At 34.7% G+C, this 71819-nt stretch overlaps 6 protein-coding genes across 8 annotated transcripts; 1 reads left to right on the forward strand and 5 right to left on the reverse strand.

Annotated features, from left to right (window-relative positions):
* Nucleotides 1-37687: 37687 nt before the first annotated feature.
* On the forward strand, nucleotides 37688-39255 carry LOC145048546 (uncharacterized). The gene has a single exon (XM_078997072.1). The coding sequence runs from the start codon at nucleotides 37700-37702 to the stop codon at nucleotides 39095-39097; it is 1398 nt and encodes a 465-aa protein (XP_078853198.1). The 5' UTR covers nucleotides 37688-37699; the 3' UTR covers nucleotides 39098-39255.
* Nucleotides 39220-40461, reverse strand: LOC145048548 (uncharacterized). The gene is made up of 5 exons (XM_078997075.1): nucleotides 40359-40461; nucleotides 40071-40245; nucleotides 39885-39985; nucleotides 39729-39801; nucleotides 39220-39628 (listed from the first exon to the last, which is right to left on the reverse strand). Exons 2-5 carry the CDS (start codon nucleotides 40183-40185, stop codon nucleotides 39351-39353), a joined length of 567 nt encoding a protein of 188 aa, XP_078853201.1. The 5' UTR covers nucleotides 40186-40245; nucleotides 40359-40461; the 3' UTR covers nucleotides 39220-39350.
* A 55-nt stretch (nucleotides 40462-40516) lies between these two features.
* Nucleotides 40517-42757, reverse strand: LOC145048547 (glycolipid transfer protein 1-like). 2 transcript variants are annotated; one of them, XM_078997073.1, is made up of 7 exons: nucleotides 42601-42757; nucleotides 41585-41720; nucleotides 41447-41502; nucleotides 41215-41345; nucleotides 41008-41143; nucleotides 40790-40921; nucleotides 40517-40694 (listed from the first exon to the last, which is right to left on the reverse strand). In XM_078997073.1, exons 2-7 carry the CDS (start codon nucleotides 41700-41702, stop codon nucleotides 40659-40661), a joined length of 609 nt encoding a protein of 202 aa, XP_078853199.1. In that variant the 5' UTR covers nucleotides 41703-41720; nucleotides 42601-42757; the 3' UTR covers nucleotides 40517-40658. The 2 variants fall into 2 exon arrangements, with proteins under 2 accessions (XP_078853199.1, XP_078853200.1); XM_078997074.1 differs by lacking the exon at nucleotides 42601-42757 and adding an exon at nucleotides 42578-42597.
* A 1127-nt stretch (nucleotides 42758-43884) lies between these two features.
* Nucleotides 43885-46934, reverse strand: LOC145048549 (uncharacterized). 2 transcript variants are annotated; one of them, XM_078997077.1, is made up of 11 exons: nucleotides 46679-46934; nucleotides 46280-46396; nucleotides 46024-46119; nucleotides 45738-45841; nucleotides 45304-45617; nucleotides 45142-45230; nucleotides 44955-45060; nucleotides 44747-44844; nucleotides 44396-44647; nucleotides 44224-44307; nucleotides 43885-44137 (listed from the first exon to the last, which is right to left on the reverse strand). In XM_078997077.1, the coding sequence occupies exons 2-11, from the start codon at nucleotides 46385-46387 to the stop codon at nucleotides 44117-44119; spliced, it is 1272 nt and encodes a 423-aa protein (XP_078853203.1). In that variant the 5' UTR covers nucleotides 46388-46396; nucleotides 46679-46934; the 3' UTR covers nucleotides 43885-44116. The 2 variants fall into 2 exon arrangements, with proteins under 2 accessions (XP_078853203.1, XP_078853202.1); XM_078997076.1 differs by having other exon boundaries at nucleotides 46280-46402.
* A 1898-nt stretch (nucleotides 46935-48832) lies between these two features.
* Nucleotides 48833-50142, reverse strand: LOC145048550 (large ribosomal subunit protein eL14y-like). The gene is made up of 5 exons (XM_078997078.1): nucleotides 50036-50142; nucleotides 49847-49948; nucleotides 49344-49473; nucleotides 49159-49271; nucleotides 48833-49037 (listed from the first exon to the last, which is right to left on the reverse strand). The coding sequence occupies exons 1-5, from the start codon at nucleotides 50036-50038 to the stop codon at nucleotides 48984-48986; spliced, it is 402 nt and encodes a 133-aa protein (XP_078853204.1). The 5' UTR covers nucleotides 50039-50142; the 3' UTR covers nucleotides 48833-48983.
* A 6046-nt stretch (nucleotides 50143-56188) lies between these two features.
* Nucleotides 56189-59859, reverse strand: LOC145048551 (casein kinase 1-like protein 9). The gene is made up of 14 exons (XM_078997080.1): nucleotides 59326-59859; nucleotides 59164-59204; nucleotides 59000-59069; nucleotides 58749-58897; nucleotides 58572-58667; nucleotides 58407-58477; nucleotides 58227-58288; nucleotides 58066-58129; nucleotides 57884-57968; nucleotides 57452-57578; nucleotides 57278-57351; nucleotides 57111-57171; nucleotides 56822-56937; nucleotides 56189-56678 (listed from the first exon to the last, which is right to left on the reverse strand). The coding sequence occupies exons 1-14, from the start codon at nucleotides 59399-59401 to the stop codon at nucleotides 56400-56402; spliced, it is 1371 nt and encodes a 456-aa protein (XP_078853206.1). The 5' UTR covers nucleotides 59402-59859; the 3' UTR covers nucleotides 56189-56399.
* Between the last annotated feature and the right edge of the window lie 11960 nt (nucleotides 59860-71819).

Consider the following 71819-nt stretch of genomic DNA (forward strand, 5'->3'; position numbering starts at 1 on the left):
AGATCCAAGGTAATCTAAAATTGAATTGTAAAACAGACAAAATTTACAAAATTAATACGTCTTACCTGATTGAAACTGGTAAAACGATTAAGAAATTGACATCTTCATATTGACCCACCACAAACCTTTACAGAAAAGAATCGCAACATATAAATATATACAGAATAATATACAAATACCAAAAACTACCCACATCACTCACTCAAGTAAATGATCGAATAGTTGGTATGCAAATGGAAATCCAAGATCAACTGGAAAAGGTAAGAAATTGATGCAATAGAAGGACCATCAAGTTCATATACAGATGAAAAACTGGAAGAAGAAAACAAACAGAAAAAATAATTCAGAGCCATTACCAATCTTTAATGTCTAGCTCTGACCCTCAATAGATAGAAGCTATAAGAACAAAAGAAAACACTTGAGATTAAAAATTAGAACTAAAATCAAGAATTTACCTAAATCGATGCTTACTTGAGGCATCGTCATTCTTCAACTCTCTGTCTTTACTAACCAGAAGCATTACGTGAGTGTTGGGTTTTGCAGATTGAGAATTCCAGCATTGGCTAATAAAGCAGATGGATTTAAAGATTCCGACGGCGGCTGAAGGTAACGGAGGTGGTGACAACACCATTGATGGTGATAGTGGTAATCTAGGGCTTGTCTAATAAAATTAAGAGAGTGGAGAAGAAGTAGGTGTGTGAAAAGTTTAAAAAGAAAACGCGTGATATAGGGGAAGGGGAGAGATTCAAGCGATAGGAGCTGAGATCTCGGCCGGGCAACCGTGATTGATCCTGATATTTAGGAAGTGAATGTCGATGGTAGCAATGAGTTAGTGGGCGGGAAACATAGAGCGTAAATAGCTAGTGGAATGACACGTGGCAGTAAACATAGCTTAAAAAATGACACATGGCTGGTTTAGGAGTGTTTTATTATATATATATATATATATATATATATATATATATATATATATATATATATATATATATATATATATATATATATGGGAGGGTTTATGCGAAAATGCAAATAATTTGCGAAAACGCGAAAACAAGAAAACCATATGATATTATGTCACCTCAACATTATATTTTGGAAAATAATTCATCCAAACTTTGAAATACATGATGATAATCGATGATAGATGATAGACTATTTCATATTAGCAAAGTATGATTTTTAACATTTTTATTATGAAAACATGAATTTAAAAATGATTAAGGACGTGAAAAAAAATATAATTATAAAAACCGTCTTTAAATCTATATTATCATAACACCATCTAATGTAAACTTACTATCTTTAATTTATTGCTAATAAAATTATTTTTTTATAGTACATGTATCTAATTTTCATAAGATAAAAGCTGTTTTCGCGTTTTCGCAGGATATTTATATTTTCGCATGAACTTACTCTCTCTCTCTCTCTCTCTCTATATATATATATATATATATATATATATATATATATATATATATATATATATATATATATATATATATATAGAGAGAGAGAGAGAGAGAGAGAGAGAGAGGATATATATATATATAGAGAGAGAGAGAGAGGTGGGTTCAATTGAGAAAATAAAAAAGGTTGAGGATGGGGGAATCATTCTCAGCCACTCATTTAATCTAAGTATAAAAAGACACGGTGACAAACTTGTAAATATGATAACAACCTTCAATCTCAAATACGTATCTGTAGATAATTAGATTACAGTTCAAACCCATTCATCGTTCATTATCCAACTTTCTTCTCCAACCTTCAACAATCATCCAGAGATCTTCAATTAAACCATCATCAACATCATCCAGTGTTAATCAATCATCGATCTTCGTTAATAACATTTTTATCAACACGATTCAGCAGTTAACAACAAAAATTGATTTTTGGTTCTTTTAATCCAACCTTCAATTCTGCTTGAATACGATCAGATCTTCAACATCTACGATTAATTATACTTCCAGCGTCATTAGATCAACATCATCGATAATCAACAGAAAATTCACTCTATATCATTCATTCAACATCGATTACCAAATAAAACTTCAAAATTGAGGTTAGAAAAAGATCAAATCGTTTTTTTTTTTTTTTGAAAAATTTCATATAATTCTCTATCAATCTACTATATCTACTATTTTGTAAGATTTAAATAGTCAAAGGATCATGTTTTTAACATTTTTAAAAAGGTTAAATTGTATGCACTCCAACTGTTTGATGTAATGCATAAACTAAATTACCACGTTATATTCATATATGAATATGTTTTCCCACCTGAATCAGTATATGATTATTAAAACAAAAAAACAAATATGCAAGTCTGTATGTTATTCATATGTGAATAATATATAAAAATTATATATATTTGTGAAAATACCTTGTAATGTTCATATGTGAATATATTGTGTAATATTCATAAGTGAATATATCATCTAATATTCACAAGTGAATATACTATGTAATATTCACATGTGATATACCATGTAATACTACGTAATATTCAGATATGGAAATATTATCTAATATTCATAAGTTAATATATCATCTAATATTCACAACTGAATAAACTATGTAATATAAAAATACCTTGTAATATTCATATGTTAATATACTGTGTAATATTCATAAGTGAATATTGTTGGATTAGTGTCTAAGTCCATAACTATTTTGGTATGTACTTGACCCGATGGTGCATGGTCCTTTTGGGTTGCCTTCACCAAAGCAACTTGATAGGATGAATTATGGAGCGTAAGGATTAAATATGATTTATTAATGTATTATGAGAATAATATATTAAAGGAGAAATCATATTGTTTAATTAATATTAGTCAATAATTAATTGGTAATTAGTTTTGTGACTAAAAGAGATTAATTAAACTTAAGGGACTGGAATTGTAATTATAAGATAATTATGATTTGGGCCATGGATTGCCTTATATTAAGGGATGGACGAATTCTAATGGGAAACCCATAAGGAATTCGTCCATGGGCTTAACTAAAGGAGTCTATGGGTTGCTTAGGGCTTAAGCATCCAAATTAGGGTTTCCTTGTTAGATAACCCTAATAGCCCAACTATATAAAGACCCCTTAAGGCTCAAAAACGTGGCTAAGCTTCTTGTAAGGGTTTTACACACGTTTTTGGCAGCCTCCAACCTCTCTCCTCTTCATCCTCTTGCTTATGGTGTTTGTGAACCATTAAAGGAGTGACACTTGTGACTCTAAGCCTTCCAAAGTCAATTCAAAGAGGAATTAGGATTGTTATTGCTACATAACAATCAAGGTAACACTATAAACTTATTCTCATGATAATATGATTATATGTATGCTAGAATTAGGGTTTATAGTCTTGGATTCAAAGCATGTACAATAGAGAAACCTAGATCCAAGCATTAGGGTTTGTATGAGCACATAGGATGTCTTATGACCAAAACCCATCAGTGGTATCAGAGCCTAGTTTGGTTTCAATTGTATTGATGCATTGTATAACTGAAAAATTCGTTTTCTTGGATTGTGGAGGCTGGACTCGCCGAGTCCATGGCTGAACTCGCCGAGTCCATGAAGACTCGACGAGTCAACTCGTCAGATAATGCTTATCTCGGGATTTCTTGCTGTTTTTGCATTAGGATAGTTACCTTATCATATTAGATCAATATAAATCCGATTTTATGATATATATGACTATATTCTTGATCTAATTAAAGATAATTATCAATTAATAAGATAATTGTTTCCTTATAAGATAATTGATTAATTATTTTGAGTAAATTGATAAATTGTTTTGCAAGAAATCATTAAATAAATCAAATATGGATAATTATGTGATTAAATGTTAATTTAAAATTATTTGTTATTTGATCCTTGTTGTTATGAAAGGTTTCATATTTTCCCCTTTAGGTTTTATAGTTTAAATTTGAACCCAAAAGTTTTGAAGTTTTGAAGTTTTGAAGTTTAAATAGTTAAAACCCTAATGTTTTGAAAAAGGTTTCAAAACTTGCCCTCAAGTTTTGGAATTTAAAAGTTGATTAAAAGTTTAATTAGGAATGTTAAATTCTAAAACCCTAGTAATGTTTTGAAAAGTTCAAATCACACCTTATGGTTTTATTAATTAATTAAGGAGTATAATTAAAAGAGGTTTAATAAATCCATAAAAGTTTAGGTTAACCATTTAATTGAATTAAAAGTGTAATTGTTAAAGTTAACCATATAGTATTTTAAAAGTATAAAATACACCCTATACTATATATAACATTAAAAGTCTAACATTATATATATATATATATATATATATATATATATATATATATATATATGTATGAGTAAAAGTCAGTTTTACCGTTAGTAGGCCTCATTCACGAAGCTGGTCTATAAGGGGTGTTTAAGGAAATTGCCTATAAAATGGCGATTGAATGGGTATCCACTCTTACCCACCGCACTCTTGACTAGTGGAGGGTCGTTATCCGAACGGGTAGGATAGGACGAAACCTTCCATTATAAGTATAATGAAATACACAGTAACTAAATGTTTTTAAAATTCCCAATCTTAGTTACTTAGGCAAAAGTGAATTGATGCAATTCCATGAAATTACACTTTGTGCCCTTGCGAAGACGTTAGTGGAGCGTGTGTGGTTTACCGGCACACTAAATGGTTCTAAGCAAAGGTAGCAAAAGGTGACTCAATGTTTGTCATAGTTCGGTGGAGCATGTGTGGTTTACCGGCACATCGAATAGGTGATTGTAACATGTGAGGGCACCATGTAGTTTGCATGGTTATTCACACCCGCTTTGTGATCCTCGGCATCCCAGTCACAAACAAGAGGGGCATATCGAGATTTAAACATGCCATTGAAATGTTCAATGAATCTCAAAGGATCTAGGAGTTTTCATAGATTTAAAACTTAAATTTCTTTTTCGTTTTTCATGGTGGAAATTAGTGAATCGTCATTCACTTACCTTCAAATGTTCTACAATTTGGGTTACGGCATCCCTCTCCCGAGTTGTAGGATATTGTGTTGGGTCCTAGCCTTGGAATTTCATTTGGGTGATTTACCAAGGACTCAATCAATCAGCTAACTTGAATTCGTTTTTCTCCCGATGTCAAAGTTCGACAACTATGGTCTTCTCAAATCCCGTAGAACAAGCATTCCACATGAAGATGATATTCCACGATTCGATCGAGGAACAAGAAATCATGCTTCACTTCCTCCTCCTCCTCCAATTATTCTCCCTAACCCACAAGATTGTAAAATTGAAAGGTTCAATATCACTCAAGCCCTTTTGGCAAGTAAACATAAAGAGGGCAAGTCGGTGTGTGCACACGTCTTAGGGATGAAGTCACACATTGATAGATTAAGAATGATGGGATCCGTTGTCGGTGAAGCGATGGCTGTTGATTGGGTTCTTCAGTCACTTCTTAACTCGTATAGTGAGTTCGTAAGAGAGTACTATACGATGAACCACGACGTGACACTTATAGATCTCACCTACATGCTTATTGCTGCTAAATCAACAATGGTTTGGCGCAATAGAAAAGCAAAGTTGATTGGTGAATCTGCCTTCAAGACCTCTATGGATATAGACAATGGCAATGAAAGACATGCAATGATCGAAAAGTTTGATCATAAGAGAAAGGCGATGTCTGAGGTAGTTCCATGTGTTGTTCCAAAAGAGTCAGTTTGCTTTTATTGCTAATAGAGAAGGGGCATTGGAGACGAAGTTGCCCTATTTACCTAAGAGATCTAAGAGATGGGAGAGTCAAAAGTATGACTACGCTTTAGGTAAGAATCCACTATCTAACTCCATTAAGTTCCTATTCATTGATTCTTAATACATGATGTGATAAGATTACATTTGAATGTTTTGTAGGATCGGTGAAAAGAAAGGAAGCTTGATAAGAGAGCAAGATGAATCTAATCACAAGAGATGGATCTTGATCTCATGGACTTGAAGATTGGATTTTGAGCTTAGATAGTTATGATATAGTTGTTAGAAATTTTCTTTTTACATAGTTTTCAATAGATTTTGCATTGTAAGGACAAATGTTTTTCCGCTGCTTTTATAAATAAAATAAATTTTGACTCACTTATTTATTTGTTTATTTCCTTGCAATGAAATCGTTATGAAAATTGATGTTTGAATATTTCTACAACGAATGGATGTGATTCTTAGTTATGTTATTTATGGAAATGTCAAGAATTTACCAAATAGGGAGAGTTTCTCATCGCCCAAGTTTCAATTGGACAGAAACTTGGAATCATGCAACGTGGATTCACGATGAATGAGAAATTTCGTATTTGGAAATTAGACTAATTCATTGACAAAGTGTCAAGTGAAGGACTAGGAGATCGAGTACACAAAGTTGTGTGTTGATCAAGTTCACCATAAGAGTAACAAATATATTCGTCATGATTTACTAAAGGTTTAGAGAATGTGATTATACTTACAAGATTAAGTGTAATTGTGAATTAATTAAAAAGGTTTCAATCAATAGCAAAACGAATAAGAAGAATCAAATAGGCAGAAAGATAAAAGTTTCTCAATTCTAAGAAGAAGGGAGAGTAGCTTTTATGCTTTATGATAGGTCTTAATGATTAAGAACCATATCTCAATTGATCCTCTAAGTGAGTCTTGGTACAATTGTATGTCCAAGAAGAGGAATCAAAGATTGAAGAAATGGTCAAATCAAGAAGTCAATCATACTTCGTTCCAAAACAAGTCTTAAAGTCAAGATTGTGACATTGAGTGAATAGTATTAAGAAGGTTTATAACATTCATCAATTGTGGAAAGTTGTGATGTCTTGGATAAGACAAAGACCAACTAAGACCAAAATTATGAAGTGTTTTGTTTTGATAAAAGCTACACTAACTCTTGAATATTTGTTTGTCAAGAAATGTTTTGATAAGAGAATCGTATATGTCAAGGAGTTAGTGGGAGTCTTAATAGTCTTGAAAAGTTTCAAGAAGAAATCAAATAAACCTTATCGATCATCACTAGCACACGAGTTGAGGTTTACAACCTATCGTGAAGACATTATTTTGTTTCTGTGCTAATCCAATCGAGTTAATTATGCATGTGAGTCCTATGAGTTTCTCATTTGAATGCATAAAAGGCAAGGACCTTGATCAATGGAAAGTACATTGATAGGAAAAGGTGAGCTGCTTAACTACTTGGAAGACATGGTGGGCAGCTGTGCTACCATAAGGCAAGAAATCAAGATTAAGAAAGTTCGATCCATATGAGTTTGAATTTGTCGTAAACTTTGGTTTTTAACAAATTCACATGGATAGGAACACATACACCGTTTAAATCTAAGTGTCATAAGATTTCCTCCTTCATGATAATGATTGTGAGAAAATGCTTTCACTAAGAAAGATTTTAAAAGATAGTGATTGTAAAATTGCAATCTCGAATTTGATCATGGTTACGGCATCCCTTTCCATAATTTGAATTGTGAGGTTTGGCAATTAGTCTTAATTGTTAAGACACACATATGAACTATCTAAGGCAAAAGTGTATAAGTTCAAGAAGCCTTGATAAAAGATTATCAAAGCACTAAGTATTATAAACATGAACTTAAGAAATTCAATAAGTATTGTTTTTCTGAAAGTTAAGATGTTTATGAATACATGTCGAAGATAGTGGGAGCATAAGTGTTATGTTTTATAATAATCATCATGATAGTGGGAGAATAAATGTTATGATTGTATGATTATTAAGGCACATATTGCATAGTTGGCAATATTAATTATAGAAAACAAGAATCATACTTTGCAAAGTTGTAAGAGTTGAAAGGTTATTTTGCTATAATTAAGGGAGAGAATATTATGCTTCATTTCAAATCTAAAGGATTAGGTTATGGAATGTTAATAAATTTAGTCAAAGGCACATTGTGTGTTCTTAAAATTTTGATTATGATTACGGCATTCCTCTTCACAATTCGAATTTTGAGTACATAGCAAATAAAACATTGTGTATCGTGTCCCATACGCTTCGGGTATAGGATCGTTTGCAAATGCTTTAATGTTTGACCATTCTAAAATTTTCCAAATGTCTAGCGCATTTAGAGGGAAAAGGGACTAGAATTGGTTTTGACTAAAATAATTAAACAACTATCAAAGGACAATCCAAAGTTCGACGAGGATTGGTCGCTTGTGAGTAGTTTGAAGTATAGTATTGGAATATATGGAAATGTTTCCATATTGGATGGACCATATCGACATCATTACAAATAGAAAAGATTCTATTAAGAATGAGTTGTCATGAGGAACATATGGAAGCGTGTCCATATTGGGAAGTAAATATTGAAAATCTATGTCTAGATTAGAAACTTTTATGCAAAAGGATGTTCAAAGGAATGTACTTTGAGTGAGAGACATCATATCTAAGGAATTGTCTTGTAACAATCTACGTTAGAGGACTTTGTAATATCATTGGCAATAGTCTTTGAGACTTTGGTGCAGTGACATTACAAAAGGATCGTTGCATAAAGTGTTAGAATCTAGTATATTCTATAAGTAACAAGAATTTGATATTCTTACACTTAAGAAAATGGATTTGGAGTTGTGAAATGAGAATGATTGGAAATGTGTTCAATTTGTCTATTTCACAAAAGTAAGAACCATAGGTAAACATTGTGTGCATGCTAGGAGCATGGGACAAGTGTAATAATTCAAGTAAGAAGTTGATTACCCGAAACGACAAATAATGAGTAATCGATATGGTGATAAATAAAACGTGTTTTATTTATGCTCAAAGGGTTGAGGCCATATGGGATTAGTATTATTCTTGTGTTTCACTTTGCATGTTTTGACTTCCAGAATAATTGAGTTTATTAAGAATAATCGAATTATTCAAACAGGCCACAGTCGTTCATATGTTGGAAGTAGATATGAATGAAGACTGTCATGAATTGGTGTGTGGATTGTCTAAAAGAGTATTAGACATAAGCAAATGTTTGCTGCAACGTTCATGAGTGCTTATGAATATGATTTGAGCATTGGATTAAACCCACACTCACTTGGATCACTATCTCGAGTGATTAGTGAGACGATAACATCTTATATTCTTGAAACCGAGATGTGTGAGTTGTATCTTGCTAATTGGTTGCACATTGATAATATGTAAACGCACTAGTAACTTGGTGTTATAAAACATATTGTTGTGTGCGATTTGGTTAGTGATTGCAAGCAAGCATTGTATCAAAGTTTATCCGTTCCTTTTATCCAAAGAATGATAAAAGTGATATCTTTTGGGCCCCTCGGTGGTTTAGTGATGACATACGTAAATGCTCGGTCGGGCTAGGGCTAATTTGATTTGTTCAATTAGTCTGTCGTCATAAATCAGAAATCGAGAAGTAGTACAAAGAGAATGATTAGAAATCATATCTCACACGATGTCAAGAATGGAGGAATATATGATCCCTTATCAAAGGACACGTGTATCTGATATGATCAGAGTTGACAGCGGCTTTGGAAAGCTACGATTGCAGATCAGGATCTGAAGTCATACGCAGAATAATTGTTAGACTTATCCAAGTGGGAGACTGTTGGATTAGTGTCTAAGGCCATAACTATTTTGGTATGTACTTGACCCGATGGTGCATGGTCCTTTTGGGTTGCCTTCACCAAAGCAACTTGATAGGATGAATTATGGAGAGTAAGGATTAAATATAATTTATTAATGTATTATGAGAATAATATATTAAAGGAGAAATCATATTGTTTAATTAATATTAGTCAATAATTAATTGGTAATTAGTTTTGTGACTAAAAGAGATTAATTAAACTTAAGGGACTGGAATTGTAATTATAAGATAATTATGATTTGGGCCATGGATTGCCTTATATTAAGGGATGGACGAATTCTAATGGGAAACCCATAAGGAATTCGTCCATGTGCTTAATTAAAGGAGTCTATGGGTTGCTTAGGGCTTAAGCATCCAAATTAGGGTTTCCTTGTTAGATAACCCTAATAGCCTAACTATATAAAGACCCCTTAAGGCTCAAAAACGTGGCTAAGCTTCTTGTAAGGGTTTTACACATGTTTTTGGTAGCCTCCAACCTCTCTCCTCTTCATCCTCTTGCTTATGGTGTTTGTGAACCATTAGAGGAGTGACACTTGTGACTCTAAGCCTTCCAAAGTCAATTCAAGGAGGAATTAGGATTGTTATTGCTACATAACAATCAAGGTAACACTATAAACTTATTCTCATGATAATATGATTATATGTATGCTAGAATTAGGGTTTATAGTCTTGGATTCAAAGCATGTACAATAGAGAAACCTAGATCCAAGCATTAGGGTTTGTATGAGCACATAGGATGTCTTATGACCAAAACCCATCAAATATATCATCTAATATTCACAAGTGAATATATTATGTAATATTCACATGTGATATACCATGTAATACTACATAATATTCAGATATGAAAATATTATCTAATATTCACAAGTGAATATATAATCTAATATTCACAAGTGAATATATCATCTAATATTCATAAGTGAATAAACTATGTAATATTTACAAGTGAATGCATCGTCTAATATTTAAATATGAATATACTATGTTTATTATATGCTATATTCATATATGAATAATACTTAAATTGTAAAAAAAAAAAATTAATCATAGTTTTTATTCATAAGTGAATAACGTATAATAACGAATGTACTATAATAAAAACCTGATTCATTTTTATTCATTTATGAATAACAAAAACTGAAAATATATTTTAAAAAAAATTATTTTATCTTAAAACTATATCAATATAGATGTCTATTTGTAGAGAATAAAAAATCATGAATTTTGGTATATTTAAAATCATTTTTCGATAAAAATAACTTATTAAAAATTATTAAAAAAAAACGAAAAAACTATGTTTTTGTATATATTAAGATAAAAGATATCTCCAGAAAAGTCCCGATATTATGGGCACTTTTTTAATAAAGTCCTAAATTTTATTTTTTGAATAAAAAGTCTTGACTTTTTCACCTTTTGAATAGAAAAGCCTAAGAAACCGGTTAATTTATTCACTTTAATCATTTTTGACCTGTTCAGCAGGTTATGAGACCAAATTGTTAATTTATCGAAAATAAATGGATTTTTTTTGCAGATTTTGTCAAAATTTTTATATAATGTATAAACATATTTTTTACATATCTATATATATTTTTACGTATTTCTGTGTTTTTTATATTTTTATAAGTATATATTTACGTATTTTTATGTATTTTAAGTGTATAAACGTATTTTTTTTTACTTATTTATATGTATTTTTAACCATTTTACATATTTTTTATGTATTTTTGTGTGTTATTTTTTATATATTATGTATTTATATGTATTTTTATACATTTTTACGTATTTATGTATTTTTAAGGCTTTTTATATAGATGTTTATGTATTTTAAGTGTATAAACATATTTTTTACGTATTTATATATATTTTTAATTATTTTACATATCTTTTATGTATTATATATTTATATATTTTTTAAAGTTTTTTATATAAATTTTTTTATATATTTATGTATTTTAAATGTATAAACGTATTGTTTTACGTATTTATATGTATTTTTTAAGTACTTTACATATTTTTTTTGTGTATTTTTATGTGTTTGTTTATGTATTATGTATTTATATATATTTTTACGTATTTATGTATTTTTTTAGTTTTCTTATATAGATGTTTATATATTTTTATGTACATTAAATGTAAAAGTGGATTATTTTTACGTAAAAATATATAAACACGTAAAAATAATACAATTAAACATTTAATATACATAAAAATACATAAACATCTATATAAGAAAGTAAAAGAATACATAAATACGCAAAAATAAATATAAATACATAATACATAAAAAAACACAAAAAATATGTAAAATAGTTTAAAAAAATACATATAAATACTTAAAACAATACGTCTACACATTTAAAATACATAAATATACAAAAACATCTATATAAAACACTTAAAGGAATACATAAATACGTAATACATAAAAAAACATGTAAAATACTTAAAAATAGGTGTCAATACGTAAAAAATACGTTGATACATTTAAAATATATAAACATCTATATAAAAAATTTAAAAATACAAAAATACGTAAAAATACATAATACATAAAAAGTTACACATAAAAATACATAAAAAATGTAAAATGGTCTAAAATACATATAAATAAGTAAAAAATATGTTTATATATTTAAAAAAACATAAAAATACGTAAATATATACATATAAAAACATAAAAAATACAAAAATACGTAAAAATTGATATAGATATTTAAAAAAAATATGTTTATGCATCATATAAAAATTTTGACAAAATCTGCAAAAAAGTCCCGTTATTTTCGAAAAATTAACAATTTGGTCCAATTACCTGCTGAACAGGTCAAAAGGGCTAAAGTGAATAAATTAGTAGGTTTCTTGGGCTTTTCTATTCAAAAGATGAAAAAGTCAGGACTTTTTTATTTAAAAATAAAATTTAAGACTTTATTAAAAATTTGCTCAAAATATCAGGACTTTTCTGGAGATATCCCATTAAGGTAATGGTTAGCATAGTTTAAGGAAACATGTTTTGTTGGAAAACACATGTCTATTACTTTCCCATTTCCGCTGGTACGACAGAGACTTTTGCGGAAAAAATAAATAAGTGGTTGAAAATGATTCCTCAATTATATATATATATATATATATATATATATATATATATATATATATATATATATATAGGGTCGTACTTTTTACACACCAATCTACAACACAAATCTACATCATTAAATTTATTTTTAGATGAATGATGGTAATTGGACCTTACTTTTAAAATCATAACCACAATATAATTATTATTTAAACAACTTTTATTATTACTTCATTATTACCTAATCAATAGATTATTATTATTTAATAATTATATTTTTATTATTAACTTTATTAATATTAATAATTTTATATTATTTTTTATTAAGATAAAAAAAACACAAATAATATAGTTTTTATAATATAATAACATAATTAATATTATAAAAAAAATTCAAATAAATTTTCATCAACTTAATATCATTGATGTTATAAATATTATTATAAGAAAAATAAAATTCAAACAAATCTTTATCACTTTTTTAATTTTAAATATTACATAAAAAAATCCGTGATAAAAATAAACAATAACTAATCATATATATTTATAAAAGATATTTCCTTAGGCTTGATTCGCTTATAAAATTCTAGACGAGAGTTATACATAGTTTGTCATTGGGTTGCGGACGGGTCTTTGGTACTCTCCTTCTAACTGTATCGTCACTATCATTGTCGATTACTTCATGATAATCTGTTCACTTATAAATCCTGATTTACGGTTACAAATAAGTAACCTATTCACAGTAAAAAAAATTGTTGATACTTGTTAATAAAATAATAGTTAATTGAAAATAAATAAGTTTAATAAATACTCTAATATTTTATTATTTGTTTATATAAAAATAATTTTAACTGAAAAATAGATATGTCGGTAATTATATTATTGAAACAAGTAAATATTCTGAAAAGAGATAAACCCATAACCGTTGATAAAAAAATTACCTCAAAAAAGTAATGCATATGTATATTGTTATAATATATTATAAAGTATGAATAATTATAAAGGGATTTTCTAATATGTGCCCTAAGGGCACATCTAAAAAGTTTAATTAATCATAATTATTACCATAATTAAATGTGAAATACATTAATTATAGAGATTATTAATGAATTTTATATTTAATTATGATAATATTTCTTATAATTAATGTGTTTAACATTTAATTATGGTAATAATTATGATTAATTAATACTTCTTATATGTGGCCTTAGACACATATTAGAAAACCCCAATTATAAAAGTTGAGAGAGATGTCAATAAAATAATTGAGTAAATTGGTGTACATTATTTAAAAAATAATAATAATAATAAAACGGGCAATGGATTCCAATCAAAATTAGTGTGCAGGTGCCTAAATTTAAAACCTATACTAGATTGTTTATGACATAATTTTTTGTGATATGGTTTTATGGGTATATCTATGCCATAGCCTTTATATATGTTTTAACATTCCAGATTCCGACGAACAAACCTTTTCAGATAACTGTGTGATACTAAAGCTGCTTCAAAAATATATTTAATATTTGTAACATCTTTAACTTTTCAGAATGAACAGTTTTATATATAATTATTTATAGAATAGAATCACAAAAAAAAAGGTAAAGATATTCAGGAATGAGAGGTATCGTGGTTCCCCACAAAGGAATTCACCCGGATCAGTAATTTGCTACAAAAACGGGATATTCTTTTTCACTCTCTCAAGTCGTTTTCGCTACCTCCAATAATAGAATGCTCCGTGCTATTAAATATGTGTCTGTTAGACTGTTACTGTACGTTTACCCTTATTCACTGAAACGTCGTTTTCGCTACCTCCAATGGTGATTTGTTATTGGCAGGAAAAGAATGCCAGCCTGGTCGGCGGCGCCGGTGGCAGCTGTCGGAACGATGAAAGTTTGTTTTTTGTTCCCACAACTCTGACTGTCTCCCATGTTGCTAATTACGCCGCCGATCCACTTTTAATTAAGCCCACAGCGGCCTTTAGGTTCGGAATAATTGGACTTCAACTCCTCTTTATAGAACATATAGGATAGGATATATAAAAACGATCTTATTCTAATATGTCATTTTTGTAGGAACCGTTTATTGAAAAATTAATAGTAATATTCTATTGTTAGCTGCATTGTCCGTTTACATGTTAAGTCGACATAAAACTTTCTATATCTTGAAAGTTACTTCTTGAAATTCAAAATAATATGTATGTTTAACAAAGTTACAAAACTATAGTTGAAAGTTGATTATTAATAGCGAAAAATTAAAATCGACTAAAAACGATTTGAAATAACTTTTAAATATTAGTTTTTTTTTATGAATAAAAACTTTATGCTTGTACTCTCATGATTATTTTTTATTTTTTTAATTTGATCATTTTCTTAAAAGCTAAGAATTTGTCGAACATATTTATTTATTTCTTTTTAAAAGATAACTGAAAAGAATCCTAAGTAAAAAGTATGTGGAAATACTAATAAAGTATTCTTGTGTGTTCCTGTACTCCGACACATAATAGTGTCAAAAAGAACTTTGTACATGATAGTACTTCTGACACATTATAGTACCTGGTATGAATATGACTCGTACCTCAAAACATAATAATACCCTGACATAAGAAACACTTGAAATACAGAGATTTGAAAAAGACTTGGTACTTAGAAAGTACTTTTGTACGTATGACATACTCCACCGATCATCAATCTCATCGAACAGAGTTTCTATTCTCCATTCCGATCACACACACACCATCAATAAGATGTTACCCAATATCTAAACTTAATTGAACTAAACATCTTTTTTAAGTCTTATTTCATTACTAAGCAACCCTACAATGCTTATAATCAACTTTCACTATTAACTCTGTTTTGGCAACACTATCTTAATTTAATGTAATATTTTATAAAAAGTATTAAGTATTAATATATATTTATGTTCTCATTTATAATACTTCTATTCTTATTATCATGTAAATACATCTCAACAAATATAGAACCATGTTTGGTTCACATATCGTATATCATCAAATATATATATATATATATATATATATATATATATATATATATATATATATATATATATATATATATATATATATAAAACACATATTTTCAAATAATAAGCATATAACTCACATAAACTTTCAAGATATATTTAATACTTTTATTAATACTCGTATTAAAATCATGTCCATGAAAGGTACTATGCACTCACTTGTTAAAGTGACGACTTGAAATTTGGGCAATGTTTCACTTCTAGCAACTGTCTTTTCCTTTGACGTAACCTAGCATTATTATTGCTAAGTCTTATTCTCATACTTATTGCGACTAATTATTAGTCCAGACTCATCGTTAACTCAAAAGTCTACTTTCATGATCTATCAAGTAAGGAACAACCAGGTAGGATCATATCAAAGGTATGGTTCGTTTGGTATACGAAGTATACCGTTTGGATATCTCACTTTAAACACCTCACTAAATCACAGCCTAGACATCATCCTCGTAAGTAGATCAATCAGTATAACGCCTTGGAATCACTGATAATTTTTTTATATATCCATAATAACGATAAATAACTTAAACATAAGTTATACTTAAAGTACGGTAAGCATAACTTACTTACAATGGGGGTTTAGCGAGGAACCAAGCTCTGCACTGGCATAACTTCTGAGCCGAAGTCCCTTCTTCTTTGGGGCTTTAGGCGCTTCGGGACTCACTACTAACACTTAGGAGGTGCTAGGGAAAGGCTTAGAGGGTTTAGGGGTGTTTGAGAGAGAAATGGATGAGAAGATGTGAGAAAAAGAGTGAAAATGTCTCTTATTTATAGGCTACCAGCGACCCTATACGTTGCGCGTACTTTGAGCTACGTTGGGCATACTCATGCTACGTGTCGCCATCTCATGCAAAGTAGTGGGGAAGAAGTAGTGGCCCAGATCTTGCCACATGTCACTTCGAGGTTTTAATCCAAAACTAATTATCTTCTAAAATCCATAACTTTCGCATACAAGCTCCGATTTTTACGTTCTTTATATCCACTCGTAGATATCGATGTGATTTACAACTTTCGTTTAGATTCCATCGGCTAATTTTGATTTTATTTTTAAAGTTATATTTAACATACTTGGACAGTTAAACTCCGTTAAAAATTCATAACTTTGTCATCCGACGTCCGTTTTCGACTGTCTTTATATCGTTGAGCTCCTATTAACGAGATATTCAATTATCATCTAGATTGTGTTGGCTAATAGTCGATCAATCTACAATTTGGTTTCCGGGCTGTGTACTGCTACGAACTTACTCTAACGAAGTCAGATTTTGACGTTCTCTATATGCACGCTCTCGGTTTAAAGTCTATTACGACTTTAATTTAGATTGCTAAGGCTAAAAAGTTTTCGTCAAAATTTTACTTTTTACAATACGTGGAGTCGTGTCGTTTTAATCGTTAAACTTCAACGGGTCATGACTTCTTCGTTATAAGTTAGATTTCAACGTTCTTTACATATACGAAATCCTTGTGACATAATATACCTTTGGTTAAGATTATTTAATCTATATAATCTTCTATCAAAAAGTCATTTTAAATGTTTATTGTCTCTAAATTGACTAGCCCGAATCTGCAGGCGTTACATATGCTTTAAAAATTGTATATAGTTAGGATCATATAGCCCTAGAATGATTGATTTGACATTATTTCATGTTTCTCGTTTGGTTGTGGTCCTAAGGGTACAGTCTTTTATTCGATCGTCTATTTGATCATGTATTGTGTATAATTTGCATGCATAAGGCAATCAACAGTGGGAGTAGAAGTTCCTAGCATGAGTAGTAGTATGTGAGTTTGAATGTTTTTTTGGTTATTCTATGGATTGGAGTGCTACTGCACGAATGTTGCTTGATTTGTGCTTAGTGGAACTCTTAAGTGATGTGATATCGTTATTAAGTGAATATGTTAAGTCACATGTGACAAAGGTTGAATAATCTCAGAGTGATGGATTTGCCCCTATTGCACAACTCTCGTTTAAGTCTAATCGTTGTAGGGATGAGTCTTTTACTCGAAGGATCATCCAAGATTCGTTGCATGCGGTGTTAGATTAGGTGTCTAAGCTCATAACTATAATTGGTATGTACTTGACCTGAGAGTAGCATGGTCCATTTCGTTATTAAGTGAATATGTTAAGTCACATGTGACAAAGGTTGAATAATCTTAGAGTGATGGATTTGCCCCTATTGCGCAACTCTCGTTTAAGTCTAATCATTGTAGGGATGAGTCTTTTACTCGAAGGATCATCCAAGATTCGTTGCATGCGGTGTTAGATTAGGTGTCTAAGCTCATATCTATAATTGGTATGTACTTGACCTGAGAGTAGCATGGTCCATTTCGGGTTGCCTTCATCAGGACAATGGTGTCTAGCCAGTCAGGGTCGCGCACACTTTCCTTCAAGGACTTCAGGGGGACTGGTGCGTTGGATTTCCATGGGGTGAAAGACCCCATCGTGGCCAGGAGATGGATTGCAGACATAGAGTCTGCTCAGTTGATGCACTTTTGCCCTGAGGGGTCGAAGGTCTGGTATATTGCGGGTTGTATGAGAGACAGAGTCAGGAATTGGTGGGAGTCAGTTGGTGACTCTTTGGGAACCTCAGCTATTGAGGCTATGAGTTGGTCGGATTTTGTGACCAAGTTTAGGGTTGAGTTTGCGTCGACTGTGGAACTTCAGCAGCTGGCCAAGGAGTTCCTAGAAATGAGACAGACGACGGAGACGGTGACGGAGATTACCTCCAAGTTTCGGGAGAGGGCCTTATTGGTGCCTCAGTATGCAGGAGATGAGGAGATGCAGAGGACCCGCTATCATGACATGTTGAGAGCTGATATTTGGGAGCATGTCAGCTTCTCAGCATACCCGACCCTAGATTTCATGATTACCATGGCGAGGGAGAGGGATATTGATTTAGAGCACCTCCGAAAGAGGAAGGCAGAGATAGAGCAGGTTACTGGGGCTTCGGGGAAGAAGCCCAAGGGATCCGATTCTAGGCCAAAGGGCCAGTCGGGCCAGATCCACTGTAGGAAATGTGGTAGGCCGCATAAGGGAGCTTGTAGATTGGGATCATCGGGATGCTACAAGTGCAACAAGACGGGGCACTTCAGCAGGGATTGTACCGCCCCTGCACCCACTGTTCATACATTTGAGTTGTTGTGTTTCCACTACAACCAGCGAGGCCACAAAAAGGGACAATTGCCTGAGGTTGACAGCCAGCGCCAGTAGCGGCGCCAACCCTAGTGACCATGCGGCTTACGGACGGCCGACAGGGCAAGTCAGAGGCTCCAGTGGTGAGGAGCTAAGCCTTCCAGTTGACTACCGAGGAGGCACGTGCCGCACCTAATGTGGTGACGGGTATGATTTATTTTCCATGGATTTTATTATATATCGTTTATGATATTAATGTGCCATGTTGTATGTTTTCTTTAGGATCATTCCATTTGAACGATATCACAATACATGTGTTGCTCGATTCAGGTGTCACCAGATCATTTATTTCTCTTGCACTTAGCAAGAGGTTCCCTGAGTCTTCGGGTGTGTTAGATTGCCCTCTAGAGGTCGAGATTGCTGACGACCGCTCAGTGCGAGCATCAGAGGTTATTAGAGATTGTGTTCTGAGGTTGTATGAGGAGTGCTACCTGGTGGACCTGGTTCCCATTCCGTTGCGTGGTAACAAGGTCATTATAGGCATGGATTGGCTGAGCCCCAATGAGGCAGTGATCGACTGAGCGTAACACTTGGTTCAGGTTAGGACCCCAAGTGGGGGAGAGCTGGTGATTTAGGGCGAGAGGCCACATCGCGGAACGACTTTATGCTGAGCAACAAGGGCTAGGCGCTACCTCCAGCAGGGATGCGCAGGGTATGTCGCCTATGTTATGGACACCCGAGAGGCGGGTAAGGAGACAGTGAGCAATGTACCAGTGGTGCGGGAGTACGGATACCTTCGGAGAGACGGGTAGAGTTCAGGATCGACCTAGTCCCTGGTGCGGCTCTGATAACCAAGGCACCGTACCAGTTGGCTCCTCCTGAGATGAAGAAGTTGTCTACTCAGTTGCGGGAGTTGTTAGACAAGGGGTTCATTAGACCGAGCAGTTCGCCCTGGGGAGCCCTAATTCTGTTTGTGAAGAACCGTTACCTACTCCCGAGGATTGGTGATTTATTCGGCCAACTACTGGGAGCATCTTGGTTTTCCAAGATAGATTTGCAGTCATGCTACCATCAGATGAGGGTCAGAGATGAGGATGTGCAGAAGACTACTTTTCGGACTCTCTATGGCCATTATGAGTTCAAGTTGATGCCCTTCAGGCTCACCAATGCTCCTGTCGCATTCATGGACCTCATGAACTGCGTATACAAACCGATGTTGGATCATTCTGTGATAGTTTTCATCAATGACATCCCAGTTTACTCCAAGACGCAGGAGCAACATAAGGAGCATCTGCGAGAGGTTTTGGATACCCTGAGGAGGGAGAAATTGTATGCCAATTCTCCAAGTGTGAGTTCTGGTTGCGCAAGGTGCAGTTCCTTGGGCACCTTATCAACCAGAACGGTATTTTGGTCGATCCGGCCAAAGTAGAGGTCGTGATGAGGTGGGATACTCTGAAGTATCCATCTGAGATTAGGAGTTTCCTGGGATTAGTAGGCTATTATCAGAGATTCATTCAGGACTTCTCCAAGATAGTTTTACCCTTGACCCGGTTGACGAAGAAGGTCGTGGTCTTTCGTTGGGGGCCTGAGCAGCATGCAACATTCAAGACGTTGAGATAGAGGTTATGCGAGGCGTCGATCCTCACCCTGCCTGAGGGCATGGAGAATTTTGTGATGTACTGCGACGCGCCCATTTCAGGCTTGGGTGCGGTATTGATGCAAAGAGGTCATGTCATCGCCTACGCTTCGAGGCAGTTGAATCCTCATGAGGCAAACTACCAGACGCATGATCTTGAGTTGGGGGCGGTTGTTTTTGCCCTCAATATTTGGCGAAACTACCTCTATGGGGTCTGATGTACCATTTACACGGACCACAAGATTTTGAGGTACCTCATAGATCAGTCGAATCTGAACATGATACAACATCGGTGGCTAGATGTGGTGAAAGATTATGATTGTGAGTTCCTCTACCACTCGGAAAAGGCCAATGTTGTGGCCGATGCGCTTAGTTGCAAGATAGCCCCGATCAAAGATATTTGTCTGAGGATGACGGTAGTGAATCTGCTGTTGGAGTAGATTCGTGAGGCACAAATGGATGGTTTGAAGGAGGAGCGTTGGAAGTGCGAGTGGATCGTAGGCCAGGTGGCCTCGTTTGACTATGACAGACGTAGATAGCTGACCCTGCACGGGAGGGTCTGGGTTTCGTTCTGGGGCAGAGTATGACAGATTTTGATGGATGAAGCCCACAAATCCAGGTTTTTTATCCATCTCGGAGCGACGAAGATGTATAGAGATATTCGTCCTGAGTGCTGGCGGCCCTGCATGAAGCGGGATGTAGCATGGTATGTCGAGAGATGCCTGACCTGCAGGAAGGTCAAGGCAGAGCACCAGAGGCCTCACAGCAAGACTCAGCCGTTGGACGTTCCCATGTGGAAATGGGAAGATATCACCATCAATTTCATCACAAATCTTCTCAGGACCGCATGGGGAGTGGATTCGATATGGTTCATCGTGGATCGGTTGACCAAGAGTGACCTTTTCATATTGATACAGGAGGTCATATAGGCTGAGAAGCTACCGACATCTACATTTAGGAGGTTGTGGCCCGGCACGGAGTGCCAGTCTCCGTGATTTCTGATAGAGACGTGCGGTTTACTTCCTGATTCTGGAAGAAATTTCACGACGAGTTGGGTGCTCATCTGCACTTCAGCACTACCTTCCACCCGTAGACGAATGGTCAGAGCGATTGGACCATCCAGAAATTGGAGGATATGTTGCGGGCGTACGTATTGGACTTTGGTGGTAGCTGGGATAGCTACCTTCCCTTGACAGGGTTTTCCTATAATAATAGCTACCACGTGAGTATTGACCATCCTCCCTTTGAGATATTGTACGGGAGGAAGTGCATGAACCCAATATGTTGGGGTGAGGTTAGGTAGAAGGTCATGGGGAGCACCGAAGTGGTGCTCAAGACGACAGATAAGATTCAACATGTTTGGAGTAGGCTTCAGAGTGCTCAGAGTCGGCAGAAAAGGTATGACGACAAGCGTCGTTCGGACCTGGAATTTCATGTCGGGGATATGGTCCTCCTGATGGCATCACCTTGGAAATGTGTCATCCGATTCAGGAAGCGGGCAAGTTGGGCCCCAGATACATTGGCCCTTTCAGAGTTGCAACACGGGTGGGCAAGGTGGCATATACGTTGGATCTGCCAACCGAGCTTAACCAAATTCACAGTACTTTCCACATCTCCCAGCTGCAGAAGTGCCTGGTAGACGAATCTACGGTGGTACCTCTCGAGGATATTCAGATGGATGACAGACTAAACTACACCGAGAGACCAATAGCCATTCTAGATAGGAAGACGAAGGCACCGAGGAACAAGGAAGTAGGGCTGGTGAAGGTGTAGTGGTAGCACCGCAAGGGATCAGAATAGGCTTGGGAGCCGGAGGATGAAATGAGGGAGCACTACCCCAAGTTGTTTTCATCAGCAGCAACGAACTTCGAGGATGAAGTCTAATTCAAGTGGTGGAGGTTTGTAACATCTGGGAATTTCCAGGTATTAAATATTGTAATCCTAATTGAATCGTGGAATTGTTTGGTTTGGGCTTGACCTTTGGGCCCTTACAAGTGGGCTGAGGAAACATCGTATGCTGGGCGTACAATGCCATGTACGCTTAACGTACTTATGAGAATGGATCACGAAAGCCATGCACGTACGCCCAACGTACGTGTGCAGACCCTTAAACGCTAAAACTTAGGGTTTAGTCCCTAAATAAAGAACATTACCTTTGTTTGCTCAACCTCCCTTCACCCATAGACAGCCACCATGAAAACCCTAACTCATATTTGTGTGCCTTTGTGATTTAGAAGCCATTTGAGAGTGTTTGTGTGTTGTGTTAGTGATAAAGGAAGAAAGGAGCTTAAAGAAGAAGCAAGCATCCACCAAGAGCTTGTAGATCTAGGAGATTGGGATCACTTCTGACCCTTTTGAGGTATCAAGCTCCATACTTGGCCATTGTATGCTTAAATTTGTTTATTTAGGTATTTCATGTCTCCTTTAGACTCTATTGTTGAGGATTCTTGAGTATTGATGGTTTCAGAGCATAAGAGCTATCCCTTTGGACTCTTAGAAGCATCTATGGTCATAAAAATCAGATCTTGACGGTTAAGCCACAACCATGCAAGTGCTAATTGGCCTTAAAGCTTGTTAAATGGACCAAAATCATGTTTTGACCCCAACCATGGATGCAAGCACATAAAGTTTGTGACTTTATGGTTTAGGAGGTTTTAAAGGACCTGGATCTACAATTTGGATGTAAGGATTTACTAGATCAAGTCATGAATGAAGTCCCAAGATAGTTGACCAGTACGTTGGGTGTACTCCTTGGTATGTCGCACGTACTGGGTCAACTCCCTGTTTTGGTCAAGGCCAGCGTACGCTAGGCATACTTGCTGGGTACACCGTTCGTATGCATGCAAAGTGGATATATTGGTCTTTTGGGCGTTAGGAGATTGGGTCTAGACTATTGGGACCCATGGCCCAATTTATAGTATAGTTCTCGGTCTGGGAATTTGGAATTAGAAGCATTGGGCCTTTTCGGCCATATTCGGCCACTCAAGATTATTTCATTTTGGGCTAAGGACTTATGAGAATTGTGAAAAGATCCATTTGAAGGGTTGGGCCCAATTTAGAAATTCGGGCCATTAGTCGGCCCTTAGGGAGTCTTGATGGGCCATGGGTGTATTGGATTTAATAATTTAGAGTTGGTTCTTATGAATGTTCCAATTGGACCAAGGGGTAAAATGGTTATTTCACCCTAAGTGGTGTTATAGACTCTGATAGAGTGTTAATGTGATTATGATAGTCAGGAGTCATCAGAGAAACTATTAGAGACTACGTTCCGCGAGATTTGACACACAGTTTTACGAGGTAAGTTACTTTCTAGTAGAAGTGGGTGTAAGGCACCAAGGTCGGCCCACTAGTAGTTGATTATAGTTGAGATGATTGTCTTTGTGATAATTTCCTGGTTTGCTACTACTTGATATGTTTATGTGCTAGCATGATATGTTATATGTGATAGTGGTAGTAGAAAGGGAATAGTCCCCAAGTTCGGTTATTAGGACCGAAGGGTAGGACGGGCACCCCAGATATGCCTGACAATATGATTATTTTATGATATGTGTGGTGGTAGTAGTAGGGGTGAAATAATCCCCGGTGTTCGGTTGTTAGGACCGAAGGGTAGGTCAGCATCCTAGAACTACGTGACATGGGTAGGTTAGCACCCTAGAACTGCTTGATATGGGTAGGTGGGTGCCCCAGAATGGCCAGACAGGGTAGGTCGGCACCCCAGAATGGCCGGTTAGGGTAGGTCGGGCACCCCAGAATTGCCCGACAGTATGTATGTTATGTGTTATGTGTTATGTGGTATGCGGTATGATGGGGGAACTCACTAAGCTTCGTGCTTACAGTTTTCAGTTTTGTTTCAGGTACCTCTTCGTCGAAGGAGAAAGAGTCAGCACGGTAGCAGCGCATCACACACACATGATTCCGCATTTTGAGATTCATGGGATTGCACTCTGATTTTTATTACTATTCGATGTTATAAATTGGGACATGATTATCATGTTTTTATGGTTTGATATGATATGGATAATGTTTTTAGCAAAAGGATTTATAAGTTACTTATTTAAAAATGAAAATTTTAGCCTAGAATATTGGTATGTAGGTTAAAAACTTTTATGCAAGAAGGATGTTCAAAGGAATGTACTTTGAATTTGAGACTTTACTTCCATGGAATTGTTCTTGTGGGAGACTGTTGGATTAGGTGTCTAAGCTCATAACTATAATCGGTATGTACTTGACCCGAGAGTAGCATGGTCCATTTCGGGTTGCCATCATCAGGACAATTTGATAGGATTGATATTTGAGTAACAGGTTATTTGTGATTTATTAATATATTATAAGTATAATATATTAATTGACAAATCATATTATTAAATTAGTATTGATCAATAACTAATTTGGAATTAAGTTAGTGATCAAAAGAGACTAATTAAATTAATGGGGACAAATTATGTAAATCAGTGAGACATGTTGTTTGGGCTAATGATCCATGATTAATTTGTAATGGGCTAAGCTTATGTGAAAGTCCATTAATTATTAGTCCATATAAATTATGGATCATAAGCATAAGTGTGAGAATTAGGGTTACATATAACTCTTGGAATTCTACACTATATATGTGTAACCCCTTTATCCAAAATCGGATCTAAGAGTGACATTACATGAGTATGGATGATTTTTGGTGCCTAACCTCTCTCTCTCAATTGTCTTCCAATTTTTCATGATGTTTGTAACTTGTTTGAGGCACAACACTTGGGGTGCTAAGCTCTTGAAAGGCCAATTTCAACAAGCTACAACAAGAGGTAATCTTCTAACTTACTTTTATGATTTATATGTCAAATTTGTATGCTAGTTGTAGGCTTCATGCTCTGGAAATTTTATTACATGTATAATTAGAGAAAACTTAGATCCAAAGCTATTAGGGTTATATGTGCACCATAGGAGTGTTATAGTACATAATACCCAACATGTGGTTGCATTCATGAGTTGGCTAATTGATATTATGGGGAGTTCTTCAGCAACTGATGGCAAGGTGAGGTCGGAAACCTAGGAAAGCCTAGGAAGTGCTTCAATGGGTTTAGTTGCACTATTTAACGAGTACTTGGAGTATCAGTTTGAGAAGGTGACTTAGAGGATTTGGGATGATTCTTGAGGAAAGTATGGATAGATGTGGAAGGTAGTATTAGGCTCGTACTACCAAAAGCACATGATCCATACTTGATTCGAGGAGAGTCGCGAAGAATCTAAGAAGCCTGTGGGATGAGGATTCTTAAGTATGTTCTGATCATTGCATGGTTGTTTTTAGAATAGTGAAGAGAATTCAGGAAGGAGGTTCGAGTTGGGTTCAAGATCAGGTGCAGGTACTGAGATGATTGATGAGCGGATGCGGGAGTTCATCTCGTCTGAGATTACCTATGGTATTTTGGAGAAGACTCTTGTGATCTTTGGTACGGTCAAGGAAGGGATTATGGATATTTTGGATGAGCATCTAGGCACATTCTGTACTGAGGTTATGGCTATTGTTAGAGCTCGCACTCTTTCTTTTTGTGAGTTTCATCCTTGTGGAGCTCCCGAGTTCTTTGAGGAGAAGGAACCAATTGCTAGTACGAAATAGTTAATGGATATGGCTAATGCTTTCAAGATGAGTTTCTGCCCTGAGGGGTCCAAGGTCACATTTGCCTCATGTCTTCTAAAAGACAGAGCTCGATATTGGTGGGAGGAGGTAGACTTCGCTTTGGGAGGTAAAGCCCTGGAGACAATGACTTGGGATGAGTTTGTGACTTGGTTTAGAGTCGAGTTTGTGAAAGATATTGAGGTGTAACAACTGTCAAGGGGGTTTCAGGACCTTTGCTATACGAATTAGACTATGACAGAGATCACTGCCAAGTTTCGGAAAAGAGCTTTGTTGGTTATGCAGTATGCAACTGACGATGAGATGAAGAACGTAAGGTATCATGACATGCTGAGGGATGACATCAGGGAGTTTATGAGTCTGTTAGGGTGTGAGACCCTGAATGATATGATTGTTAGATCCTGAGAGCGTGAAATTGATTTGGAGCACCTTGGGAAGAGGAAGCTAGAGCAGACTTAGATTTCAGTGGGCCACGTGAAGATGCCCAAGACTCAGTATTCATGTTCGAGAGGCCATCAGGGTCGGGTCCGTTGTGCCAAGTGCGGGAGGACCCATGAGGAAGGATGTTGGGAGATAGGCCGAGGATGTTTCAGTTGTGTTCAAATGGGTCATTTTACTAGGGATTGACCCCATGGGTCGTTTCCGATGTGTTTTCACTACACCTAGGTAGGCCACAAAAAGGCCAATTGTCTGATGTTGAGGGGTGGAATAGTGAGTGCACTTTCTCCGGTTACATTGAGGGTCACTAACGATCGTGAGGGTAGGGTAGGAGCCCCAACAGCAAGGAGTCGAGCATTGCAGCATCGGTCAGGGGAGGCCAGGGTTTCATTAGATGCTATTGTGGGTAAGTTATCTTTTTCTTTCTAATGGATTATTATTAGTATTTATATTACCTTGGAATCTTGTTTTGGTATGGGTAAGCATTATCTTTGGTTTAGTTCTCTCTTATTGCCTAATTTATAACATCAAGAATTGTTATATGCCATTTTACATGCCAAGAGTTGTTAGTCGGTCGTATCTTGATGAGCGGGACTCAGTTTGTTCGTTTTTTGCTCCAGTTCTTTGATTGGGGCCAATTCATGAGTATCGTTTGGAAGGTCTTTAGACAGATTAGCTGGATTAGTTCTTCAATGAAGTTAAATTTTAGTTGTGTTAGCACTGGTTCAGGTAGGATCAAGAAGTCATCTATGGAAGGACCCTTGGGTCTGATCACTACCGTTACCAAGGAAGGAGCGGTAGAAAGAAGATGGTGGTGGCAATCACGCGAGTATGCTTGGTCATTGGAAGTGTCAATGGGAACTTTCGTAATCGCAAGGGTTGAAGATGGTTAGGATGCAGAGATCCTTCTGAGGATGGGAAGTTGGAGTGAAGATTCACCAGTTCAAAGCAAGAATTTTAGTCTTCGTCACCAACAAAAGAGACTTAAGGATTTGGTGATGTATTATGGAAAGAGATTGGGGTTATTGGACTTGCTAAGATTTTGGGGAGTATTTATCTGGATTACAAGAGTTGTGCGATCATCAAGATTGGCTAGTAATGGAATACTGGCATTTGTAAGCTCAGGTTGCCAACAACTGGAATCGCAAGTTTTCAAGGTGGATTGGAAATCCACCAAATATTGTGTAGTGGAAGGGTGAAGTTGAACCTGAGTGGGGAGAATTGTGGGTCTAAGGGATTGCACAAGGAATAATATATGGGTTTCGTTGCACATCAGTAGTGACGCATGGTGGGTATGTGGATAGATCCGGGTTGAGGGTTGTGTCTGTTCTTGTTTGATAAAGGCTTTGGGGTACGAAGCATGACCCGAACACCTGATTGGGATTCAGTTGGATCCAGATTTGAATCAGAATGATTGTACTTGGTATGGTAGAGGTGTGGTAAGACCATGGGCGATGACCATGGCGGAATAAAAGTGTTGTAGGACTACGGGGTGGCCGTAGCATTCAACGGGATATTAGACAGTTGTGGAATTTTTGTGAATCTATGATGTGATCATAGTATTTGCTAGATTGAGGTAGACCATCGTCGATATGGAGGAGGATCGGCTTGCGCCTTGGACAAGGCGGACAATATTGTTTGAGAAAATCTCTCTGTTATGGGAGTAAGACCATTGGGGTCCGAGGCTATGTTGGGCCTGTGTAGCTCTCGATGGGGTGAGACCCATGTGTGGCCTATTTTTTGGTATAAACTGGGTGAGACCCGTGGGCAAGGCCCGTATGATTATGGTGATGCAAGTGAGACCTGGTAGAGACCGGTTGGGTCAAGGAATTGGATCATAGTTTTAGTGGGATGGTTTGTGGTCTGTGAGTGGTATAGTACAGTGCATAAAAAATGGTAGCCTTATCAGTTGGACTCTCGGGAACCTAATGGCTAGACCAGGTGTGAGACTGGTAGTCTCAGTGGTGTATTGGGGATTTTTATTTCCCAGTTTAGTGAATAGATACCGTGAATCAGAAGATTTCGGGTGAAATGCAAGGGTAATTCCTTGGATCTCAGGTTATGAGTTATGAATCGAGTTGGATTTTGGTCGAGACTCTCATTGGCATTCCTGAGTGTGTTTATGCAAGATCTTTACTTTAGCAAGTTATGGATTAAGGAATTTGTATGTTCGGTTATCATTTGTATGGATCAAGGTCAAAAGGATGTTTTCAGTTCTGATGGTACAATGAGACCCTTGTGATTGTGTTTCAGAATGGTTCTACCTATGTGGAGGACATGCAAGTTATGGGGATTCGGAGTTAGGAGAAGTAACACATTGTATCGACAGTTATCGGATCAGTGATTTGTTCAGCACTAGAAGGTTTAGTTCGGAGCGTTGCTTTCCAAGAGGGTGGTAAGGAGTGATTTCGAGGACGAAATTTAATTTAAGTAGAGGAGAGTTGTAACACCCTATTCCAAATTGTTTCCTAATTCGGGGATATGACCTGAAGATCAGTTATCCTAAGGCTTAGGGCCTTTGGAAAAGAGGGATTTAAACCTATTTAGGTGCGGGTAATGTAATCGGGATGATCCGGGAGTTTGGTTTATGTTTTGGAACCAAACGGTATATCAGTAAAGTGTTCGTTCGGGCTTTTTATGGAAATTGGATTTTATTTTAAAAAGTGTTAAGTCAAGGATGAGTTGATATAAGCGTAGAGCTTCTCGTTACCTTTTCGTGGATATAAGGATCGTGGAAATCGAACTTAGAATGAAGAAGTTATGGCCTCCGGAAGATGGTGGTTTAAAAGGCTAAGCCTTGTACGTAGGGCGTACAAGGGAGTACGTTGAGTGTACTAGGCTAAAAGGATCGCAGACCTTCGTGGAGTACGTTGGACGTACTCCAGCCAGATGAAAACGCAAAATTTTAGAGTGTGCACCCTATTAAACCTCATTATAGCCTCATCTAGACATGTTTAGCCAACCTCAATCCTTCTTGTCCCAGAGAAAGAAACCCAAAGTGTGTTAGTAAGTTTGTAAGCTTGATAAAGAGATTTTTGGTGACTTAAGGTGAAGAAAGAAGAGAAACCCTTGGAGAATTTATTTGAGCTTGTAGATCCAGGATCACTTCGACGTTTGCAAGCTTTTGAGGTAAAAATCTTACATCTTTATGCCTTCTATGTTAGATCTAGTTCATGGAACTTTTGTGCATCTTTTTGAGTCATTTGTATTAAAGGAGAGCTTGTGATCTATTCCAGAGGCTATGTATGCTAGATCTTAGCTCCTTTCAGTCCCCAAGTTCATAAAAATGTCAACTTCATGGAGAATTTGGACCCATTCATGTGTTAAGACCTTTATTAAGCTATTTTAAGCTCTTGAACCCCATTAGGCCATGCATGTGTGTAAAGTTGCCAACTGTACGTGATAAGCGGTCTTATAGAATTAGATCTGAGATTTGGCTTGAATTCTCAATTAAATAAGTGATTAATGGAGTAGGGTGGCAAGTTAGGGAGTATGTTGGGCGTACCTAGCTGGTACGCTGTACGTACTATCCCTATAAGGTGTAAGCTAAGCGTACAAGCTGAGTACGCCCTGCGTACTCAACAAACGGGCTTTTGGGCTTGTATTCTCGGTTTAGGCCATAGGTTGGGTTTTCTTCAATTGGGTTTTGTTGGGTCGTTAGACTTCTGATTTAATCTTATGGATAATGCTTTGGGTTCCTTTGGATGTTAGGTCATGATGGGCTTTGGGCCCGATTTGGAAGATTAGGCTATAATTGGGCTTTTGGGTGATTATTTAGGATTTAGGCCTTTGGGAAATAAGTTGGGCCTTGGCCTTGAGCCAAAATAGGAAAAGGGTAAAATAGTCTTTTACCTTAGGTGTGGACTAAGTATCTTGAATTATTGGTTATGGGCCAAGACCCAGTATTAAGTAGATGTTGTTTTATGATGATAGCATGGGGATTTACCAAGCCAGCACACAGAGATTTATCTGTGTGATGCAGCAGTTAGAGGTGAGTTTCCTCACTGTGTTAGCGGGTTGAAGGCACCAGTTCCGTCTCATGGTTTATTATGTTAGGATTCTAGATGTCTGCATGACTCTTTCATGTGTTATGTGTTGGTATGCTTACCATATAAGGCCTGATGTCGGGTGGATCCTGATGGTTGTAGTGTATGTTATTATCTTTGTGATTATCGTATATGTTTGTATGATTATATGTTTATATGTATACCAAACAGGGCTTGATGACTGACAAATCTATATATCAAGTGGGGCTCGATGCCAAGCGGGGCCCGAGCTGGGTGGGGCCTACTATATGTTTGATATGTACGGTAGTGATAAGGATAAAATAGACCCGGTATCCGATTGAAATACACCGAAGGGGATTGCAAGCACCCAGATATGCTTGGTTGTATATATGTAGGGTATGTGGTATTTTGGGGAGCTCATTAAGCTTTGTGCTTACGGTTTTTATGGTTATGGTTTCAGGTACTTCCGGTTCGAAAGAGAAGGGCACGACTTGATCGCAACGCATCAACCCAAGTTTTTGCATTATGATGATTTTGGGATTGTGCTATGATAACTGTTTTTCTTATAAAGTACTTTTGAATATTTAGAAAAAGGATAATGAATGTTGGCTTAAAGATAATTAATGGTTTGGTTGAATTAAAAATGAAATTTTTACCTCATAATTTTTTTGACGTTACACACTAGGACTAGATGGATTTAATTTTAAACCGTTAAAATCCCAATGGGACCACATTAATGAGGATGTAATGAGTTTTGTTAAATACTTGGAATCAACTGGAAGGGTCTCCAAGGGTTGCAATTCCTCCTTCATCACTTTAGTGCCAAAGATCAAAGATCTTATCAACCTGGGAGACTGCAACTGATCAGTCTTATCGAATGCTTGTATAAAATAATTTCTAAGGCGCTTGCAACCAGGCTCAAAAAATTGATTGGGACGATGGTGGATAAAGTACAAATGACATATGTGGAGGCTCAGAATATACTTGATGGACCCCCATCATAAATGAAATTCACTCCTATGCAAAAAAAGGTCAAAAGAAGGTGCTTCTATTTAAACTAGATTTCGAAAAAGCATTTGATTCGTTTAATTAGGGCTTCCTTAATTCTGTTATGGAGCAGATGAAATTCGAAAACAAGTGGAGATCATGGATTTAGGGTTTTCTGCCTTCCACTAGGGCTTTAATGTTGGTAAATGGTGCTCTCGCTCTTGAATTTTGGATAATAAAAGGCATTCGTCAAGGTGACTCATTATCTCCATTCTTATTTATCATAGCGATGGAGGGCCTGAATATAGCTATGAAAATAGCTCATTATAAGTCTATTTTCCAATATCTCACCTATTTTACGCTGATGACGCTATCTTTGTGGGCGATTCATCATAATACAACATCAAGAATATCGCTCGGATCTTGTGATGATTTCAAGTTTTGTCGGGTCTTAAATTAAACTTTAATAAGTCAAGAGTTATTGGAATCGAAGTGGATGAGATGGATATTAAAAGAAGGGTTGCCTCCGTTAGTTGTTTAGTAGATTCTCTCCCCTTTTTCACCTTGGAGTACTGGTTGGAGCAAATATTGTAACATCCCAAAATATTCAGATAAAATTTTGTTTTTAAATCATTCTTAAACATCCAATAATCATGTAAAATCAACCAAAAATGTATCATAATGAAAATATAATCAGAGTACGAAATCCCAAAATCATATAACGCAGAAAACATGGGCGGATGCAGTGCGATCATGTCGGTGCATTCTTTTTCGAGCTGGAATTACCTGAAACATACACTGAAATACATAAGCACACAACTTAGTGAGCTCCCTCAAAATACCCCATACCATACATACATAAAAATCAAAACATAAATGGGTCTATTTCACTCCCTTCAGTCTCTTTCCACCAGTACTAGGTATGTTTCACCCCTTTAGTCTCTTTCAGTTGGTACCAGGTCGATTTCACCCCTTTCGGTCTCTTTCAACTGGTACTGGGTATATTTCACCCACTTCAGTCTCTTTCAACCAGTATCGAGTCTATTTCACCCAATGCAACTAGCATACAATCATAACAACAAGAGTCAGAGAGACAACATACATAAACAAACATAACAGGAAATTGTCACAAAGACACTATCCTCCCATAAACATAATTCAATGGGCTAACATTTGTGCCTTCGACCCACGAGTACAGTGAAGGAACTCACCTCAATCTGAAGATAAACCAAATCACACTCGGGTTGCTGAATCGTAAAATCCCCACAATAAATTGCAATAATAGAATCCTAATTAGCGATTAGGTCATTAACCCCAAACCGAGAGTTCAAATCATAAATCCCGACTTCTAAGGTAAAACTGCCGCTTTATCCTTCCCTTATTGGGCCTAACATATCAAGGCTCAAATCCAGTTATCCCGGAGTCCAAAAAGGGACCCAAGAGACCTAAAGTCCACCATGGCCCAAAAGGAATAAAATCCACTAATGGTCCAACACCCTAAAGCCTAACAAGATCCATAGTGAGTACGCTAAGCGAACCACCAGTACGCCCGATATACTCGATTTCTACATAAGGATCGAGATCCCATACGTGTACGCTCAGCGTATGCCTTAGGATGCCCTACATGCGCCCCTGTTGGCCAAAATGTACATTAAGCACTTAATGTTTTAAGCCCAACGTCCAACTTTCAGATCTAGCTTTCTAGAGACGTCTTAAACAATAAAGTTGGCAACTTTACTCTTTTGCATGACCTAATGGGACCTAATACTCGTTTTTATCCATCTAAGTCCATAACATTAACACCAACTCTTGCATGGTTCATCAAAACCCATCAAGATGACATTTTTATGCACTATCAACATCATAAATGCCAAGATCTAATATTTTAAGCCCCTAGAGTAACTCATACTCACAAGGATGACTCAAAGGACTATAAAATGCTCAAACAAAGCCTTAGACTAGATCTAACACATATAGTTATCAAGATAGAAGCTTTATACCTTCAGATGCTAATTGATGAAGACTCTAGATCTAAAAGCTCCACTCCAACCAATGCTTCAACACCAAGATCCTTCTTCTTCAAAGTGCACTACACACACCAAAACACACATAAGGGTCAATCTCTTGAGAAAGGCATTAGTTTTTTTAGATATAGCTCAAAAAGGCAATGGAGGCTGATAAGGATAAAGTTTTAGGGTTATAAGGTGTTTAAATAGGGTGCAAACCCTAAAAATTAGGGTTTTCCGTTGACTAACGTATGTCCAACATACAAATGGGTACGCCCAGCGTACCAGGGGGCTACCTCGTCTCATGCAACCATCAAAGTACGACTGACGTACCTTATGTACACCCAGTATACTAGGGTCATCTTGCCAAAAAAAGAAAATAAGATGTTAAGAGTTTACCTGACATATCGAACATTACAAATATAAACTGTAAGAAACATTGGAAGCCTATCATAGATATATTTCACTCAAAGTTATCGAGTCGAAAAATAATATCTCTTTCATTTGGGGTAGAATAACCTTATCGAAATCGGTCCATAGAAGCCTTCCTACATACCATTTCTCATTATTCTTGGCTCCATTTTGTATTTTGGATGAACTTGAGAAAATTAGAAAAAGGTTTTCTATGGGGTGGCATGACAGGAGATAAGAAAAAAAAAACCACTGGGTCTCGTGGGACAAGGTGCTTGCTTCAAAAAAAGATGATGGTATAGGGGTAGGTTCCCTTAAGTCTCAAAACATCACACTAATTACGAAATGGGGGTGGCGTATTCGAACAAAAAAAATATTTATGGTGCAAGGTAATAACGAGACTATATAATATTGTGAGAAAATCAAGGGAATTTTTGGCGAAGAAAACATTATCAGGAGTGTGGCAAAACATATCCAATATTTTTGAGTTTACGTCTAGTCTTGGAATATCATTTGAGGACGTATTCCAAATTCACACCAATTTTGGAAATTGCACACTGTTATGGAAGGATAAATTGATATACTCCATTCCACTTCAGGACCAGTTCCTGACACTTTATTCCCTCAAATCGTGCAAATCATGTTTTGTTTGTGAAAGAAAACCCGGGGAATGCTTCTGTTGGGCTTGGAAATCGGCTCCCACCTCCACTGAAGTTGTATATGAGTTATCAATGCTTGGTTCCATTAAGCGTAGTTATAATTTCTTGCAAGTCAGGACGTCAGATGTATCCTTAGTAACGATGATGTGTTCACGGTAGAAGCGGTTAGAAAAGTGGTGGATTCGAAATTGACAGCAACAGGAGGCGAAAGGTTCAATGGGATAAATTAGTTACATTGAAAGTCTCATGTTTTGTTTGGAGGGCGGTGGCTAGCATAATCTCGGTGGCTGGTGTGTTGTTAAGAAGAAGGATCCAAATTCCTTCCAACAGTTGTCATATATGCGATAAAAGGGTGGAAACAATAGATCACGTTCTAATCGGTTGTTGTAACCACACTAGATTGGATCTTAAAATGGTGTGATATTCCTATAAGGCAATTCACAAGTGTTGGGGAACTGATTAACTTTGCTGTGTGTTGGGGGAATTGTCCTAGAATCAAAAGTAGTTAATAGCTATTTTCTACAATCTCTTTTGGCGAATCTGGAAAGCGAGGAATGATAAAGAGCACAACAGGATCCCATAATCTTCCACCAAGGTAGTTGATGATGTAGTATCACTAATATATTCTTGGCATAAGTACATGAGAAAACACAATACATGTTGTTGGTCGGAGTGAGTGTGTTGCCCTTTTAGGTTTGGTTATGTGTAAACGTACACTTTGTAATCTTGTGTTTTTTCGGTCACGTCTAGTTCCTTTCTTGACTTAGGTCCTCTTTTTATTAATAACTTTTCCGTTTCCAAAAAAAATAATAAAAAACAAGAAAACGGCAAAAAAAAAATACATGCATTAACCAATGAAAAATAGCAAGGTTCTAAAAAATTTGTAATGGCTTCAAAGCTTGTACCTGCCATCAAACTTCGCCAAAATATCGCGTTAACTCATATATATGTATAAAAATATTAATTATATATAAAATTGTTGCCTTAAATCATGTCTTACAAACGATGTGGTTCAACATAACTTAGAAAAACTTGAAGCATGACATTACCGCAAAGTCACGTCTCACGTTATTTAGAACCTTGAAAAATAGTCTAACATTAATCACCGCCATGTTATAATTGCCTAATGATAATTAGTCTTCAATCAATTTTAGAATAGAAAAAATATATATATTAAAAAATATATTTTTTAAAAAAGTGGCCTCATCGAAAATAGTCTACAATATAGTTTTTATTTGGAAAATAGATGGGTTCTGAAAAAATTAAGGGTTGGCTAAAAAGACACCCCCATATTATAATATAGACATCATAATTAATTTTGTAAGTATTTTTATTCGCTGAAATTGCATTATTTTCCGAAAAAACTGATTATAAGCGGTTAATTATTGGTTAAAAAGTATCAATAGAATGTTGGTGTCTTATTAGCAACAACAGAAAGACAATACTGCAAAAATAGTCTCTATGGTATGCAATTTTTTGAAGGTTTTTAGTCAAAACCTTGACTTTTTTGGATTAGTGGTCCTTTTGGACTAGTTTGTATGTGAAAATGGTCCATGTGAAAATTGAAATGACTATAATACCCTTGGGGTATTTATTTTTCATTTTCTTTCATTATTTTAAAATCTAATACTATTTATTTAATTATTTTAACATTTAAAAAATAATAAATGACCCACCTCTCTCTCTCTCTCTCTCTCTTGCCTGTACGAAACCATTTCCCAGTTCATATTCTCCAAACAAAGAACATGATTACAGCCCCAAAACATTACTTATGTTCATAAAACACAAAAGATGAAGGCCTCGATCAAATTGATTAGATCCAAGATTTTAAATTAGGTACTACTCATGGATAATACTTTAACTCCACAAACCAACTTATGGTTCTTAACAACAAACCCCTTATAGCTTTGAATTCGAAGGCAGAATCAGATCTTGGTTATGCAAAGATAATGAAGGCAAAATGGAGTCCTCACAAAGTAGCCTAACAACAATAACACTAATAGACAACATCAAAGGAGGTATAATCGAAATCAGAGACCAGTTCTTCCTAATCCAAGATTGTTGATTGATCAAAAAGGAAAACAAAAATAATAAGGGGGGAAATCGGACATACATGGGTCGCAAGAGGTGATGGGGCTGGTCGGAGATGACCGACGGACGCAACAGCTGACGACGACGGTAGTTAACAGCAACTGCGATGATGGTGGCAGGAGCTACTCCGACAGCTTCTACTGCTTCATTTTCTCTTTTTTCCGGTGAGCTCGATGAGAGGGAGGGTAGGGAGGAATAAGGATTATGTTCGGTGGTGATTTTTAATCGAGAGAGAGAGAGAGAGAGAGAGAGAGAGAGAGAGAAAGAGGTATAAGGTGGGTATCAGTGGTTGTTGGTAGGGATGAGCGTGGGACGGAACCGGAACCAGTACCGTTCCCGATTTCCCGAAAACCGAATTTGGTCAAAAGTCAATCCCGAGTACTGAACCGAATTAACATCACCGGTACCGGTACCGAGAATGGTACCAGTTTTCGGTACTAGTATTGGTACCGGTGGTACAGATTCCCGAATTTCATGTATTTGGAGTACCAAGTACCGTCCCATATTTTTAAATTTGGTACGGTTCGATACCGGTTCCGGTACGGTACCGCTACGGGATCAGGATTTGGGGCAAACTGTTCATCCCTAGTGGTGGGTCACGACTCGAATGGAGGTAGTGATTGGGTACAAGAAGAAGACACAAAATTTACATAAGTTAGACAAATTATTGTTTAAAGTTTACTCCATATATATATATATATATATATATATATATATATATATATATATATATATATATATATATATATATATATATATATATATATATATATATATATATAACCATTTTATTATTAATAAAACATTAAATTAAATAGAAAAAATATATCTAAAGAGCAATTTAATCATTTCAATTTTTTTACAGAAAATTAGTCAAAAGCATTACCAATCCAAAAAAGTCAGGAACCCAAAATAATAATAATAATAATAATAATAATAATAATAATACAGCATAGACCATTTTGCAATTCTGTCCAACAGAAATTATACCCATATAAATTCACACAGAGAAACACAACATATGCATTTCAGTGCTCATAGAATTTCACAGCTTTCAATGGCGTTTTCTTTTTCAATATATGCTTTCAGTTTCTTGATGTTTGTAGTAGCATGTTTTACAATCGGTAATTCACAACCCATGCTGAACTCAGTTGAGCAAGAATCAGTGTACCGAGTGCTTGAATCGCTCAACTCTGACGTCCCATGGCGGTCTCTCTTCCCTGACGACCTCTGCTCCTCCGCCCCACACGGGGTCGTTTGCGACTACGCCAGCGTCACCGGAACCCTAAACATCGTCGAGCTTAGTTTCGGGTACGTTTCCGATTTCAACTCCAACCCGACCTGCTCACCAAGCTCCACACTACTTGACCCGTTACTCTTCTCTTCTTTTCCACACTTACGTAAACTCTTCTTCTACAAATGCTTCACCCAACAACCCGTTTCTTTACCTGATCTCTCATGGGTTGGTTCGGGTCTTGAAGAGCTTGTATTCATCAACAACCCAACCCTTTCTGGTTCATTGAGTGACAACATCGGTAACATGACTAGCTTACGCCGGTTGATCATCACCGGAACAAAAGTTTCCGGCAAAATCCCGGTTGGGTTTGGCGAGTTAACAAATCTAGAAGAAGCTACACTTTCACGAAACAGTTTCACCGGAGAAATTCCGGAAAATGTATCAAATTTGAAGAAACTTAAAGTTCTTGACCTCAGCCAGAATGGGTTCAGCGGAAATGTTCCGGGAACAATAGGAGGATTAGAGAATCTGTTGAAGCTCGATTTGAGTTCCAATTATTTTTCCGGTGAAATCCCGGAGACGATGAAGGGTTTAAGGGTTTTGGAGTTTTTGGATTTGAGTGATAACAGATTGGTGGGTGGTGGGGTGCCTTTGTTTCTGTCCGAAATGAGTAAACTAAAGGGAGTGTACTTGAGTGGGAATGAATTAGGAGGGGTGATTCCCGACATATGGGAGAAGTTGCGGGGTATTAACGGAATTGGGTTATCAAGAGTAGGGTTAGTCGGGGGAATTCCAGTTTCAATGGGGGTATTTCTGGGAAATTTGAGTTATTTGGGTCTTGATAACAACAAGCTAACAGGGGGAGTCCCAAAGGAATTTGAAAAATTAGAGTTGTTATGCGAGTTGAATTTGAATAACAACAATTTGAGTGGGAAGGTACCCTTTTCTGTAGGATTTATGGGTAAAATCGGAGGGAAGTTAAGGTTAGAAGGGAACTCAGAGTTGTGTGTGGATGAAGGCGTAATTAATACATTTTACAAGGTGAAGATATGTAACGAGGTTGAAAATCCCAGATCTGCCCTTGTCTATGGGTATGGCATTAGCTCTTCAAGTAGAGTTGGAGATGGAACATGTTGTTGGGTATTGATTTTGGTTTGGGTGGCTGTTAACTTGTTATGGTAGAGACGATTTTGATGTTAGCTAACAAAGAAACCAAACCAAACCAAACACCTTTTGTTATATCTGACTTGAAAATTGTAATGGCAAGAATGTAATTATAGTTTGTCACAATATTAATTATATAGTTGTTTAGAAGTGATTTTGAAAATTAAACGACCAAATTAGAAAATATACAGAAGTTAATTAATTTTGTACAAATCTAAGATACCAGTAACCAACATCAAAATACATCATAGTTGGGTAATTTGTTATGTTGTTATTCTTGATCGGTGATGTCGTCTGGTGCTTTAGACTTTGATACATTTGATGCCTCATCACCTGACCCATCCTTTGGTTTCTTTTTCCGGGTCCTTTTTGGGACTTCAGGCAATGCCTCATCCCGGGCACGTCGGCCTTCCGCACCCCGTGTGTGGTGTCTTCTGGGCTGCCTTGCTTTGGTTGACTCTTTGCTCTCCGAGTTCATATTTTCCACTGATCGATGCCGGCGATGTCTTGCTTTTATCTTGTCTCTTCGAGACACCTTTTGCCCTGAATCTGTAAAAAAAACAATAATAATCTCCTTAATAACTCTCTGCTAATTTTGTAACATTTGAGGAATTGAATTGGGAATTAGGAATTATGGGTGATAAATAACCTTCAGAAACCCATTCAGGGCCATCACTTAGGTCGGATGATGCGAATTGATCAGGTGTACCATACCCCTTCATCTGCACCCACAACAACAACAATAAAATATGTTCTTAATTTAGACCAAACATATTATCAATTTACAATTTACATACATACGTACCCAGCTGGGGGATTCTTGTGCTGGTCCATCACATCCTACATGAGCCAAATGCTTTACATCTGTGGGACCACCAATTTGTATTTCTTGTTTTTTGTCTTCCTCTGCAAAATTTTCAAATTCGGTTTATTATCCTATTCCTATTCCTATTCCTATTATAATTTATAATTTATAAAACAGACTACTGACCAAAAACTTGAGAGATATATCTGAGGCCTTTAAGAAGCCCTTTCACCTTCATACTACCCATCGTTGGAGGAATTATGATCTTCAATTTTATCAGGATGGGGTCAGCTGACCCCATAAAATGTCAAAAACCAACTCAATACCAATATAATAGATTCAGATATAACAACCAGGGTGCCTGGGGAACCCACAAAACAAAACAAACAGATGTAATTGGGTATTACAATCAATGAGAAGAAAATAGGAAGAAGCTTGGGACGACGTATGCATGCATGAAGCATAAAAAATTACCTTAACATTAATTTATACCAATTCAAACTAGTGGACAAAATTTAGATGTAAATGAGAGGTGGTTGAGAATTGAGAGAGAGAGAGAGAGAGAGAATATAAATATCATTCTCATTGGCTTGTACTCTGTGCATCTATAGTTGCACCAATTTTATGTCAAGTAACAAAACAAACACGTTTTATATAGATGTTGATTATAAGTCTTTAAGAGAAAATGGTACACATTCATAAAAGCATATCATAGTTTCTTCCTCAATGAGGTTTAACAAGTGAGAACAAAACAACTTTATCTGTCAACTGTCATTACTTTGCTTTCATATCATCCAGACCAACGCTAGCCTGCATAATAAAATTAAAATCAAACAAAATAAATAATAATTTTCATGGAACAAATTATAGAAAAAAAATTAAGTTTTGTAACGAGATGATCTCACCAAGAACTTGTGGTTCTCTTCAAGAAGAGGTGTGAAAGTTGAACAAAATTTTTCAATATCAGAATGGATGTCACCTTTCCCACCCACAACATCCATGAACTTCTTCCTATCTGGAGCAAGCTTCATTGCAACCTGTAAATCCATTTTGGAATAAGAAATTATAATAATATTAATTTATTATTATTAAATTAAAATAATGTAAAGAAATAAATGGATACCGTGAAAGTTGAACTGGCTAACCAGCCATGGTATTTCTTGAGTGTCTTAGTGTAGGCTTCTGAACAAACTTGTGACATGCTCCAATCCTTGTGCTCCATCAAGTTACGGAATAACGCTACTATAAAGTCCATTGCTCTGAAGGGTATTTTGGGGTTTTAATTTTTTTGTGATAATATATAACTGTGAGGGTAGAATCGTAAACTCACCTAGTTAGCCACAATAGACCATTGGTGCAGCTAGATGAACCATCTGCTTTCTTAGCTTCAACCTCAACCAGAACCATACTGTATAGTTTCTCAAATTCAGATGGGTTGGATAGATACTTGTTCTCTAACCTCTGGAGAAAGAGAAACAAATAATCAAATATGCATATAAGTGGAAAATAATATATTAATATATAAATCAAAATAAAGGGTAAGGGAAAGGGTCAACACTTACTGTTATGTTACCACCAACATCAGTTTTGACAAGTGCCATAGCTGCTCCGAAATTGTCTAGCAGCAGAGAATAAGAGAATTAGAATGAAGGAGAAAACATCATGACACAGTAGTTCTTACTTATAAAGCAAAACCTTACCAATAACAGGTAATATCTGTTTGCAGACTTCTAAGAAAGGTTTAGAAAGCATTTCGCCTTCTTCAGACTTGACATGTTTCATTCCTTCTAAAGCAGGAGTAAATACTGTCCCTTCCATCTCTCAAAATTGAAATGACTGCAACAGTAATTGATATAGGTTAGATCAAATGCTAAAATTTGCTTCTTTTTACTGGATACAGTTGGAGATGAAAAGCAAAAAATGTAAAGGTGTAAGCATAATCCTTATACCACACAAGTTTTAACTAAATGTTTATGAAAAGCCACATAATTCACACGAGTAGAGGATAGTAATACAAGAATAAAATAGTCAACTAAATCCTAGCAAATGAAGTTGATGTATATGATATATCACAAACCTAATTAAAACTCTAAAAGGCTAGATTGTCATTAGTCCGTGTGTTGCTATTAAGAGCACAAAACCTCAATGTGAAGACTGTAAAACCGCAATTACTACCAGCAACAAAGATATGCACACCATCAAAATCAAGTAACCACCAGTTACAGATCAGGATACTTTTTAATCCTTACTTGAAAAAGTGTGCAACAATTTGGATCATTCGATTCACATTTATTTTATAAAAGCCGTATGACCAAATGCTTCAATAACTCAGATGATCAGAGAATTTACATTCAAATTAAGCTATATAACCAAACGAATCATTAACTCGGTAGATCAGAAGGTTTACGTTTAATTTTAGCCATACGAATTACAGAATTGAGGTAAAACGCATGCAGAACTAAAGCACAGACAATCTAGAGCACAATTGGAAAATGTAATATCAGTCAAAACTTGCATAAATCAAGAGAAACATATACGTAGAGAAAGAAATCTGATCCACAAACCCTAGATTCATATTATCATGGAACTCAATTTCAATATTTTCAGTAGAATGCAAAGTAGATCTGAGCACAATTGATTAATCAACAGAAATACAAACGTATAGATCATCATTGTGAAAAGAAATTAAGTACAGAGATCTGAAGATTCAATGAACCTTTTCCTTGCAGATAGTTTAGCTTCAAGTTCGCCTACAGTAGACGCTGTCTTTTTGCTCTTTGAAGTCTCGTTGACAGTCAATAACGATTTTACTTTATAAGCTTCACGCGGAAACCGATCATAGAAAGAAATTTTCAAATTAACCCCCTAAGTTATTACTCTTACACGCCCTTTAAATTAAATAACTTAGTTCTTTTGACACTTACACAAATACAGTTTACACAATTTTTGTTTTTTTTAATAGACTGGAAATTTACAATAATGAAGAACTATCCGAATTTCAAGTGCATCCATTATTAATTTTTGAAAACGATTTTTTTTTTATTCTTTCACAATTAAAGATATTTTCCTTGTTTGGTTTTGGTTGGGGTCGTAAATTAAATGAACTTGTTTGGGTATCATTTTTATTTTACTTAATGTGCTCCCCTCTTTTTCCTCACTATTTCAATTTTTAGTTTTCAGTTTTCCTTAGGTGTTGGTTTTTTTTTCAAAAAAACCTTTTTTGGTCTCTTATTGCTGTGTCGTGCAGCACACGCATAGCACTTGACCCTTCGCATCTGTTTGTTTTTCAGAAAACTTCTGACTTAAAAATTGTTGCATGTGTGCTGCGTGGCGCAGTACTAAACCAACTGCTTCAAACTTCCTCACGACTTACTTTTAACTTACTGTAGCAGTGTACAGACGTTAAAAAACAAACATATATTTTTTTAAATGTTGCAGCCGTTTGTTCCACCTCTTCTGCTACAGAGGGTTGCAGAGATGGTCCGCAAACTTTAGACATTTTTGCTTTGGAAAAACAAACAGCACCTTACACAACTAATTGAAACTAGAGCCAACAAAATCGATCAAACATGTCAACCTACTCGTAAACCCAATCCAAATTTAATAGGATTTCAACACGTTTAATTAAAAAGTTAGGTTAGAATTAATTATAACAATATGACAACACATATAAATGTATATATTTAATTTCATTTTAGATTCTATTCTTTAATTTGGCATTTATAGAATCCTAAACCTATTAATTGAATTGAAAGTTGTGTTCTTTCTAAATCCGACCAATCACTCAGTTTGTAACTTATTTGATAAGTTAACTTTTTTTATCATTCATGTAAACTGTAAAGTGTGAACTTCATATGGGTCAACCCAAGTTAAAGCCCATTAATATAACATATCATGTTAGAAAAATAATAATTATGATTGTGGGGTGAGGGTTATGGACACGTTCATCCATTTGAGCTGCATCTTAAGTATACAAATATACAATCCATACAAATACACATACACATACACGATCTCCTTTACATTACATAAAATTACACACATTCTCTCACGAACACAATGAGACCACGTGGGTACATGTGATGTCAGTCCTGCTAAATTATGCTAACCCTGGGAAAACTTAGCACAAAAAATACATATATCTCTAACGGAAAAATATAAAAATCAATAATCACACACAACAAATACAAAAATTAAAATTCGCGACCTATATCTTAGCTGCCTTGAAATTCTCAACTTTCAGGAATTCTAGCCTGAAACCATAAGTGGGCCAGCATTAGAATCATAATAAATAAACCGAAACTGCATATGTGTATATGTGTAAGGATATGATGCTTGCCTTGTTTAGATACTTTTTGTGAATTTTCAATGCTTCTGACAAAGCTTTTTTAGCATCCAAGCTTCCCGTTATATCACCCATGATCTGGAATCATAAAAGTCATAAATGGTTGTATTTTTTTTTTTTATTTGGCACAAAATTCTAACAAATAGTTGTATGATATAAAGAGAACCTGAGCAACATCATCTAGGCCCTTAGCCTCATTCAAGAGTTTCTTGTTTTTGGTTTCTAGAACACCTGCAACCAAGAAAACAGCAAGAAGACTTTTTTGATCTGTGCGTCCATTCTTCACGTTTTTTCTCTCATATTTTCCATACTGTTGCAGCATTTTCTTGCTTAATTTTGTTGTTACAACAACTTCATTCGAACCATTTGAAGCATAATGAGCAAACATGTTTGGATTATACTCCATGGCCCACATAACCTGATTTCACATTTTTAAACAAAAACATCATCTTTCATCTTTCCAACTTCATACAAAAAATAAATGAGTAATAATAATACTGATATAGGTCTCTTTTACCTCCCATAGATATAACGCATCTACAAACGAAAATTCCCTTCTGAAAAGCACCATTAGCATACGAATTGCAAACAAATATTCTCCACCATCCAACCCCTCTGATTCAAGTAAATTAAATAAATAAATAAATAAGTAGTTGATTTATTTAAAACTTAAAAAAGCTTTTACCATAAATAGCAGATGAAAGTTGAAACTTGGTAGTACTTACCAAGGTGTTGATGAAGCTTTGGGTCAACAACTCTCATAACTTGTGAAAGTATGCTAAGTTGTGATTGCACTCCCATAGAAGTTGCATTAGACCTGAAATTTTCCCTCTTTATAAAGAAAACCAGAGATTAATCATTCCACATAAAAAAATATGTATATAAAATAAAGGCATAAATCATAATACACACCACTCTACGCATCGCATGCTCAAAGCACCAAAATGCATCTGCTTCTTCTTCCAAAAGAATAACCATTGGGGAACATATATCATTCATTCCTGTTTAAAATGAAAAATCACATGAGCTTATGTTGTGATAACAGGGTATATAAATATATATAGTGATTCTCACCTTGAACATAACCAATATCATCATCTACCCAAGTATATATAGCAAGAACATCCCATAACTTGGCTTGATTAGCTTCATTCTCATAATAAACAAGAGAACGATCTGTGCGTACTACATCCAAACCTATCTGATGCAAGCTCTGTTTCCACTGAGTCACTTTCTTGTCGGAATCGGCATCAGAATCTGCCAATTCCATTCCAGTGTCTTCTATTGGTTTTCCATCATCGTTGACTATAGGTGACATCACAAACTTCCCACTACCAACAATGGGTGCCATCTTTTTGCATTCCTCTTTCCATGAAGCATACTGTTCCCTAAAAACAAAAATTATCATTTTTACTAAAATGTCAGTGTACTATTTAATATAGAAAAGATTAGAGATAAATGGCATATGTAATTAATGTACTCTACATGTTAAGTGAAGAGACTACTACCTCCTCTTTGCCCTGAGGGCTCCACGTTCCTCAGACGTACTGTTGGGATCATAACACCCCAACAAAAATTCCCATACTACCCCTTTAATTGATGGATGAATGCCCTGGAATGATATAAAAGAAGAAAAAAGATTACTATGTCTCTACCCCTATTTGTATCCTCCTAAGAATATATCCATATTTTGAAAGTTCAATCAAAAATTGGGAATTTGATTGTCTATTATAGATTTTCAAAAATTTCATTCTTTTTGAAGTAGAAAATTGTAAATCTACAAGAAAAACTTACCCCTCTTTGTATCCTCCTAAGAACACCAGCTATATCCAAATGACCCTCTTTATCAAATGCAGCATTCCATCTCCTTTCACTTAAAGTTTTCCCAACCTGAAACAGTTAAACAATCACCAAGCTTTAAACGTTGTGACAGGATTAGTAACAATGAGATTTTAAAAATCATCTCTAAAAGTAGAAGAAACCAGATACAGAAATTGCACGACAAACGAAAAAATTAACATAAAAAGCAAGCGATGAATTTTGAACAGACCTTGGGCTTGAAGCGGGTCTTCGGAACAAGTTCTTGGCACTCTGGCCTAACCGGAAAAAAATCTTCCATATCGCCATTTGCATTAGAACTATAGATTCTCTTCAACATAAGACACAGCTGCAGCTAACACGCACAAAAATCACACCCGATTAGACGCCATAAATCAATCACCCTACCCAATTCATAAACCCATACATAAGCTTAAAAACCCTAATCAAGAATTTCTTTTTAGTTTCCAGTATCTATACTAACAACTCAAGCTTACAAATTGTGTAATTTCAATCCACTTACCACCAAGAATATCACATAGCTTATCAATTCATGACAGAAAGAATCAACAAGGATGCAAATAGACTTAATTTCTCTAGAAAATTCTTAGATATGAAAGGATTCGCGCACCTTGTTTCAAAAACTTTATTGAGAATTGTGAAGAAATACCGAATCCGGGGATATATAACAAAATTTCCGATGAGACGAAATGTTCTTGGATTTCAACAGCGATTGATGGACCAGAAACATGAGAATTAGGCGACCAAAATGATCAAAATGCAAATCAATTGGTATATTCGAATGATTTGAACCTGCTTGCATATGGTGGTTTGAATAAAAAATTGAAAGTTATTGCTGGTTTTCTTGTGTTTTATCTGTCTTTGGATTGAACCCCTCAACTATGTATAAAACCAAGTCGAACCCATGAAGCTATATAATCGTATCATTTGCACTGAAATCTTCTTAAAAGAAAAAAAATCTTTAAATAAATAATTACAAAGTGACTAAAAACATAATATATTAAATGGTATAATTAGAATATGTAGTTGAAAATTTAGTTGTTAGCTGAAAAGTTAATTATTAGCTGATAAAAAATAACGTTAACTTTTTGTACATGAGTTGAAAAGTTGGCTAACATACATAAAATGATATTTGAAATTTACAAAAATAGCCATTTACACTAATGACATTACAAAAATAACCAAAAAAATCGAAATTACAAAAATAACTTACGATTTCGCAGATGAGAAGGCCCCATCTGTGAAATTACCTTCTCATCTGCGAAAATACAAGCACCTAAAGCACAGCTGTGGTTTAGGTGCTTGTACTTTCACAGGTGGTTTTAATATTTTTTTTTTTTTAATTTTTTTGCTGTATATATAGGGGTAATTTCGCAGATGGAATAGGTCCATCTGCGAAATCCTCTGACTCTATCTGTGAAATCGTTGTTGTTTTTTTTTTAGGTTGACTATAAAATGGTTTGGTTTGACTACGAAATCAGGTACTTTCGCAGATGAGAAGGTAATTTCACAGATGGGGCCTTCTCATCTGCGAAATCGTAGGCTATTTTTGTAATTTCGATTTTTTTTGGGTATTTTTGTAATGTCATTAGTGTAAATGGTTATTTTTGTAAATTTCTCTTAAAAGAATTCGTTTATATAATTAATTAAAAAGTATATTTAGAAAATTTTTAAAAAGCTACTAAAAACTAATTTAAATAGTTTTTTAAAAAAACTTATAAATTCAAAAAAAAAAAAAAAAAAAAAACTAGTTGTGACATAACAAAGCCTTACTTAATCAATAAATTACAAACTCAAAAACAAATTTTTTAAAATTTGAAAATATATCACTTTATAGTTTATATTATATTAGATTTCATAACTTTTAAGCCTAAAATTGAATTTAATGATATATGTATGTCGGTCTATCGTCTTTTGAAAAGGTCAGTTGCCCTATTGATTTATTATAGTTTTGGATGGCATATTAAACTTTTTATTACAAAGACCATATTCAATCCCTATTACTTTTTCTTAATAGGAGAAAATATAATAACCAAACGATGAGACGAGAGAATTGTTCGTTGCTCTTCAAGTTGACCAATATTTGTCTTGTACTTAATACCCACCTTGTGTATTCGTCATGTTTGTATTTATCTTGAACTTGAATCAGTCTCACAGTCCCCACATCAAATTTGCAAATTATTTTCTTTTTCTAAAAGACATTCTAAAAGTTTTCATAAATTCTATTAGCGAAATTTCATAAAGAACAATGTTGTTTGGATTTTTTTGGTTTAAATATCCGAATAATATTTTTTTTATTCAATCACCGAGACTTTGGTGTTTTTTTTTAAATCACCATAGCCGAATATAATGAGCTTCGTAGTAATTTTGCTTAATCATAAAAGTTTGAATCGTATATAAACCACTATGGTTTTGTACCTTTTGGTTTAACATTCCGGATATATATTTTTTTGGTTTAACCAATAAAAACTCAGAATTTTTTTAAATAACCATCTTAACCAAGGAAAGGGTTTTCACAATTATATTTATGGTATGACAAATCATTTTGTTTGGATATGATAAAATCTTTGATAACTGATCAGGGATATGAAAATCAAAAGTATATGAATGATTATTTGGTCTCTATGTTTACTACTTTGTCATAAGAATATCATAATATTCAAGTTATGTTTTCTTTCAGGATATGAACAGTGTTCGAAATATGACCTAAACGACCACCTATAGCTATTTTGACTTGTCCATTTGCAAAAGAAAACACAAAACATGAAGCAAATATAGAAGTTCAAAATTGAATTGGAAAAAGTTTCTAACAATCATTGGTAAAAGGTCAAACATAAGCTCCTAGAATCCAAAACTGATCAACTCAACAACAATTCAAACAAACTGTAGCAAAATCTTGAGCACAAATGACAAGATCATGCAGTCTCCTTCTTAAGCTTGGCTAGTTCTTGCCTAACAACACCGGCCTTCTGCAAGATCAGAAAACAAATACACACAATGAGGAAAGTTATAAAACCTAAAAGAAACATCATCTGATCACATTGTTAAAAAGAATATTATAACAGAAACTAAGCAAAGAGTAATGCTGACCTTTATCTTTGCCAACATAATCTTGAACCTATCAAAATCATTAAGAGATGCTCTCTTCTTTTGAACAATGAGCTTTCTTCCCCATGAACTGCTTTCCCACTTGTTCTTAACATCTGCAGAATACAAAAAAACTTCATACAAGGTAGATCCATGAACAACTACCATCCTAATGAACTGATACCTACCTGCAGCCTCCAAAGCAGCAATGAGAGTTTTCTTGTTTGGAACTCTGTTGATGTCGATCTTGATATCTGTGAGTGTTAGCCTCTTGAAGTTCATTTGTCCCCTCACCATGTCAGGAGAATCAACAAGAGCCTGCAAATCAAAATGGGGAAATTTTAACAAGTGCACATTGTTGCCAGCATACTCATACAGAACTTAATCAAATTAGTCGCAACATTGTATGTTTTTAAGGAGCTTTAACGAATAAAGTGGATGAAGTATGTTCGATCAAAAGGTATAGCAGAAATCGACGCTCATAATCGATGACATACAATCCTATGTTACAAACTACAATTTTACAAATTCAAGTGACCTAAAACATTAAATGATTTTCCTATACCTCAGGTCATTTCACAACCTAAAAGAAATATAATTACGATATCTAGAAGAATGCATTGTTGCCAGTTATCATATCATAGCAATAACTTGAGCTAGTAACAAGATGTTTGTAGTAAGATCGAGATACCCTGTTTTGATCGATGACATCGACGATCACAACGAGCTTTCCATAATCCTTTCCGTAGTTGACGAGGGCTACTCTTCCAATCTCCACGTACCTCTTGAACGGCTACAAAAATTAAATTATAGACATTATTAGACAAAGATCACTCAATAACAGACACATAGAGAGAAAAAAATGAGGGTCACATTCTACCATTTTTTCAGGCGACCAGTTGCTCAGCGCCGAGGAGAGCAGAGACGGTGTGGATGGATACGATGAAAATTAGGGTTTTTGACGGAGTGTCATGTTTATAGTTGGGGCTATTCTTTGGGCTGGACACCTATAACTCCTACTTAATATATTTAAGCTTTGTCCAAACCAGCCCGGCCCGAACTATCAAGCTTTAGGCCTTTTGGAATAAACATGCAGATTACCCACGCCACCAAGTTGTGTAAAGGTATAAATGTTTCATGTTGTATAAGATTGTGATTGTAAATGTGAATGGGGAATTGGGGATTGAAAGATACTAAAATTAATTAGTTTTTAAATTACGTGTAAAATCTTATTTGTGTAGTACTAGTTAAAGTCTGATATTAATTAAATAGAAATTAAAAAAAATTATATTTTTTCTATCTATCACTATACTTTAAAATATTATCATTTAGGTTATAACCAGTGGAAATCATAATGATTTTTTTAATAAAATTTTATATTAAAATTTATAATTGTTAATCAATCATTTTAAATAAAAAATTAATTAGAATAGTTATCTTACTTTGTTTATGTAAAATTATAATCATTGATTTAAATAAATATATAACATTATTTTCAAAACTATATTTTATTTGTGAAGTAATGACAAAAAATTATATTGTATGATTAAATATTAAATTAATTATATTAAAATTATAAAAAATAAAACAACAACAACAAGCAAAGTAAATTAAATAAGATATGTGGAAAATAGAAAAATTAAGTTGTTGAAATAAAAATATATGAAAAACATAACAAATTATAAATCAAAATGAACTATAAAGTGTTTTAAAAAAAAAAATACGTTATAATAAACAATATAGTATAAATTACTTATAAATTTCTAAAAACTTGTTTATACACAGCATTTTATTTGTGATTCTATCATTCGTATATACAATTAACAATTTTAATCATTATCTACTTTTAACTCTAGATAAGGCAACATACAGTTGATCATGTGTAAAGATCGGATCTTTGATAAACAAACCAACCTTAGATAAGGACTGTCATTGGCTCTTGTTAATTGTCATTGCAAAACAAACGGATAATGGAACTTGTCTTCTTTGAAATTTGAATATGACTTTTTTTTTCAGATGGCGTTAACGATATTCTTGGAATAAATGTTCGATTTCCAATATTACTTCCATATAACTACCTCGATAAAACGTTTCCTCAAAGATATCACATGTAGTATAGTGTCATTACATAAGTTATTTTTCTGATCAATGTTTCTCAGCAGCATAACTGGAACCCCGACTTTCAAAACTAACTTATGATTAGGTAGACCTGAAACTTTAAGACCATTTAAAACATCACGTGGTATAAATTGGCATCAAACTGATCATGAATAGACTCTAATTGGCACAGTTTATCTGAACTTAAATATTCGATTTTATCTCCTTGAAACAATGATAGCAACCGGTCATTTATTTTTCCAACAACTTTATTTATTTATTTATTTATTTATTTTTGAGCAAGTATTGCTCTTTCTTGAAAATATTCCAGATTCTTGGAATCTTCAAGAATTGATGGATACACAAAGTCAATTAATGAACCTATAGGATCACACAGATCATTAATGAGAAGATCCTGCGGAATATCAATGATCGTTTATCCATCGTTAGGACCACCAACTTTGTCTTCTCCTATATCCAAATGGTAATTTTTGAAATCTACTCCAAACACAATCACTTTCCCTCCAAATGGTAATTTTTAGTTTCTAGGATTATGACACTTTTATAAATCTTTCAAAGTTCGATCTAAAGCTTCAAAGGCATGCTTGTGAATTATAGATGCTTCATCCCATATGATCAATGCGGTTTATTGTAATAAACTGGCGAGTTCAGTGTTTGGTGATATGAAACAAATAGAATCCTCAGTAAGAACCAATGGAATTATAAACCGGGAGTGTGACGTCCTGCCGTCGGTTAATAATAAAGAAGCAATCCCACTCGAAGCAACATTTACAACAATTTGAGATTTGCATTTAACCACGAAAGATAATATTTTCCAAAAATAGGTTTTATGTGTTCCACCATAACCATATACAAAGAAAACACATCCTCTATTTTTATGAATTGCGGTCATGATGTCATCAAAAATGTTTCGTTGTTCATGTGTTAATGCAACGGAAAGCTAATTAAACTCGTTCTTTAAATATGATATGTCTAAATGGTGGGAGTAGGGGCAGTGCAATCCCTGCTAAAGTGTCCAGTCTTGTCTCACTTGTAGCAGCCTAACCCACTAACCTACAAGCTCCCTCATATGGCCTGCCGCATTTCCGGCAACGACCCAGGCCCTGCTGGACCTTGAACCTCGGGTTGAATCCATTGGGTTTCTTCCCTGAAACCCCAAGAATTTGTCCAAGCTCTGCCTTCCTCTTCCCAATGTGCTCCATATCGATCTCTCACTCCCACGCCTTGGCAATCATATCATTTAGGGTCGAGCACACCGAATAACTAACAAACTCCCTGATGTATGTTCTCAAGATGTCATGATAACGGGTCTTCTTCATCTCCTCATCAGCTGCATCTCCGCCACAGTCTCTGTCGTCTGTCTCTCGTCCAAAAACTCCTTGGCCAGATACTGAATCTCCATTGTTAGCGCGAAATCTTCCCGAAACCTGGTCACAAAATCCAGCTAGATCATGACCTCAATGACCGGACCTCCCAAAGCATAACCAACCCCCTCCCATCAGTCCTTAGCCTGCTCCATCAAGTAACCCGCAACAAATCTGACCTTCAACCTCTCCGGGTAGAAGCTGGTCAACTGATCAAACTCGATGTCTTTTTATCCTGTTGGATTAGTGTCTAAGTCCATAACTATTTTCGTATGTACTTGACCTGATTGTGAGCATGATCCTTTTGGGTTGCCTTCACACTGGTGACTAGACATGATGATCGTTGAGGAGAGAGGCTGGTTTATTGTTAAAAATAATAAATTAGGGTATAAATATAATTTATTAATATATTATATGAATAATATATTAATTAGGAATCATATTATCAATTAGTATTTAATCAGAAATTAATTAGGAATTAATTTCGGGATTACAGGAACTAATTAAAAGTACAGTGGTTGTTTTGTAATTATTTGATAGTTGAGACTTTGGGTTATTAGATCACCTTTATTAAGGCCTGAACGAAATCCTAGAAGGATCAAGGAGTTTTCGTCCAAGGGATTAAGGAAAGGAGTCCATGGACTTACTTAGGCCCTAAGCTAAGGGATTAGGGTTTCCACCTTGAAATCCTAGCTAGCCTCAAGTATAAATAGCACCCTAAGGCACTAGAATTCGACCACCCCTTGGGAAAACCCTACTAGGGCCGAATTTTGGAACCTAGTACCTTTCCTCCTCTCTCTCTCATATTCATACTCTCACTCAAAGTGTGTTTATGAGCCATTAGAGGTACTGCACTTATGTTACTTGCTTTTAAGAGCTAAGGAAACTCAAGGAATTAATTGTTATTACTATATAACAATAAAAGGTATGTATTCTATTCTCCTATGTTAATTTCGAAAATAGTAGATGCATGCTAGGTTTGCTTTTGTGTTCATAAAGTTGTATGACTAGTAGTGGAAACATAGATTCGTATCTAGGGTTGCATGCACACATATGATTGTTTGTATAAAACCCACCATATCCATCGTCTAGCTGCAATGGGGTCCTTCACCACGGAGAAGTCTGGTGCTCCACACCCCCTGAAATCCTTGAAGGAGAGTGTACGAGCCCCAGACTGACCATGTGTCATATCACTCCTAAAAGCCCTAAGGCGATCCTCCATCAACTTGATATTACCCTCCTTGATCGACCCGAAAATCACCAGGGTCGTGTCAAGGATGTCTCTAGTAATCTCAAATGCAATGAACTCTCGCAAATTATCATCAAACGGCTCGGAACCCGTACCCGAACCAGACCCATATCCAAAACCTCCTGCTCCCTGACGTATCGTCACCATTCTAAAACAAACCATACAACTATCAGGATCATGAATACAAATTACGATATTTCACCTTCTACAAGCTCTCCTGGTTTCCTCGCGACACTCCCCTAATCGAGTACAGATCCTCTGCTTTCAGTAGTACGGGCCCATACTACCTTCCACATCTATTCGTACTTTCCTCAAGGATTAATTTGGATCTTCCAGGTCACTTCCCATCCAACATACAATTGAAACCAGATAAGACTCGTGACACTAATCTCTTCCTAGACACCCTCTGGGACACAACTCTCTCCACACACTGCCCTTAGCTGCTGAAAGGATTCCCACAAACTTCCTCTAACTAGCGCACGGATACAGTTACATATTACTAAAACCAAATAATTCTTCGAATGAGATGTCTTACTTTACAACGGTTAAGACTTAAACAAGAGCTGCGCAGTAACTTGGCGTATCCGCCCACTAGTTAGCCGAAGTTAGTTAAAACCCCTAGAAGCACAAAGCAAGCAGCATTCGGGCTTCGGGTAACAAAGCAAGCATATCTTAATCAGGCCATCCTATCATTGAAAGGTAAACGCTATCATGAAAGTCTACAAGCTCATACAACAATTTAAGGCATCTATCCTAACATTCTGTCATGCAAAATTCGAACAGATCCCTAGCCCTAGCTAGCATGCAATTCACATATTCATAATCAATTCATAGCGAATAACAGATATTAAAACTTACTCGAGTCTGGCTGATTGCTCGCATCACACATCTTCTTTTATTAAAGTTCTAAATTAAAAAAAATGTTTTTCTTATGAAAATCATAGTGTGATGCGACGCAATCAACCCGACCCCTTCCCCTTTCGAGCTGGAAGTACTTGAAACACAAATTGAAACATTAAGCACAAGGCTTAGTAAGTTTCCCTCACCGTACCACATATAACACATACTCTCAGGCATATTTGGGTTCCCGACCCACCCTGCGGAGCATATATGGGTGCTCTACCTAGCATTGTCATGCATATCTGGGTGTCCGACCTACCGTGTTAGACATATTTGGGTGTTGGACCTACCCTCTGGCTATTTCAACCGGTTATGGGGTCTATTTCACTTTTTGAACTTGTAAGTATGAATAAATTTGGAAGTCAAAACAACTAGATACGATGTCGACATACATATACATATGTTGTGTGAGTATGAATGTATGTATATATGTGTTTGTTTATAAAACTGATAAAATGTTTGAATAATACAAGTATCTTTGCAATTTGTGTTTTTTTTTATACTAGTGTCCTAACTTATTTATCTAGTTTAAATCGGCATATATAAAAAAAAACCATCAAAAATGAACAACAAAAAAGGGAAATTAAAGAAAAGTTTTAAACTTTTGGAAAAATTTTAATAAAGTCCTAAAAAAAATTTTAATAAAAAAGTCCTGATTATTAACATTTTACCTAAATTAACAAAAAAAAATCATTTTTATATTTGAACAACAAGTGACAGATTATATGGTTTTTTCAAAATAATAAGACTTATTTGTTCAAAAAAAAATATATATGATTTTTTTTTACTTTTCCCAAAAGTTTAAGACTTTTTTATAGATTTCTCCAACAAAAAACATAATTTACTAATGTTACTATTTGCGAACATAATTAAAACCTATTTTATATTTTAGATTTTTACTTTTTAGATTATGTTTGACATAATAACTGAAAATTTATCCGAGAAAAAATGATATGTAGTAAATTGATAAGCTAACCGGATGATATCAAATGACAAAAGGAAATGTTTAAAATGATGAGATTCTATAACTTTTTTTTGAACTATGTGGTGCAACAGAGAATGACATCCAATATGATAGTATGTCATAACACCCAACAGACCCGGGTTCAATCCCTCCCCGAAGAGATAACAACAACATCCTTAACAACTCAAACTCAAAGTTCCAACTTCAATGCATCTCCCCTCAAGTTAAGTGTATGATTCCACCTTGAGACTTGAAAGCACATATTATAGGGACGCAATTGCATATTCTATTCTTCCCGTTGGAGCATTACCATATTGAAAGCTAGGAAACGCTTTCGTGTCCAAGTCGGCAACCACCATTATCTCTATTGTTGATCATGGATGAGATAAAAAATTTGAAGGCGACCAATATTCACATCAAACAACACAAAACAATCGCTCTCGTAATCATCAATCACAATAAGCAAAATAATCGAAGAAATAACCACCAACACCATAGCATTCAAGTATAACCTTAGTGTTTATAACCATTACAAATACACAGACCCATCCAAATCAAATCCCCTAAAAATACAAAAGCAGAAAACCGAAAAACAGAAATCCTCCTGTTTTTTTTTTTTTTTTTTACAATAACGGTAATCTTTTACCTCTCACTTCCTGATTTGAAGAAACTCAAAGCTCCTAAGCGGATCCTCACGACCACCTTTAGCTGGACGAGAAAAGCCCGATGACTTGGCATCATAACCTAAACCAAACGATGCTCTTTGAGTAGCAGACGTACGTCCCCCAACACTTGACATGACACGGCTCGATGATTGCCCTTCAGTCGGTGTCTGTTCGCCCGACGAACTTGGTTTCGTGCCTGAGGCCGCAGCATATTTTGACGAGCTCCCGTTTCGAGAAGACCGCAATTTATCTGAATCAGGTTGCTGTAAACAAGAAAACGGTCAATGGTTCGAGTCTCAACAGAGCTACAGTGTAGGAGTTTCAATTTCAATGTGGATTAACCATGAAGATTATATATAAATTAACTCTTTTTGCATTCAAAGTACAAGCATGAAGATAATCTTACCACATCCTTTGAGGAAGTTATATCTTCGGAAGTCCGGTGTCTTGAAAAGTCGTAGCGGCCGCCGGTTGCTATATTTCTTCTTGGGAAGGCTTCTAGTGCACGGGAATCTTGACCGGCTGTTTAACAACACAAACAATTTTAAACGGTCATGTATGCGTGTCTTGTATACCAACAAGTATGGGTAAAGCGACCGAATTGGAAATTATATTTGTCTGTTGTATACATAAAGAGACTGAATAAACCGTCTGAATGAGACAAAATGTAAAAGCTATATAGCTAAAAGTAATACCCGACGTTCTTCCCTGCTTTTCCATAGATGATCCAGCATTTATCCCTGTGTTACCTGGAAGCTGCAAAAAACGACACCATATATCACTTCACACTCTTCAATACCAACATATATATATATATATATATATACACACACACACACACACACACACACACTATGCTTACCCGTGCTCTGGAGCTGGCACTGATTTGAGGATACTTCAATACTGTCCAATCAAAGACATAGTCAAACTGATAGCCTGCAAAACCAACATAAAACAGAAAGAAAATGATCAACAAACTTTGATCGATTGAGTTCTTGAAGATGAGTTAATATATAGAGAGATATGAAGGGATAACCTTCACGAATAAATAAGTCTCTGAAAAGCCTCTTGAGGTATGAATAGTCTGGTTTATCCTCGAATCTCAATGATCGACAATAGTGAAAGTATGATATAAACTCTGATGGATATGATTTGCATAGCACCTATCAAACATTTTTTTTGTAAATTTCAAGGACAACATATTGAAAAGCACAACGTACTTACATTTATTTGTGTATTATAGCATCTTGTGTTCACTTTTTTCTATTACAACATTGTACTTTCAAAACTTTTCTTACTGAGGCGCTGTATTTTGAAAAATCTACAATTATAGCATTGTACTTCTATTGTTTTCTTATTAAGACATTATACTAAGAAGATTTTGCTATATCATAGAAATGAAAATTGCTTTGAATGAAAATACGTTGCTATTTCTGGCACTTAGTACTATATATGTACATCACAATACCTCAATTGGAGTCAACATTTTCTTTTCACTAATCTTGTCATATTTCTGCTTCTTGTTTCCCGCTTTCAGTCCTTGCCATGGAAGGCTAACACAAAGACAATCATTAAAATTAAAGGGTAAAAATGTAAAACACAACTAAAACTAAACAACTTACAAAAATCCAACATTTTATTCGTGCTCACCTTCCTCTTATAAAATACATAAGAACATAACCAAGAGATTCCAAATCATCCCGCCTACTTTGTTCTACAAAATTCACAAAATGTTTCAATTTTTATAAACTATCAAAAAGATCAAACTTTTATACTCAAAACATTGAAGTTATAAATTATAAACCACTCACCAACTCCAAGGTGTGTGTTGACACTTGCATAACGAGCCGTGCCCGTGAGATTCTTGTTTTCCCTAACAAATGAGTTCCCAATCAAGATTAGACCCACCCATGTACCCGACCCGACCCGACCCGCCCCGCCCATTTGCCAATTAAACATTGCAACTTTCACGAGAGGAAAAGAGACATTACCTGTATGGTATGTGTTTATGAGTTTGAAGATCCCTATATTTTTTCGCGAGTCCAAAATCAATCGCGTACACCTGTCATAAAAAGGAGCATTAAAAGATTATTAAATTTTCATTCATTGAAGTGATACCGAGTCTGATGTCAATGGGACAAAATTTATTAAATTACCTGATTGGCTTTACGACCAAGGCCCATAAGAAAATTATCAGGCTTTAGGTCACGATGAAGGAAACCCCTTGCATGCATATACTCAACTCTATTTAACTGTGTAAGATTGTTAACATGATTGAATGAGAAACGATTTATCATTTATAAGAAAAAGGAATAACTTTTTTGAACACTTACTAGTTGATCTGCAAGCATTAGGACAGTTTTCAAGGAGAATTTTCTATTACAATAGTTGAAAAGGTCTTCAAGGCTTGGTCCAAGAAGGTCAATAACCATGATGTTATACTCCCCTTCAACACCAAACCATTTCAGGTTTGGTACTCCCGCTTCATTTCACAACACAAATAAATGAATTTAATCGATTCATTATAACTTGTAAGAAAAAATGATTCTTGAGATAAATGTATAAACTTTAGAGAAAAACTCACTTCCTCCTTGGAGGAGCCTATATATTTTTGATTCATAATGAAGTTGTGGATGCCTTGTCTTGACAGATTCCTATACGTCAAAATGTATTTTAATTTTCGTAACAGAAATTATGATAAGAACAATCATAAACACTAAAGAAATCATCACAGATGGAAGCTAATACCAGTTTAACAGCTACTTCTTCGCCGGTTTGAATATTAACACCTGCAATATCATCAAACGAGAGATATCAACAAAGGAAACATGCACGCATATGTATACGTATACGTGTATATATGTATATGGAGATAATGCCTAAAATCGATCTCCCAATTATTGATTATACCTAAAAAAAGTTCACCAAAGGAACCACTGCCAATTTTCCTACCAAGCTTAAACTTTCCACCAACAATATGATCCATAATTGTTTCTTCAAATTAACTTCAATCCCCACTCAGATCTATATATACGTAATCAGACCTTAATTAGGGTCCAAGAAAAGTTACCCAACTTAACAATTTCCTCAAAATTCGCCAAATCAATAGCCGATTATCATCCCATGCACCAAAAAGTGACGATTCCGAATTACATAAACAATAAAACGAACAAACCCTAATCGTAATTGCAATGAAAGCTACATTATCAATCTGCGAACCCTAATTCTTTAACACCCACTAAAATTTGGCACCATCATCAACGTTTGGCAATCAAGAATTACAGGGGTTCACCCTCTTCGCTGTGTTTTCTTGGGATGACGAACGAACGAAGATTGAGGAATTAGAGAACGGGAAAAAAACAAGATTTTATGAAATAACAATACGATTGATTTGTGATGCAGAGAGTAAAAATGCGATGAGAGAGAAACAGAATTATAAAAAAAACGGTATTTTTTATATGACTATAATGTGTGTATGTGTGTAAAGATTCAAGAAACGTGAAACGGAAGAAGAATGAGGGGAGAGAGAGAGGTGAAAAAGGAACGATGGATATGTAAGGAGGATGTTGAAGAAGAAAGAAAAGCAGGGGGTCAATGTTTTGCTTTTTCCTCTGTCTTTTCCCTTTTATTTTTACTTTTTGTCTCTATGCTTTTATTTGTCTACCCTTTCGTTTCTAATTACGGTCTTCCTCTCCAAACAATAGAGCCTAAATTTTGATAGAATAACCACTAAAATAACAAAATGGAAAGTCTCATGACATTTTTAGGAAATTATTATAAAATATCATTCATTGTAGGTGTGTTTGGTGAAGAGTTTTCATAAAAGTTGTTAGCTTCTAAAACTGAAACTAAAAAATTGTTCACGAGTACAAAACTAAAACTGTTATTTTAAATAAAAGATTTATAATTTAAAAACGAGAAAAATAATTTGGATGGTAATTATCTTTTTAACTTGTTCCAGTTTATTTTTTATATATATCTAACCATTTAACTTGTTTAATGTGTTCACATATTATCATTATCACCTGTTGACCATTTAACTTGTTTTTTTTATAAATTTCTTAAGATTTTTTATAATTTTATAGAATATTTTTATAATACGATGTTTTAAATTTGCTTATAATTTTTTTTTATGTTTTCATATAATTTTAATACAATTGTTTTTAAACCAAATATTTTATAAATGTTTTCAATTTTTCTTACATTTAACTTTTTTTTTTTTTTTTTTTTTTTGCATTTTCATACAATTTTTTAAAACTTTCATATAGTTATTTCTAAACTTTTTTTTTACAACATTTTTAAAATGTTTCACATATTTTGTATGACAATTTAATATTTTTTTTTATAACATTGTAAAAGACTTTCGTTAAATACTAGTTTAAAACGTTGTATTAAAAAAACTAAAATTTATAAACTTCTAATTAAAAAGTATTAAAAAAGTTGTAATAATTTTAAAACATTTACATTATATAGATTTTTTGGTTTTTTTATTTGCTAACTAATATTTTCTTTATATTTTTTAAAAGACCATCCATACTTATTGTTAAATATTTAATTTATTTAATTTTATCGTTATATATTATTTACTTTAAAAATATTGTATATACTTAAAAGAAACGGAAAAAAATTATAAGAGGCTATCAAAAATATTTCACTATATAAAAATATATTTATTAATTAAAAAATAAAGTTTAGAATTGATCAATACTTAATTAATATTTAGAAAATTATGAATATTTTAAAAATAACGTTTGAAAAAAATAATACAAACAAATATGAAAAATAAAATCGCTATTAAAAGTGGAGAAAATGACTTATCAAAGTAATTAACTTTTCATTTTGTTTAGATTTAGGCAATTTTTTATACACATTTGACCATTTAACTTGTTAATGTGTTTACATATTACCATTGTCACCTACTATAGTCGATGACAATATGTGAACATGTATAACAAATTAAATTGTCAAGTGTGTACAGAAATAAAGAAATTGCACAAAATATAAACAAAACGACAAAGATGATTACCCTGGTAAGTTATTTTCCCTTTAAAAATCACTACAAGTAATTTTTAAAAGTTTTAGTTTTTTCAATATTTTAAAATTTATTTATATAGTTTTTAAAAAATTAGCATCAAATCAAAATTAGCTCATTAATGGCATGATTTTCATCTTACCAAAGTCATTTAATGTTTAATTTTTTGTGTTATTGAAAATATTTAATAAAAAACCTGAAAATTAACATAATAAATCAAATTTTCGGATTTAAAAAAATCGATTTTATTTTTTAAAAAACACAAATTATTTTTTTTTTGAAATATGTATTTAAAAAATTTGAATATATATATATATATATATATATATATATATATATATATATATTAAATTGCAAATTTTTTAAAAACAATAGATTCAATAAAATCAGTAAAAAAGGTTGTAATACTAAAAAGAAAAAAAAAATTGTAATTCTTTCAACCAGAAAAATCAAAATTGTAGGTATATATATACATATATATATATATATATATATATATATATATATATATATATATATATATATATAGAGAGAGAGAGAGAGAGAGAGAGAGAGGTTCTAAAAAGTCCGTCATGGCGTGCCACGACTCCAAGGCTTGCATCTACCGTCAAACTTTGTCAAAACGCCGTCTTAACTCATATATATATATATATATATATATATATATATATATATATATATATATATATATATATGAATAATAGTTGAAATTACATATAAAAATATTATTTATATAGAAAATTGGCGCCTTAAGTCACGCCTTACAAACATCGTGACTCGCTATGGCTCAGAAAAGCTTGAGGTTTGACATTGCCGCCAAGTCACACTTTATGTTATTTAGAACCTTTATATGTGTATATATATATATATATATATATATATATATATATATATATATATATATATATATATATATGCATGTTTCTTATACTATAATGTTTGTAAATAAATCATTAAAAAAATTCATTTTTATTTATTAATCTATAAACATAATACAAAAAAAATCTAAAAAACAAAAAATGCTACAAATATTCAAAGTGTTATCATTTCTTGGTGTTAAGATTTCCACATTTTTCTTCAATTTATCACTTTTCACCTCTTCAATATTTTCCACAAATTCTTTCAAATATACAAAAATTTTAAAAAATGATTAATGCAAGAACATTCACAAAAATACATATGTATATATTATGATTCACATGTTATTATATCATGTAAGATTCACATGTGATTATATAATGTGATATTCACATATGATTGTATATTTTAATATTCAAATGTGAAATTCCCAAAAAAAAATTACAAAATAATTAACAAAGTATATTCACACAAATGCATTTGTGCATGTAGATGTAATTCACTTCGTGATTTGCATGTGAATTAAATATGATTCATATGTGAATCACATGTGATTTATATGTGAATCACATGTAAATATATGAGTTATATATGATTATATCATGTAAAATTCATGTGATTATATAATATAATAGACAAAACAGCAAGAATGATCTATGTAGTATGTCAAACTCACATGTTTTGTAATGATTTACATGCTTTGTGATACTAATTTATATTGAAAATATACTTTACATGCTAGTTGTTGTTTTATGATATGTGTATTATGCATTTATGGTGTATTTATGATGCTTATGATAATTGTGTGTTATATGATATAATGAGTTATGTTTGGGTTCAACGGGTAAAGAGACTTTTGCACTCCAAACACATTAAGAGTTTAAGGTGTTATAAAGTAAAAAGGCGTTGACACTTATAGATAATCTTCACATTAAAGAGTAATCTTTGGGTTAACTACCCTTAGGTTGGTACATGTGACACACTGATAAGAAAGGTCTTGTGTGATGTTCTTGTACCATTTTTTGTGTGTTAATGGTATCATGTTCACGATAGAGATGAAAAAGGCCTATGTTTTCGTGCATACGCCGTAATAGTACCATGTTCACAAAAGGGATGAAAAAAGCCCAATATCCGTGCATATGCCATAATAGTAACATGTTTATGGAGAGTGATGAAAAAGGTTCATGGTCCTATGCATGTACAATAAGAGTACCTTCCAGCCGTGATTTGACTAACATATGTGGTAGGAAATCCCAAAACCGTGTTGTCACAATGAGTAAAGGTAATCGTTTAAAGAAGTTAAACCTTATGAATAGTAAAGCTGGTAGGATTTAGATATAATTGGCCCAATATTTCCTTCACTTTGATAAATATGGTTTTTTTTTTCTAGGTAATATTTTTAAGTCAGGTTTGAAATTGGAGTTGCACACATGTTATTTGTATAAGCCCTTTACCACCTTTGTAAGCCAATTACATTAGGATCAGTGACATTCTTCTTTCACCGTCTTTATGAGCCAATTACATTTGTCCTCGTACATCGATTTCACCATTAATTTTCTATCTATTTTCTCTAATATTGATCCAGTGGAACCCACAAATCTCTTTCTTCATCGTCTCCCCTGGTTCTCCATTGTTACGTGTTTTGCCTCTGCTTCTTTCAGAAAAGCACTGCTCTGCTTATGATTCATCATCCAATCAAATTTTCGTAACCAGATTTTGTACTCTAGCATCTGGTTTTACCCAATTTGAATCACATTCGGCTAGTCCATCACTTTCCACCTCAACATGTTACTTAATCACCTCCTCTGCCAACAGCTCTGATTGTAAGTTCTCTTCATCTACCGTCTTCTTTTCTGAATCTACTCCACTTGGACCTACCTCTTCCAATCAGGCATCGAAATATGCCTTTTCTGCAGTCTGTGGGTTTTTGTAGATGCTAATATTGAGTTGTTATTCGTTGTAGCTTCTCTTTCAATCCTTGATTTTAGGTTTCTCAAGTTTCTTCCATCTTTGATTTTAGGTTAAAAGACGATTCGGTTTTTGATTTCATCGGTAGGTGATACATCCCCAAATCTCTTTGGGAAGAAAACGAGCCCTACAGGTGAAAAAAGTCGAACACCATAACTATCTATGGAGGTACCCCAACCCTTCAAATGATCAAGTAATTCTTTATGATTGTTTTATTCATATTTTGTTGATAGGAGTTGATGCCGAGAGGTGTTAATTCCCCTGTTCATGCTTTCAAATCTATTGGTGGGAAACCTATTGGAGTTTAATCAGTGAATGGTTCTCACATGTGGGACATTGATTGAATGAGTATATTGATTATGTTGGTTCATGTGTTAATTCAAGTATTTTAAAAATGGAATATTTCCTGCTAGCTTGTGTATTCATTTGTTTATCCATCTGTCTACCTTCATTGACTTTCATTGAACTTTTAGGCTGCAAAAAAAAGTATATGTAAGCCTTTTCGGAGATGATGCCAATGCAACTGTTTTATCATATATAGAAGTATGCTCATACATATGTTTGTTATCTGTTTTTATATTTTAGGAAAGTAAATTGATTTTGTTTACTTGTTTTTTATGGGTTATAAGTATAATTTTATGTTTACATGCACTTTATTAGATTCATGAGAATAACAGAATGTGTTAAAGCAACTCACAAGCATTTTTTGGATACAAGAAAATCTCCAAATTGCACTTACCATGTTTATGTTCATTTTGTACGGACAAGGACGCAAAGGTAATTTTATTGCTATTTTTCCAATATTAAAAAAGAAGCATCTGAAGCACAAGTTGCATGTCAACTAAGAATAATATATTTTATGAATTTATTTATTACTTTTATATAAATCTAACTTATACTAAGTTAATGTTTTTATGTTAGATAAAAAAGAACTGATGCTATGAGGCCACATCAATTTTTCAGGGGCAATAGTGGTCATTTTTACTGGAAATTAGAAGGATGTTCTGATAGACTTGGTATTCTCCTTCAAGGTTAGCTCTACTTCTGCATACATTTTATGAAGGTCTTTTTTAATAGTTTTTAATGCTAATACTTACATACATATATATATATATATATATATATATATATATATATATATATATATATATATATATATAGGAGTTGGGGATCTTTCAGATGAAACGGTTGATAAATGGCACTGAATACGATGTTAAACAATTGGATATGGTTGAAAAACATATAAATGGTTTGAGGTAACTTTCTTTTTTAATTATATTAAAGCGACCTATACTGCCATAATTGTTAAGATATTACAATGAAAGTACATTATCATTTCTTTTCATTTAACTTTTTTTTTCTACGCTACATCTTTTAGTGTAATGTAGCTTCGTATCGACATTTGTGATACAAATAAACTAAGTGGGTTAGGTTCGGAAACCTAGTAAGTACATAGGGTTTTCAACCCACAATAATAAGGTTATTATGGTTAATCATCAAACAATAAACCAAATTATTAATACCCATTATCTTCTTTATTCGTAAGTATCTTCCCTAAGAATAATCTATTCCTCATTATTTGTTTCTAAGGATTGTTTTAAGGAATATGCACGAAGTCCATCATTGCCAGGGTTTATAAAACAGACACTAAGTCCATAGTTGCCAGGGTTCATCTAACAGGTGTTAAGTTCATAGCTGCCAAGGTTTATCTCATTTATTGACAGTATTATTTTAGGGAGTCCACCCGCAATACATGTCAATGGGTTTTTAGAGTACACCGGGTGAACACATCGTTCACAACACCTACAGGTTGTGAAGCTGCTAGTGTTCCACTGGTCTGTTTAAAATAGTCTATGGTTGTCATTTATATTTTGCTATATGACGAGGCCATCGCTTGGGTTATCGCTTGGCTCATCGCTTCTCATTATCTTTTACCACTCATATATCATCGCTCATCATTCATTTCATATTTCATCTCTCGTCATTCGTCGCATCTTTTACCCATCATAATTATAAGTATAAAATGCATATATAATGTTTAAAACAGTTAATAGATTATATTTTTGTTCATCCAACATAGATATCAGGAACACAAATAATAGACACACATAGCATGTAATTTATATTAGATACTTCATATCTATGTGTAAGATGAAAGTAACTATGCACTCAGTTGTTAAAGTGATGATTCCAAACTCGGACAACGCTTTGCTTCTTAACAATATAATTTTCTTCGACGAAACCTAGTATTATTACCACTAGATTTTAGTCTAATATTTACGGTGACTGATTATTAGTCTTAGCATTATTATTATTATATAAGTGTTTAAATAATATTTTCCAACCACTATGTACAGACAGGGGCTATACATAAAACACCGGAGGGCAGGACCATTTTCGCATATAGCACTTCTGAAATCCAACAACCCTATGCGACCCTTTAAACCAGATTCCCGTACCACGAGTAGTTAAAAATATATTATAATGACACTTATATAAGTTATAATAATAGCCCAAATATTTATTATAAGTTCATAATAACAATACTAATTTTGCTAGGAGTTGGACTCTATAGGGGCAGAACTTCGTCGCTGAATCTTTCTAAGAAAGATTCTTGCAGCGCTTCAGCGCTCACCTTACTATACTAAAACTACAGAAAGAGAAGTCAAATCACGAGGGACCGAAAGGGAAAATGACATAAAAACCCTTAAAATTTCAAAAAAATGTTGGTTTTACCCTTTGAAGTTTTGTTGGGTTAATAAAGCCTCATGTTTGTGAGAATTTTGTTATTTATAGCTTTTATCAGGTCAAGCAGGTGACTTTGCTGACATGGCACAGTTAGGACCACATTGACCATCTTTCATATCCCTCTCCCTCTCACACACACTCTCTCTCTCTCTCTCCCTCTCTCTCTCTCTATTTTCTCTCTCTTAGCAGTCGAACCCCATCTCCATCACATTCACCTACAAATAGAAGGTGTTTTCTTCTTGAACACCATCTCTGTCTCCATCACTTACACACCTCCAAATCGAACACCATCAACTTTCTTCTTTGATTCAAACCTGCAAATTGAAGACTTTTCTTCTTGCTTCAGACCTGCAGATATAGACTCAAACAGCAGCCCATAACCACATGTTTATCGTCACATTCACCTACAAAGGGATAGGTTCTTTGAAAAAAAACCTCGCCCTAAAAGAAAACGTGAGGCATTAATGGATATAAAAAACATCCTGAATGTTCATCATGTTTCTCCCCCCACACCAGGTCTACTCACAATGAACTGAAGAACAGGATGCAAGTCTCTACAAGTCTTCGATTTCTCTCTAACTACAATGTTCATCGTCTCTACATCACTCCATGCTCCTCTGTTTTGTGATTTTTTTCTAACCCATCTTATCACCTCTATATTTACATGATCAAGAAAATGAAAATAAATTATCATCTATCACTTGAGCATTTCATTGAACACCTCATATGCACTTGAGCATTTCACAATAAATTAAACCTAAAATTGATAGAAATCCCAACATTAAGCCTTGTTCTGCGAGATCCATATACACATACACATACATCAAGAATCCAGTCCATGTTCATCGTGTCTTGTCGATTCCATTTAGAGTTAATGATCATCATGTCTTGATGAACGTGAAGAACTAACATATACTAATTGATCGGATGAAAACTAAAAGAGAGTGGAGAAAATGACGATGTTGGTTTCTTGATGTCATGAAAATTTGTTCTCCTGAAAAAATCACTCAAACACATCTTCAAGAACTTCAGGCTTCTCTTCCCCCTTCTTCTTTTTTCGTTTCTTTTCTTGAAAAGCTAGCTGGAGATCAAGAACAGAGCTTTAACATAAACGATTATGAAAAAACGAAACCCATATGAAAAAAAAAACTTTTTTTGAAGATTTTTGGCTTGGGAAATAGAAAGAGGCTTCTACTTGTTTGTGTTCTACACGGAGAGAAACCAGATGATAGAGAGGTAAGAGTGTGAAAATGGAGATAGGGGTAAAGGGACCCAATAATTTGGACATGGTAGCGGGCTAATAGAAGAAAACTAGTTCGTTAGCCCTAAAGATGAAGGTCTTGAAGGAAAAACTGAAAAATGCGCTCGAAGCTTTTAGTTTTACAAGCTTTGAGTTCTAGGTGAACATCCCCTATTCATCGTTTATCATCGATTGGTGAATAATTGTTGAGAAGGGGATGAATAGAGTATGTTTGGTTTTGTTGTTTGACCCTTTACCCTGTTGGATTAGTGTCTAAGTCCATAACTATTTTGGTATGTACTTGACCCGATGGTGCATGGTCATTTTGGGTTGCCTTCACCAAAGCAACTTAATAGGATGAATTATGGAGAGTAAGGATTAAATATGATTTATTAATGCATTATGAGAATAATATATTAAAGGAGAAATCATATTGTTTAATTAATATTAGTCAATAATTAATTGGTAATTAGTTTTGTGACTAAAAGAGATTAATTAAACTTAAGGGATTGGAATTGTAATTATACGATAATTGCAATTTGGGCCATGGATTGCCTTGTATCAAAGGTTGGACGAATTCTATGGGGAAGCCCATAAGGAAATCGTCCAAGGGCTTGATTAAAATGAGTCTATGGGTTGCTTAGGGCTTAAGCATCGGAATTAGGGTTTCCTTGTTAGATAACCCGATAACCCTAATAGCCCAACTATATAAAGACCCCTTAAGGCTCAAAAACGTGGCTAAGCTTCTTGTAAGGGTTTACACATGTTTTTGGCAGCCTCCAACCTCTCTCCTATTCATCCTCTTGCTTATGGTGTTTGTGAACCATTAGAGGAGTGACACTTGTGACTCTAAGCCTTCCAAAGTCAATTCAAGGAGGAATTGGGATTGTTATTGCTACATAACAATCAAGGTATGATCTTAAACCTAATTACATATTAATATGATTACTTGTATGCTAGAATTAGGGTTTATAGTCTTGGATTCAAAGCATGTACAATAGAGAAACCTAAATCCAAGCATTAGGGTTTGTATGAGCACATAGGATGTCTTATGACCAAAACCCATCAGTGGTATCAGAGACTAGCTTGGTTTCAATTGTATTGATACATTGTATAACTAGAAAATTAGATTTTTTGGATTCTGGAGGCTGGACTCGCCGAGTCCATGGCTGAACTCGCCGAGTCCATGCAGACTCGACGAGTCCATGCCTGACTCGACGAGTCAACTCGTCAGATAATGTTTATCTCGGGATTTCTTGCTGTTTTTGCATATGGATAGTTACCTTATCATGTTAGATCAATATTAATCCGATTATATGATATATTTGAGTATATTTTTTTTATCTAAATGAAGATATTTATCAATTAATAAGATAATTGTTTCCTTATAAGATAATTGATTAATTATTTTGAGTAAATTGATAAATTGTTTTGTAAGAAATCATTAAATAAATCAAATATGGATAATTGTGTGATTAAATGTTAATTTAAAATTATTTGTTATTTGATCCTTGTTGTTATGAAAAGTTTCATATTTTCCCTTTTAGGTTTTATAGTTTAAATCTGAACCCAAAGGTTTTGAAGTTTTTAAATTTAAAGAGTTAAAACCCTAATGTTTTGAAAAAGGTTTCAAAACTTTCCCTTAAGTTTTGGAATTTAAAAGTTGATTAAAAGGTTTAATTAGGAATGTTAAATTCTAAAACCCTAGTTTTGAAAAGTTCAAATACACCCTTATGGTTTTATTAATTAATTAAGGAGTATAATTAAAAGAGATTTAATAAATCCATAAAAGTTTAGGTTAACCATTTAATTGAATTAAAAGTGTAATTGTTAAAGTTAACCACATAGTATTTTAAAAGTGTAAAATGCACCCTATACTATATATAACATTAAAAGTCTAACATTATATATATATGTATAAGTAAAAGTCAGTCTTACCGTTAGTAGGCCTCATTCACGAAGCTGGTCTATAAGGGGTGTTTAAGAAAATTGCCTATAAAATGGTGATTGAATGGGTATCCACTCTTACCCACCGCACTCTTGACTAGTGGAGGGTCGTTAGCCGAACGGGTAGGATAGGATGAAACCTTCCATTATAAGTATAATGAAATGCAAAGTAACTAAATGTTTTTCTAATTCCCAATCTTAGTTACTTAGGCAAAAGTGAATTGATGCAATTCCATGAAATTACACTTTGTGCCCTTGCGAAGACGTTAGTGGAGCGTGTGTGGTTTACCAGCACACTAAATGGTTCAAAGCAAAGGTAGCAAAGGGTGACTCAATGTTTGTCATAGTTCAGTGGAGCGTGTGTGGTTTACCGGCACATCGAATAGGTGATTGTAACATGTGAGGGCACCATGCAGTTTGCATGGTTATTCACACCCGCTTTGTGATCCTCGGCATCCCAGTCACAAACTAGAGGGGCATATCGAGATTTAAACATGCCATTGAAATGTTCAATGAATCTCAAAGGATCTAGGAGTTTTCATAGATTTAAAACTTAAATTTCTTTTTCGTTTTTCATGGTGGAAATTAGTGAATCGTCATTCACTTACCTTCAAATATTCTGCAATTAGGGTTACGGCATCCCTCTCCCGAGTTGTAGAATATTGTGTTGGGTCCTAGCCTTAGTATTTCATTTGGGTGATTTACTAAGTACTCAATCTATCAACTAACTTGAATTTGTTTTCTCCCGTTTTGTAGATGTCAAAGTTTGACAACTATGGTCTTCCCAAATCCCGTGGAACAAGCATTCCACATGAAGATGATATTCCACGATTCGATCGAGGAACAAGAAATCATGCTTGACTTACTCCTCCTCCTCTAATTATTCTCCCTAACCCACAAGATTGTAAAATTGAAAGGTTCAATATCACTCAAGCCCTTTTGGCAAGTAAACATAAAGAAGGAAAGTCGGTGTGTGCACACGTCTTAGGGATGAAGTCACACATTGATAGGTTAAGAATGATGGGATCCGTTGTCGGTGAAGAGATGGATGTTGATTGGGTTCTTCAGTCACTTCCTAACTCGTATAGTGAGTTCGTAAGAGAGTACTATATGATGAACTACGACGTGACCCTTATTGATCTCACCTATATGCTTATTGTTGCTGAATCAGCAGTGGTTTGGCGTAATAGAAAAGCAAAGTTGATTGGTGAATCTGCCTTCAAGACCTCTATGGATATAGATAATGGCAATGAAAGACATGCAATGATCGAAAAGTTTGATCATAAGAGAAAGGCGATGTCTGAAGTAGTTCCATGTGTTGTTCCAAAAGAGTCAATTTGCTTTTATTGCCAAGAGAAGGGGCATTGGAGATGAAGTTTCCCTATTTACCTAAGAGATCTAAGAGATGGGAGAGTCAAAAGTATGACTACGCTTCAGGTAAAATCCACTATCTAACTCCGTTAAGTTCCTATTTATTGATTCTTAATACATGGTGTGATAAGATTGCATTTGAATGTTTTGAAGGATTGGTGAAAAGAAAGGAAGCTTGATAAGAGAGCAAGATGAATCTAATCACAAGAGGTGGATCTCGATCTCATGGACTTGAAGATT

Source organism: Lactuca saligna, chromosome 5 (assembly GCF_052625555.1).
Source record: "Lactuca saligna cultivar CGN05327 chromosome 5, ASM5262555v1, whole genome shotgun sequence".
NCBI lineage: Eukaryota > Viridiplantae > Streptophyta > Magnoliopsida > Asterales > Asteraceae > Lactuca > Lactuca saligna.

What these genes read in the sequence shown, in the direction of transcription:
- LOC145048549 (XM_078997077.1), bottom strand. Translation starts at nt 46,387, where the DNA reads ATGTTGAAGAGAATCTATAGTTCTAATGCAAATGGCGATATGGAAGAT. An exon ending in AGACCCGCTTCAAGCCCAAG is followed by an intron (nt 46,120 to 46,279) that starts GTCTGTTCAAAA and finishes TAACTGTTTCAG; the next exon opens with GTTGGGAAAACTTTAAGTGA. An exon ending in GCCTAGATGATGTTGCTCAG is followed by an intron (nt 44,308 to 44,395) that starts GTTCTCTTTATA and finishes TTATGATTCCAG; the next exon opens with ATCATGGGTGATATAACGGG.
- LOC145048550 (XM_078997078.1), bottom strand. An exon ending in ATGTCATCGATCAAAACAGG is followed by an intron (nt 49,474 to 49,846) that starts GTATCTCGATCT and finishes TTTGATTTGCAG; the next exon opens with GCTCTTGTTGATTCTCCTGA. An exon ending in TGCTGCTTTGGAGGCTGCAG is followed by an intron (nt 49,272 to 49,343) that starts GTAGGTATCAGT and finishes TGTATTCTGCAG; the next exon opens with ATGTTAAGAACAAGTGGGAA.
- LOC145048547 (XM_078997073.1), bottom strand. Translation starts at nt 41,702, where the DNA reads ATGGAAGGGACAGTATTTACTCCTGCTTTAGAAGGAATGAAACATGTC. An exon ending in ACAGATATTACCTGTTATTG is followed by an intron (nt 41,503 to 41,584) that starts GTAAGGTTTTGC and finishes CTCTGCTGCTAG; the next exon opens with ACAATTTCGGAGCAGCTATG. An exon ending in AAGAGAACCACAAGTTCTTG is followed by an intron (nt 40,695 to 40,789) that starts GTGAGATCATCT and finishes TTTATTATGCAG; the next exon opens with GCTAGCGTTGGTCTGGATGA.
- LOC145048551 (XM_078997080.1), bottom strand. Translation starts at nt 59,401, where the DNA reads ATGGATCATATTGTTGGTGGAAAGTTTAAGCTTGGTAGGAAAATTGGC. An exon ending in GTGCCAGCTCCAGAGCACGG is followed by an intron (nt 57,172 to 57,277) that starts GTAAGCATAGTG and finishes CGTTTTTTGCAG; the next exon opens with CTTCCAGGTAACACAGGGAT. An exon ending in TAACTTCCTCAAAGGATGTG is followed by an intron (nt 56,679 to 56,821) that starts GTAAGATTATCT and finishes TCTTGTTTACAG; the next exon opens with CAACCTGATTCAGATAAATT.
- LOC145048546 (XM_078997072.1), top strand. Translation starts at nt 37,700, where the DNA reads ATGCATTTCAGTGCTCATAGAATTTCACAGCTTTCAATGGCGTTTTCT.
- LOC145048548 (XM_078997075.1), bottom strand. Translation starts at nt 40,185, where the DNA reads ATGGGGTCAGCTGACCCCATCCTGATAAAATTGAAGATCATAATTCCT. An exon ending in CACAAGAATCCCCCAGCTGG is followed by an intron (nt 39,802 to 39,884) that starts GTACGTATGTAT and finishes TTGTGGGTGCAG; the next exon opens with ATGAAGGGGTATGGTACACC. An exon ending in CCCTGAATGGGTTTCTGAAG is followed by an intron (nt 39,629 to 39,728) that starts GTTATTTATCAC and finishes TTTTTTTTACAG; the next exon opens with ATTCAGGGCAAAAGGTGTCT.